Source organism: Mya arenaria, chromosome 14 (assembly GCF_026914265.1).
Source record: "Mya arenaria isolate MELC-2E11 chromosome 14, ASM2691426v1".
NCBI lineage: Eukaryota > Metazoa > Mollusca > Bivalvia > Myida > Myidae > Mya > Mya arenaria.
In genome coordinates this window covers 36,522,472-36,583,419 of record NC_069135.1, presented here as the reverse complement: position 1 = coordinate 36,583,419, position 60,948 = coordinate 36,522,472, and the positions used below count along the sequence as shown (strand labels likewise).

Genomic DNA, 60,948 nt, shown 5'->3' with positions numbered 1-60,948 from the left:
TAATTTCCTCATCAAGAAACTAGACCGCTATTTGAACTCTTTGTATATTTAAAAAGTGTTTGGAACTTCCGTATTGTATACAAGCAAACTTTATAATTACTTCACGTACAAACTGTAGATAACTTCTCGTTGACCTCTTATCTTGGCAAGTGACTCCTGTTCGAGAATTCATATTTTGTTTGACATTTCAACGGTATCAACGTATTTTTTCAATTCTTACCTTGTTGAATTGTGTTAAACGACATGTTACCTTTCTGGAATACAGCCGAAACGACTATGAGGTATGTGTTTTGTATCAATTCATACAATGTTAATTTATCTATATTAAGTACATGTAGATCTGTTGTATGTAATACAATATAAAAAGGGCAGAGTGAGCGCAACGAGCGAGCACTTCTAAGTCATTAAGATTGTAAAAGAATGGCTAAGATCATAACCACTTTTTAGCAGTGGAAAAACTTATTGATGGGAACATTTCCAGTCAGATTTATGTTTAAATACACACATTTTGTCAATATGTATTTAAAAGCAAGTTGTATAATATATTCATAAATAAATATGGGGCATATATAAATCATACAACAGCAAACCGTTCCGCTCAATAGAACTGTTATCTGCATTGCAAGATTGATATGAAATTTGAGCTTTATTCTTTTGGGGTAAGACTTTTATGGTTACAATTAAGTGACACCTTATATACTACATATATTCAGGAAATATGATAACTTCCCTTTAATGTTGACACTAACAAACTATCGTCGACAGAGTACAAATGCACGGAAGCTGATAAGATCGCAAGGTTATTTATGGTCCTCTAATGTGGCCCCTATAAATTTAATCAAAGATAATCATCCCCTTTATTGTAGGAATATATTAATTGAGTTAAGTCAAAGCGACTACGCATGCAATCAGAATTAATGTCCATTGTCTGTATTTTTCGGGCCCTAGGCATTCGTAGGCTCTCGCTCCCCCTCTATATATATTTATATATATATATATACATATTGCAAATCTTTACCAAAGTCCATACCGAGCTAAGAACACAAAAAAGCAATAATACGAACTAAGTAAGATACGTTTCAACTTAGTAATATTGCTAAAAAATCCGTTTATCTTATCAACTTTTTTATATCTTTGATTAAGTTCATATAGAGCATTAATAACTTCATGTTGCATTTCTGTAATGACAAGGGTCTGAGCTAAATTTAGGCAACACAATTGCCTTCGTGCTAGGCATGTTTAATGGGAAATAATTGAAGAGTCGCAGTCATTTTTCAAACTATTTAGATAAACTATCTCTATACGTCAATGAATTTTGTATGAATGTTTCTATGAGTGTCACTATAAAAAAGATCAAAACCAGTTTAAAGCAGACGGGAAACCAAATTATGACGTCATGTCTGTGAAGATTTAAAGGTACAATTCCTAAAGGTTTAACGTCGAACTTATTGAAGGCCGTACGAAGATTTCATTAGCAGAAAGTATAGGTTATTGTCTCATAGATATTCATTATATTTTATTAACAAATGACAGAAAGTTGTGAAATCTTCCCCCAAGGAAAGGGATTGTGGTTTGTTTCGGCTACATAATTCCCCATCGTACATACATATTTGATCAAAAAAATTAACTAGTAATTCTGTGTGTCTTTTAATGCATGTTCAATGTTTCTAAGATGTCATATTTTTAGTGTATGGGAAATTCTTAGAAGCTAGTACATGTTAAAAAATAGGTGAAACATTGTAGAATGGATAGATACAGTACCTTGACAGTAAAAAATAACATGTTGACAATACACGAGAAAACGGAAGTTGAAATTGTCACTTTGTATATCATGGCCCTAAATTAAGTAAATTAAAACAACCAGAAGCCGCAATTCTACCTAAACGGTAGGTGTTAGGGTCGGTATAAAAACATGCCAGAAAACGCAAATTACCCGTTTATTGGGCCACGAATGACAACGAATCATGTGCCATAATGGCAGGGGATATTTCTATCTGGAGCTTGTTCTTTAAGGTTGATAGATAATTTTAAAGCCCAAAACTTTTATCAGGACAGCAACACCATCTTTGACTTTGTAAGTGATATTTATATTATTAGAAACGTATTGATTCAGTAAACGTACCAGGTTTGTAAACACCAAAAGGAAGCACTTATTTTGTAATCTTGAGAAGGGGTTAAGAATTGAAATATCGTGGCTTTGCGTATTTTTCGATTTGAAAATAAAAGGATCCTCTCGCGACAAATATATCCATAATAAACTTAACAAACTCGATTGGCGTTTTCGTAGCATCGCGAATGTTCTAACAGTTTGCTACGAAAGGTTTTTGCAATATCATACAGAAATTGACGGACAATGCCCGAAACTTGCTTAAGCCCACACATTGAGATTGTACACGTTCCATACACTTATTCTGTAAAAGCAAAGAACGCACTTATTTAAAGCAAGACAAACACTATTAGACTGAGAACAGTTTGAGCACATTTACTCAAAATGTAAAGAAAAACATTATATCGAACAACCTTACATCACTGCAAGAAAAAAATGCAAATTATATCCCAAAGTACCACATTATCAGCTTAGTGCAGTAACCTGGAATTTAGGTTGTACTAATACATAGTTATGTGTTATCAGGACCAGACAATTATTGTCAGTCTGTGGATTGACTACATACCGGAAGCTGCTATATTATATTATATTATAATAAAATGGTTTATATAGTAAACACGCCCAGAGGTTATTCGTGCTTATAAATATGGATATAGAAAGGATGTAAGTTATATAAGTAATGTATTAAAAGTATTCAGCTTCGGCAATGAAATAACATCAACAACACTTTCAATATTTTATGTGTTGTTTTCTTCCTTTGTGGGTGTTAGAATTAAAATAGAAGTACATACATTTACGTACCGTAAACGTATCGAGAAAAGGCCACATGTCGTAGTACGCCGTGATTATTGTACTCAGCGTCTATTATGATCGGTTTAATCAAGCACCCGCGTCGTCTTTGATCATGGCGATGCGTAATCATTGTCTTTTATGGTGGCATATTGCCCGGACTAGCTGTGATCATGTGACTGCAGACCGCTAATTAAAGATGCGCTATGTGATAATAAAAGCTCGTGAGCTAGTGCCGGAGATTTATGGTATATTTCTGTGTTTTGTCATTCCAGTTCCAAGATCGAGACCAGCAGCATCTCCAACAGCGAACCTTCGACTGTAAGTTTGCATGTTTCTTAATTGTTTTTGTTTTTTATAAAGATTTACATGAATGCTTTCGTGCCACAATTAAATCCATCACCCACCATTAGAACTTAACATTTAGATTACGATATATACTTCTAAGTTTGTGGATGCAGTGCTTAGATAGACGATTCATGGATATTTATAATATGTAGTTCTAAAATAAATCTAGGAACAAAAACATATCACTTATATTTCGACTAAAACAATTTTATGTCATCATTATTTAAATGACAAAAAATCACAGGCACTCGCGCGTGCAAACACACAAACACACCCTAGTCTGTGTTATTTTTTAAGTTTTAAACATAATAACTTTTTTTGTCTTTAGATACATAGAATCAGAGTATGTTATTTATTTTTGTACTTAAATACGTTCTTTCCCGTTTAGCTATCCGCCATGTTGAGATTGACGACACCAAGCAAGCAGGAAGAGGGCGACATCGGCGCCTTTCTCACGCCGCCTGTCAAGGGAGAAAACACTGCAGACAAGGGTCAAGACCGGACAGCCACCGACACCCCACCATTCACTTCCGGTCATGACAAATCCAACACTGAGGTCAGTTATTAAAATAATTTAAATCGATATTTTATAGGGCATTGATAAATAATGAAAAGCTGGAAATCTCCAAACACAAACAAGATATGAGAGTTTATAAGGTTTGAAACTTACTTATAAACAGTAAAAATGAGATTGCAATTGCCAGCAGCTATCAAAGTTTTGATTTAATTGATTGATTGGATGACGAATGAGTGATTTTATGGATTATTGGATGATGGTATAATCGCTTGATATATTATTGTTTTATTTGATAAATAATTGATTCGTTCATAGATTTTCCTAACAATATGAGTTATTGTATCAACAGGTATGCCGGAAGCCACTGGGCCGATTCCTGTCGTTCGATGTTAAGAGAAGCCTGTTCTCATGCAAGCGTCTAGCCGATGAACTCGAGGACACTCCGGCCACCAAGCGTCTGAGAGAGACAGGGGTCGCCCTTAGCAACATCACTCTAAATGTATGTCCTGTTGTTTTATTCATTCAACATATTTTAAACTATCAAACAAGTAACAGCAAAAGCAAACAATTTACAATATAATTTCAATTGTGTTCTCCATTGACAGAAATTGTGTTAAGCTGTTGATATTTCGATTTTTTGTTTGAATCGTTCCGCTTGATGACAAATATTTAAGTCTTTAAAAATGAAAATAAAATACAGGAATAAATGTGGATACGAATTGGTTCGGATGTTTTGTAAAGCAACATGTTTCTTAACCAGAATGTGGAGACCACTAGCGACCACGGAGATGAGATCAAGTCTGTGGTAAACACGTTGTCCACGGACCCGGAAGTGGTTGCAGACGGTTCCCGGCCCTACACACTCCCCACCGTCCCTGGCAAACACAAGGACCTCAAGGCCATCTCACCCGATACCGTAAGTTCATGTTTACTTATAAGTCATTGTAATCGGTAATGATACTCTTCATGTAACATATCTCATTCAAATACGTGTAAGGGACCACATTGGCTCGTTTACTTTGGGTTACTTTAATTTTCTAAAGCATGCCAATTACTAGTACAGTACAGTCATTTTAGTGTAATTTATATAGAGAAGGTTTGGTACGTTAACTATAGTTCTTAATATAAGCACACATTATAAATCGTACCGTTCTGGGGGTTATAGGACCTCCATTTTCGAGCCAAAAAGAGGTCTCTTTTCAGTATATAATTATGTATTTTACGAAAACCGTGAAGGTTATAATACTTCTTCTTTATATCGAACTTTAAAAAAGAAAGAAAGAAGAATAAAATGCACAAAAACAAATGAGGAGACAACTTGGCAAACGTCTTGTAAATCTTTACTATGGTATTCTCCCATATTCCAGATGGACGCGGTGTTGCGTGGTTGCTATGACGACGAGATCGGGCGACTGACAGTGATAGATTGCCGTTACCCTTACGAGTTCGAGGGCGGCCACATCTGGGGCGCCGTGAATCTCTTCACACGAGACATGGTGCGAGACTTCCTCCTTTCGCACATTGACGATGACGTTACATCCGGTCGACACGTGCTCGTCTTCCACTGCGAGTTCTCGTCCGAGCGGGGACCGAAGATGTAAGCGTCTCAAAAAATATTTTCTAGTAAATCATAAGCCAATCATGGTGAAATACATGTGCGCGGTGTTGACGTTGTAAATCTGACACTGCCAGATGTCGATATTGTTTACCTTAATATGTGGAAATGATTTAAAATATTTCATTGCATTAACTAAGTAACTTGAAACAGAATATGATTTATGCATATCTTTCGTATCAGATATAATTGGATTTCATTATGCAAAAATAAAATTAAGAATAAATGTAAGATAAATGCTTGGAAAGTACATGTACAACATAATACAAAGCGGATTTATTCTTATAATACGTTATTTTATTTTAAACTAAAATACATATTTTCTTATGATATTTTCAGGTACCGTCACTTACGGAGCGAGGACCGTGGCCTCCACACGGACATCTACCCGCGCCTTGCCTTCCCGGAAGTATACTTGCTAGAGGGCGGATACAAGGCTTTCTACCACAAACACATTGTATGTACTAATTTATAACAAGTATGTTTTTTATTAAATTATATTTAAAATGCGTTTAAGAGCACCATAGTTTAACATATAAATATAGAGCGAATTAATCGTTTTCATAATTCTTAGAGCTTAGCATAGATAAGCATATGATGTATGCCATTAGCTAAAAACGAAGATCAAAGGTGTTATCCCGGCCAGGAATTTTAAGAAAGTAACAGACGCTCTTTGAGAAACATAAACACGTATTTGAATGCGATGAATAAAATCGAATCAGACCAAAACATGTACCATTTATCCTGTTTTAGGTCCAGTGCGACCCTCAACAATACATGCCGATGTTGCATAAAGACCACGTGACTGACCTTCGTCACTTCCGTGCCAAGTCAAAGTCCTGGACAGCGGGTGAACGCGCAAATCGACTTCGCACCAGCCTGCGCTTCTAGAACGCCATTGTGCTGATGTCATTTTTGTGACGTCACCCTGATATACGCATGCGCAAGAGCCGATGTAACAGAAGCATCTGAGTGGTATATGTGACTAAAATTATTGCTGGGCAGTGCTTAGACTTTAGAATATATAGCGTCTCTTGGTTACAAAGCGACAGTGAAAGCCGATCTGTGATAAATAACTTGGAATTGTCTTAACTTTGAGATATCATTTTGTTGTTTTTGAATGCCTATTCGAGTTTAACTTATTTTGACTTGTTTCAATGTTTGTTTTCCTGATTCCTCCTTTATTCTTTCTCATCTTTTCTTTTGTTGTTATCTTTTGTTGTGTTGTATATAGCTCTTATTCTTTCTTTAGATTGTTTTCTATGATTTCTAATGTTCCGTCACCAGAATTTTTAAATAAAAGAAAAAAGTGAATTGCAATTTTTGTTTATTTTTTCTAAATATAAGGGAGGTCACTATAATTAAGGAATACATTTCACCCTGAGATGAGCTATTCAATTCTTCGAAGCAGGTTTGCTGAAATTTGTCTACACAAGTGGTGTTGACAAGTGAACTAACGTTCCGCGTAAGACAAACATTGAAAATCCCGTTTGATCAACGATTGATTTTATATGTTTGGGATAAGATATATTGTATCATGTATTTATAGAACCAGAAACTCTTCGATCCAGGAGATGAAATGAGTTTACTCCAAAATTTATCATTCGAGTTATAACTTTTGCACTAAGATGGTATCTACTCATTTCTAAGACGAGCAAAGAACCTGGGGATATCTTTTGTAATGTTCGTTATTCAGCGCAAAAATTCGCAATGCAGTACATGTAACTCTATAAGCTCCAGGTTTACAAACCCCCGGACTTCGCATCTGTATATTGAAAAGGTACTTTAGTAGCATCGAAAACTTTCATTTGATGATCTAGTGGCAAGTTCTGGTTATTGATTTTAGAAAAATGTTAAGCACGGCTTTGTTTTCCTGGCTAATTAAAGATTTCAAAAACTAAAAATGCTCCCAATGGATTACCAATTAACTCCTAATATTCCTTGGCTATATTTTAAACTTCATTATTAATATATAATATCACTTCAATACAATACCAAAGGAAACAATGTATACTTTGTGACAATATTTTATATACCCGGGTCAATAATGGACAGGTCTTTCTATCTAAAGATTTATTTTAATACATCATTAAAGCGAAATCTATCATAAAGACTGCAATGTTGTATGTGATATCCATATTATTAGTTTTAATGCGTAATGTACGTGAAGTTAGCAGCCTAGCGGCCTAGCGGCGTGAAGTTGGCGGCCTAGCGGCGTGAAGTTGGCGGCCTATCAAAAATGTCGAGAAAATGCATGTATACATGCTTTGAAATAGGATACCATTTTAGACCGCTAGGCCGCCCGGCCGCTAACTTCACGCCGCTGGGCCGCTAGGCCGCTGAAGTGCTCGATCGACTTTTTTAAAAATGCTTTAGAGTGATAATTTGTGCATACAAATAGTAAATACATCATTGTTTTAGAAGAAAATGCATGTATACATGCTTTTAAATAGGATACCATTTTAGACCGCTAGGCCGCTAGGCCGCTAGGCCGCCAGGCCGCTAACTTTACGTCGCTAGACCGCTGAAGTGCTCGATCGACTTTTTTGAAAAAAGTTAAAAAAAACGCTTCAGAGTGATAACTTGTGCTTAATAACAGTAAATATATCATTGTTTTAGAAGAACAGACATGTTTAATGCTTTTAATTAGCTGACTGATTTATCGACGTTTTTGAAAAAAAAATGTTGATTATGCTTCAATGTGTTAATGTGTGCATAAAACAGTTAAAGTGTCATTGTTTTAGAAGAAAATACATGTATACATGCTTTGAACTAGGAATCAATTCTAGGCCGCTAGGTCGCTAACTTCACGCAGCTAGGTCGCTGAAGTGCTTGATCGACTATTTTGTAAAAAAAAGTTAAAAAACGCTTCAGAGTGATAATTTGTGCAAAAAACAGTTCATTTATAATTGTTTTAGAATAAAACGTACATTAAAATGTTCTGAATAGTAAACAATTTAAGGCCGCTGTGTAACTGGTTGAATAAAAAACTTTGATTTTATCATTGTTTTTTAAAAAAAACGCAATAACAATTGCTTAGATATAGAGATAAAAATAGGCCACGAGGCCGCTAGGCCGCTAGGCCGCTAGGCCGCTAGGCCGCCAACTTCACGCCACTAGGCCGCCAGGCCGCTAACTTCACGCCGCTAGGTCGCTAACTTCACGCCGCTAGGCCGCTAACTTCACGCCGCTAGGCCGCTAACTTCACGCCGCCAGGCCGCTAACTTCACGCCGCTAGGCCGCTAACTTCACGCCGCTAGGCCGCTAACTTCACGCCGCTAGGCCGCTAACTTCACGCCGCTAGGCCGCTAACTTCACGCCGCTAGGCCGCTAACTTCACGCTGCCAGGCCGCTAACTTCACGCCGCCAGGCCGCTAACTTCACGCCGCCAGGCCGCTAACTTCACGCCGCTAGGCCGCTAACTTCACGCCGCTAGGTCGCTAATTTCACGTACATTAGTATTTTATTTTCATATTAAGTTATCTATTATATCATTTGTATGTACGGACAGAAAAAAATACATGTAAGAAGCGATTATTTCTTTTTTCAGTAATCTTATAACCCTGAGATGTTAATCTGTATGTAAGGGGCTTAGTATCGAGTTGTTTTGGCTTTTCGTATTAATCGATTGGAATATAAAAGATTTCACATTATCTTGGTCAATATTTTCATATCAAACTTAAACCACTCATTTGGCTTTTCGAAATATCGTGAGTTTTCTAGCAGTTTGCTAATAAAGGTTTCTCCTAACATCATAGAGAAATGATGAACAATACGTAGAACGTACTTAAGCACACACATTAAGATTGTCTTAAGTTTGTACACGCCCCATATACTTAGTCTGTAAAAGCAAAGACAGCACTTACTTTAGGCAAAACAAACACGATTAGACTGAGAACAGTTTGAGCATATTTGCTCAAAATATAAAGAAAAACATTATGTCGAACAATCTTACATAACAACCTTACATCACTGTTTATGTTAAAATAGGTAGATACATGTTATCAGAACCAGAGAAGTGTTGTCTGTCGATGAATTGACGTCTATTTAAGAAGTTTATTCTGTGTCTATTATAATTAGGGATGCAAACGATTATTCGAATATTCGATCAAACGTTTGGTATTCGAATGTCAAAATCGGTATTCGAATATTCGGAAAAAAGAGTAATGATACTAATTCTCAATAAAGAGAATAAAAAACCTTTTGCCTACAACACTGTTGTTGTTTATAAAGTTCGTTTGTTTTGTTTTTACAACGACTGGCCCCTAATGCCAAATAAAAAAGGAGTGGTGGCTATTTGACCAAAATGGGGGCGTTTTGACCAAATTGGGAGCGTTTTGACCATTTTTTTTCAAGTGGGGGCTTTTTGACCAAAAGTGTGTGGGCTATTTGACCAAAATGGGGGGCTTTTTGACTGGGGGCTATTTGACTTGGGGGCTATTTGACCAGGTTCCGGTGTGAACGTAATGACAATACACTAAACACTAAAAAAAGTACAATATTAATATTATTATTTTATTTATTTGTTTAAGAAAATAAACCATAGTAACCCTCTGTGTATATGAACATGAACACTTAAAAACATGTAGGGAAAACAAGTAATGCCAACGCACTCTCTGGTCCTGAAGTAGTTTCAATAATTAAATAGTGAGGCAATAGTCGGGCATCGACAACAAAGTGGTCAGTTCATATATATATTAGAACTATAAACACATATAGTGGGCGAAAAGTCCTGTTCTCACAACACTGTCTTGCCCATCCTCGAAAAAATACCATTCTTACACATAAATGTTTTTTAAGATACAACTTAATATCTAAATTACAACTGTAGTTAAGACTAGAGAAATGAAACCATATCCAATATTCAGAGCTGTGGGGCCACTCTAGATGTCATTCATCGCAGGTTTCGCGGCATTTTGGGTACAAAATTACTCCTTTGGTGAATATCCCATCAACCGATGGGGGTAAAACTCCCCCTTTGGATTCAAAATTCTGTTTAAGTCACACTTGGGGATGTGACGGGGTCAAGCCATAATGCAGCCATTAAAGGGCGCGGGCAGACCTTTATAAACTCGACAACAACAACGTCATATGTCATTTAGGGACATATCGCCGGGTACTGTAAAAAGTCCCCCTACTTTTACAATAACTGACTAGGAATCGGCTATAACACAAATGTTTTGTCTTGGCTGCAAATTAAGCTGTACAACATAGCTCAAATCGCAGTGATGATATGAATGCCATGTGCTACAATAGTGTTGTTACATAAATGTGCTTTAAATTGTGTTCCATGATTCAATACAATGTTCGTGCTTTGAAATGTAAATGTATTGAATAGCGTTCTATGATATATTTCCTCTATTGTTGAACACTGGATGAGTCAAATCCAGATATGTTTTCGTTTTATTATTTTACTAGTTCCCGAGTTGGTTTGGGTTTTCAATAGTTATATTTAGAGGCCAATCTCATAGCGAGGCTGCTTGTCCTACGGAAAGACCCTCCGTTGGCGCAAAACACTATTTGACTAGGAATCCATCTGATTTCACATTGTTTACACATATAAAGGCAGCGGAATTGAAATTATTCGATTTTGTTGTTTGTCTGTTTGTTATGTATTGGTTTTTTCTTCCTGAAAATTGCGAATTTCAAAGGCTTATTTGGGGAAAATCGGGGTCCGCCGCTACGACAAATAGGGTCAAATTGCCCCGGCTATTACTTAAGCGAGTAATAATAGTAGTAACCTACATCTTCCAAAATATGGATTTCAGTAATCGAATATTCGATCGAATAAATTACCTAATATTCGAATATCAATTTTGCCATTCGTTTGCATCCCTAATTATAATAAAACGGATTCAATAGTAAAAACGCTCAGTGTTTATTCGTGGTTTTTAAATATTGATAGAGCAACAACGTACGCGATTTTTAATTTAAATTTGAAGTGTTTAACATAATAAATTTTGTATTATAAGATCGCATACCATCAAAAGCAATCTAAATTTTGTTTTCACGTATTGAGAAACGGCCACATGTCGTAGCACGCCGTGATTTACGGTGCCCAGCGTCCATTTTGATCAATTTAATCAAGCACCCGCGGCGTCAATGATCATGGCCGGTGTAATCATTGTCTTTTAAAGTGGCATATTGCCCGGACTAACTGTGACTATGTCATGTGACTGTAGACCGCGTATTGATAATATTATACCTTACATAAAATGTCCCTTCTTTGTGTAAATAAGGTTGACCGTTCTGTATATCAATGTATTTTAATAAATATCCAGTTTTCATGACGTCAGCGGTCCATATCATGTTTTTGGCCGGAACCGCTTGTCTTCCGTCAATGTTCAAACCTAATCCGAGCCTCTATGATGGGAATAATAGCTATCTGTACGATGACAAAACAGAACTGGGTGTTCGCTCCAAATAAATCACAATGCTCCAAGGGTAATAAGAACAGCACATTCAGCAGTTATATCTTAGCAAAACTAATAATGCCAATACTGTAATTTTACTCGTGCAGTACTATGTCGATTCCTGTTATAGCCAGCTGCCAAGCTCTTTTATAACTGGATTCTGGGTACCTCATTTACGTTTCGTGAACAACTATTTGATTCTACTTACTAGTTTATTTATATCTTACTATACAGTATATTTACATCAATTGTGATTGCTAAGTCAACTCAGAATTGTACACGAAAGATGCTACTTGCATTAGATACTTCACTTATATCATTAACGGAAAAAAAACAACATAAAAACATAAAACAAATGTTATTAATCATAACTAATCACACTTGTTTATTTGAGTTTATCAAGGTCTGCCCGCGCCCATTGGCTGAATTATTGCTTGACCCCGCCGTGACGCCATCACGACTTAAATTGTGTTTAAATGCCGTAAGTGACATGAGATAGAAGTGACAGCAATTCGCAGTCAAATCCAGGGTTTGGAAGACTTGAAGAGACAGAGTGAGATACAAGAGATCCGGGTGGGATACCCTAGCTCTTTGCGAAGAGACCTCTTGGTTCTTTAACGTGCTCGGTGTAAAGCATCGATACACGGAGTACAACTTTCCTGGGTTAAACCAGTACTGAATACACCACTTTTCCAAACACTACCCTTTTAAATGCCGAGTGACAGGCAAGGGAGCTACTTGTACCAACTTTTAACGTCTTTCGGTATGACGCGGCCTGGGATCGAACCCACGACCTCCCACTCCGTAGGCGGACGCCTTAACCACTAGGCCACGGAGACGATTAACTAATTACACAACAACAAGTAAATATTTTATAGCAGCATCCCTATACAGTTTACAGAAAGAAACTAAAAATAACACGAACTAAATCACCTATGAAAAAACCCCTAAAAACTGTACATATTTTGTAAACTTTATATCGACGTGATGTTAATATCCACTAGGGAATGACAGCCATTAATGTATATGTACATTAATAGATCCTCCTAATTTGGAGCAGTAATCATGATAGTGCACATGTATATTTAATATGCAACTACCAGTAATATTTTATCATATTTACTATCAAAAGAACAGAAAGAACATCTCCCATATGATATTGACAATTTTTAGAAGTGTTGCAAACTGTTTGTTCAAAACCACTGTCTTCCAAAGCAACTCGCGCCTTTACATCAGACCCGTCTTTGTGTTGAATTAAGTAAAATGCATTGCTCAAAAGATATGTCTGTGTATACCTGTTGTACAAAATGACTCCTTTATGAACGCCTTTGTAGATAACAAATTCATCTTGATTCAATTCTACTTGGTCAGAAGAGAAAAACCTTCCGTACTCCAGTGTTGTTAGACGTTTTATCTGCTTCTGTTGGAAAAACTGTTTATTAACGTACAACGGTTTGTATGTCGCGTAATCTTTTGATGCTTGTAGTAGAGCCTCGTGATCAAAGTCAACGAATAGTGAATCATTGATATACCAAGGTAGAGGCTTGTTTACCAGCGTTATGTTTGCATGTATGGATGTCCCGTCGAGGTGTATAACAGCTCCTAGATCAATGTCTTTTTCGATCTTCTGAGTTGTTTCATCGATCGTGTCACCATACAGACCCATATGGAATACTTTACCAAGGAACACACGAGTGGATTTAGCTGTGTCGGTACCAATAAATACAATATCACCATAGGGACTCTTAATGATATCTGGTGTAGCAACTCGGATAAATTCCTTGTATTCAGAATGATCTAACGTAATTTTGAACAATGCTGTTAAAGCCATAATATTTGTACGCTCATATACCGTTTCGCACTCCCCAGTTCCGAGTCTTTGTTTCCCTGTAGGGCAATGAAGATGTCGACATGACGCGGATGTCTGAAAATAACACAAATAACGGTTAATACGGACTTGCTCATGATATTATTACTACAGTTTATATTGAACATGGCCAATTACTGGCCGGGACGGGACTATCCTATATGTTCAATTCTGGGGATGAGCATTTATGTCGACGTTTAGGTTAAACAATAGCAAGTGAAATCAAAGGGAAATTCAGACAAATCCAGTACCACAACTCTTATTCCATGTGTTATAGTTTTGTTAAAATAATATAGCATAGGTCGATGTATATCAAAATACTAGTAAAAAATCCAGTTTGTACGAGCCAGGCTTTAATTTTACGCTTCATAGTCCAGTGACTCAGTGGCTGAAAATGCAAATAAAGGTGAAAAAAATGCACTGAAATGTTGCATATTTGTGTGGTTTGATCTCTGCTGTGTGTGAAAAAGTATAGAACAATTCAACGGTGCAAAATGTTTCTCGGGGGGTAAAATGTTGAAAATTGTAAACGAAAGTATACATTTCTTTAATTTGTCTGTATCAATTTTTCAATTAGAAATAAAAAATATCAGAATAACTGTATTTAATATATATTGTACAGTAAAATAATATACCCCATGTATATGCACACCATATATTGTGAAATGTGAAAAATGTGTAAAAATGGGATAAAAAGTAGGAATTTGTGGGATCGGTCTATATCAAAATTAGATTAAGCAATAGAACTATCAGAATAACTGTATTTGGTAGATATGATACAGCACCATAACATGTCTACTGTGTAGACGCATAATTTATTGTGAAATGTTGAAAAATGCAACCAAAACTATGAATTTCTGGAATTTGTCAATATCAAAATTATATTTAGCAATAAAAATACCAGAATAATTATGTTTAATATATTCTGTTACAGCACAATAACATACCTTATATATAGACACATCTTCTATTGTGAAATGTGATATTTGGGGTAAAATGTTTAAAAAATAAACAAGTTTAAGAGGGAATTTTGGAGTTTGCCAATGACTGGACAGAACTATGATGAAAAAGTTCCTAATTAACTGTACTTAACATCATTAAATTGAATTGCTCTACAACAAACACAGGTGCAGAATGTCATACAACGAGAAAGTTGATTTTTTGGCTACTTGTAGTTGTAACTATAAATGAAAGTGAGGATTTCTTAAAGTTGCCAAATGTCGTTATTACACGCAGCATTCAAATATCAGAATAATTTATAATCTAATTTATATACATAAATACCAAATGTACATAAATGTGCCTGATTATGAAATTTCAGTTTAATGGAAACATCTTAAAATATATAAACAAAAGTTGATATTTGTGGAATTTACCAATATTCAATTAGAATACAAAAATGACATAAACATGTTTATTATTATCTTTATTTTTTTATAATACACTAAACGCCTTCACCAATAGATAAATAATAAATCATAAAGAGGAAATGTCGTCAACGTCACTCAATGTTTAAAAACGGTACATCGTTTAGCAGCAAAACCAAAGACGTTGATAGAATCAGAAATATGATATAGGCACATACATTTTGACGTAAATGTATTATGGATCACAAGCCTATTAGTAATTTTGAAAAAAATAAATAATGATAGTCATTATGCGGACTTCGTTACTGAGCAGATGCTAATGTGGAGTCTGGGGTGTTGGAGGTTTGACAAGAGGTCGGGGTATGAATGAGATTTTAAATGCAGTCTGGATTCTGTCACGACCTGCAACCTCTGAAATACATAAAGCTATGCAGAGTTTTTAGAAGTGTTATGTATTCTACAAGTGAACATCGCCTGGAGACCACAACAGCAATCCAAACTCGATACAGGAAGAATATAAAAATTGTTACACTGTACTTTCAAGAAATCCATTCCAATGTGAATCAGATTCGAAGAGTATAACCATTGGTATTGCATCATATGAGAGTGCAATTTTATTGCAAAACTTGACAGTCATTGGCATATCCCAGAAATTCTCATTTTCCTTTAATTGTTCAAACATTTTACCTAAACAAACATATTTCTTACTATACAATGTTTCTATACTTTAGGTATGTTAAACTGTTGTATAATATTTATTGGATTCAGTAATTCTAGATAATTTATTGTAAAATTTGACAAAGTTATTCGCCAATTCCAGACATTTTCATTATTATGCAATACTTTATAATACAACGTCTTTGAAAGAAATGTATTAATGAAACACACATACCGTTGAATTCTTTAGATGCACACCGATCTTGAAGTTAAGGCTACTTTCAACCCTTTCTTTCGTATTTTGGTACTGGAGAAGGACAATGAGATCATTTGGAGCGGCCTGTATAGTCACATAAATGCGGGTACAGAAAGATAATGCATCTGGCGTTGAGACGAAATTGCAAAGTGCACAATAAATGTTCTTGTAAACGATATTGTTGTAAATGCAGGGATTGAAAAAATCATGTCCACATGAAGAAGATATATATGCTTTTGTTAGGCCTGTACCGTACGGCGGAGGAATTGACCCCAAGCATTTGCTTGTCAGTTGTTTGAAGCACTGCTGGGAGTGTCGCAAATTAATTACACTCCATGCAGGTGGACGCAGTGTAACTACACAGTCAAACATTTTGAACATATCACTACCGTAGATGTTGATGATATCCAATAGTGTGTAGAAATTGTTTGCTTCTTCCGGCTTACATGAGAAGAACATACCCCAGGCCTCTAGACTGTCCGCATCGTTATTGCACTGAGCGCATATTTCGTTCTTGTAAACGTTTCCTGTCTTTGTTGACGAGACTGGGTGCAAGCTCCCAAGAACGGACAAGTTGCGCTCTTTACAGGGAACGTGACCTGTAAAATAAGTGAAGGTTATAAGTTCAATATTGTCCTGTAAAGTACAACAAGAGGCACATCAGTGCCTGTGCTCCACTGGCCAAAAGGTTCAAGCAAAGACCACCTAACGAACATTTTCGTCAAGTTTCATAGAAATACAATCATCAATTTTTGAGGAGAAGTTATTTAAAAAAAATTTTTACTTTAATAGCTCTGGCTGCCATGTTGTGCAGTGGACCGAAATGATTTGGGCAATTTGAGTAAAGGAGCACCAAACAAACATTTCTGTCAAGTTTTATCGAAAAAAGGTCATCGGTTTCGACGACAAGTCGTATAAAGTTTTTTTTTATTTTTTAGCTCTGGCAGCCATGGTGTGCAGTGGACTGGAACCATTTAACAAATTTTGGTTAATGACCACCCAAGGAACATTTCTGTCAAGTTTCATCAAAATCTGATCATCGGTTAACATTTAATCTGAATAGATTATGAAGAAAATATCTAACCTGAACAAGAACTGACGAGATAGAATCGACTTGGTGTTTCACTTACACTTTTCGGCCATTTAAGTTACTAAAAATAGCTGTTTCATAAACTTTCAGAATGTCACTTAAACGAAAATTAATGTTCAGTCTATATATACTTTCCTATGTATAAATGTAAGGTTTTTAAATTGATCTTTTTGTGAGAACTTTATGCTTATATGTTTACTCATAAATTATTATTGTTTAAAAATTATTTAAAGATGCTATACGTGAAAAATTAAGACATTATTTTTTTTTCTATTAAAGGGAGGTAATTCAGTAGTAAAATGTAATCAAAGCTATTAAAGCATGGCATTTCTTTTCTAACCATGTTGATATTATTACAGTCTATTCAAGCAAGATGCCTTTTGTTTTTACATAGTACCCATAGGTTCTGAAAAACAAGGAGCACTATTCCCAACAGAAGGATGTCACTCCCTATCACTGCATGAGCATCATAATAAAGAAATGTTTACTCAAACTGCAAGCTGCTCAATTGAAATAGGTATTTACCTCAAGCATACAGTTTTATAATGTGGCAAAATAGTCGGACTACTAGATTGTCATTCGGACTAGTAAAATATGCCATTATGCTAGTCCAACTGGCTAGTAGGTTAAAATGTTTTTCGTGAAGACTGCGGACGAGAAGTCCTTAAAGGTTTTTCTATTTTTAACTCTCGCAGCCATGTTGTGCAGCGGACCGGAACCATTTGGGCAATTTTGGTTAAAGGGCATCCCGATGAACATTTATGTAAAGTTTCATCAAAATCTGATAATCGGTTTCTGAGAAGATGTAGTTTAACGTTTTTTCTATTCTTAGCTCTGGTGCCCATGTTGTGCAGCAGACCAGAACTGTTTGGGCTATTTTGGTTAAGGACTACCCAAGTAACATTTCTGTCAAGTTTCATTGCAATACGATCATCGGTTTCTGAGGAGAAGTCGTTTAAAGGTTTTTCTATTTTTACCTCTGGGGGCCATCTTGTGCAGTGGACCGAAACCATTGAAGCAAATTTGATAAAGGACCATCCAAGGAACATTTCTGTTAAGTTTCATCAAAATCTGATCATCGGTTTCTGAGAAGATGTTCTTTAAAGGTTTTTCTATTTTTTTGCCCTGGCAGCCATGTTGTGCAGCGGACCGGAACCATTTGAGCAATTTTGGTTAAGGACCACCCAAGGAACAATTCTGTCAAGTTTCATCAAAATCTGCCTATCCGTTTCAGAGGAGATGTCGTTTAAAGATTTTGCTATTTTTAGCTGTGGCGGCCATATTGTGCAATGGACCAGAACCATTTGAGCAATTTTAATAAAGGACCACCCAAGGAACATTACTGTCAAGTTTCATCAAAATCTGCCGAACCGTTTCAGAGGAGATGTCGTTTAAAGATTTTGCTATTTTTAGCTCTGGTGGCCATATTGTGCAATGGACCGGAACCATTTGAGCAATTTTGGTAAAGGACCACCAAAGGAACATTCCTGTGAAGTTTTGTCAAAATCCGCTTATCAGTTTCAGAGGAGATGTCGTTTAAAGTAAAAGTTTACGCACACACGCACGCACGCACGCACGCACCCACGCACGCACGCACGCACGCACGCACGCACTCACGACGGACAATCTGTGACGACATAAGCTCCATGGCCTTCGGCCAGTGGAGCTAAAAATGTGTGATATCTGGCAAATACTCATACTGGGAAAACCTTATTGAACGAGTCTTAAGGTTTTGTATACTTGCATGACAATACCGATTTAGTACCGGCAATTATTGTTTTACAAATACGCGGTGCCATTACGATAGATAAATTTGTTACATTATATTCTATTCAGCTGTGCCGGACGCATTTTGAAATTTTGAACAACATGATCGTACAGTATACGCTGTTACATACAGACCAATGCGAAATCGTATTGATTAGCGCTATAAATGCACTGATCAGTATGCCGGAAACGTTTGTGATACAAATACGCGGTGTACCTTTTATGGACATTTTTTTTATATAATACAATAATTATTCTATACAGATGTGCCAGACGCGTTGCGAAATTATTTGAACCACATGATCGTTCACTTTACACCGTAAAATATTGAACGCATCATATTTCGAATTGGGTTACAGCCGTTAAGGACAGACCAATGCATCAGTTTTGTATGCTTTGACCAATATCATTGATCTGATATCTGATCGATGATAAGAGACACCTAATAAAGATAAGCCTAGGCCTTTAAACCATACATGACTTTTAAGTCATTCGAAACGTATAGTAATCATTCAATAAATGATGAATCCAAACACATTCAAGAACGAACTATATCCTACAATAGCATGTGCCATACCTGGAATATTTTTGCAATGTCCGTCGTCTACGATCATATTATAGGCTAAAATCCCTTCCTCGGGGTAGCGATAACTAATGCATTCATACTCAGTAGTTTTTGTTAATTGGAAGGTATCATCTTCTTCGAAGCAGCATGCATGTGATTTACCACAATCTGCATCATCCGAGCAAACTGAATGGAATAAAAGTGATGGACACGATGAATAACAGCATAAAATGATGACGAAAACGGTCCATAATAACAATGGTTACTTTCGAAGGTCTTACTGTATTACAAATCACATGTTTACCAGTCGGAAACGTTTGAACATTATTTTAGAATCGTAACATTTATGGTCAAACGTTCTGCAAATTAATGAGAACTACGCTTTAAGTTTAAGCACTATTTGATTAAGTGGACAAGCATTGTCGCGTTCTTCAAAACATTGTAAAATGTGTTGTTGTTTTTTGTGAATTTGATGGCCAGACAACATTGGTTGTGAGCCGACCATTTTTTATGCTATAAAATCGTTTGCAATGGTTGACACCCAAATGTCACCTGATTTATATTTCACCGATAAAGATAAGGCAAAATATATTGAATCCAAAAACAAAAAAAAACAATCGGAATAGATCTTATTCCTCTAGAAGTCATCATTGCTGGCAATGAAATGAAATCACAATCCAAGGATCATTTCCAAATGGGCATAACTTAGCAAAAGTTACCCTTATGTTCTAGAAAGATGACCCCTTTATAGAAAAGTACTATAGACCAGTCACCAATTAACACCAATGTCCAAACTATACGAATGCGTCATAAGAGAGCAACTGATTAGTGTATTTGATAACACATTTCCTGGAGGCTTTAAAAACAACATATGGATATCAAACTTCCCAGTAAAAGCTGATGGAAGACTGGAAAAACCATGATGAGAAATATTTTGAAGGTGCATTTTTAATGGACCTCTCAAAGGCATTCGACTGCTTACCCCATGGTCTCATCTTAGAAAAGGTTAATGCATATAGTGTCTCAGTACCAGCATGTAAACAAATCTCACGAACATAAAACAACGGGTCATACTTGGTCAAAATACCGGTGAGTGGGACTTATCCTAAAATGCGTGCCACAAAGTTCAATATTACGGGCTCTTTTCGTCAATATATTTCTTTATGACATCGCCTACTTAATCAATAAGGCAGCCTCGTATAATTATGCAGATGACAATAATCTTTATGTATGTGATACAAATATCATGTTGTTTAGAAAAAAGAAAGTAACATTTTGATAAACTGGTTTACTTCCAATCAAAAGCAGGCTAGCCATGACAAATTTCAAGCATTTTCAGTCTGTTGAAGAAATAAAACAACTCAATATACTTAATCACAATATTGTTTGTGAATAGCATGTAAAACTATTAGGCGTTGAGGAAGATGTTTATTAAATTTTGACGTCCTGATTTCTAAAATGTGCGAAAAAGCAGCGAACCAAAAAGTCAAAGTCAAAATTTTATTAGCATTATTCAAATTGAACATTGCCAAAAACATATATACAAGATGGCATTTAATGATATCAGTATAACATCAAAAGAGAAAAGTATGTTTTATAATATCATGGTATAATAGAATTTATACAATTAAGCATTTCTTCTATCTGTAGCAAACGATATATATGTTGCTATGTTATTTAACAGCTTAACATTGTCAGTACTTAACAAAGTATTAAATTTGGTCATATTTGGCCATTGGCAATAATATCTTGGTATATATTTGACACGAAGGTCTCTATACTTTGGGCATATCAAAAGAAAATGATACTCATTTTCAACAACATTCATATTGCAATGTACACATTTTCTATCTTCACGATTAATATTCCTATATCTCCCTTCTTCAATATTAAGACAGTGTGCTGAACATCTAAATCTAGTTAAACACATCCGTAATTTGTTATTATTTATACAAGAAAAGTATTTTTCAATGACAAAATCGTGTTTAAAGTCAACATAAGATTGTAATTTATCTGAGTTTCTAACACTCGTATACCATTGTTGCAAATAATTATCATACAACCGTCTTACAACAGCCTCTAATTGCAGTCGTGTAACATTTTCACAATCAAACATAAAAGTAAATCCTAGCTCATCGAGCAGTTCCTTCACTTTTAGTGTCCATGTATTTATATACATACCATTGTTATTTTTCATACTATAAACTTTATATAAAAGAGACCCAGGATAACGTTTTATTTTATACCAAAATCTAATTATTCTAATTTTTCTAAACAATGATAATGGGAATCTTGCCAATGCACCATATACTGCAGCATTACAAGTCTGCTGTCTAACACTTAGAATTTGTTTCAAGAATTTTAGTTGAACTCTCTCGATATCCTGAGCTCTATGGAAACCCCATACTTCACAACCATAATTCAGTATGGGGCTTATCATAGCATCAAATAACTTTAATTTATCACGTATATCTAAAGATATAACATCAAACAATCGATTTAAAGAATACAAAGCACGCAGTGCTTGTTCTGACAACTGTTTTTGTGATTGCAAATATGTACCATTTTGCGATATTGCAACACCTAAGTATGTGAATTTTTTAACAACATCAAGTTTATGCCCGTCATACATCAAATTAACATTCTCAGTTCTGTTTCCTTTTTGACATACCATTACAGAGCTTTTATCTATGTTAACAGCTATACCCCATGTATTACAATATACATGTAATTTATTCAGTAAAAGCTGCAAACCTTGCTCAGTATATGAAAATAAGACAGTATCGTCTGCAAATAACAGCATAAATATACGAATTTCGTCAATAGTGACTGTATCAATACAATCTCGACTTAAACTATCTTCCATATCATTTATAAAAAACAGAAATAACAACGGTGAAAGAGGCTCACCTTGCTTAACACCCATATTGCTATCAAAATAGTCACTATATTGTGATCTAACACGTACACATGATTTCACTGATTCATATATTTTTTTGAGCATCGATACAAGTTTGGTTGATGCACCATATTGTAACAATTTGTACCATATACCATTTCTATACACAACATCGAACGCTTTACGAAAGTCTATAAAGGCACAGTATAATTTTCTTTTATCAGTATTAATAACCTTATTAATAATAGATGACAACACATAAATACAATCAACAGTACTACGTTTGCCTCTAAAGCCAAATTGGTTATCATTTAGTATAATGTCGTTATCAGCCCACATGCGTAGTCTATTATCTAACAATATAGAAAATATTTTAGAGAATATACTTGTTAAGGTAATACCTCTATAGTTATTTACATCATTGAGGTTTCCCTTTTTAGGAACAGGGACTATGATACCTCTAGTCCAACTTTGTGGGTAAATACAATTATTGTACATATAATTAAACAATTTACATAAAACAGGTGCAAATAAATCTTTACAATCGATAAACATTTCGGGTGTTAAATCATCAACACCACCACTTTTACCTCGTTTTAATGAACTAATGGCTTTAGTGACTTCTTCTATAGTAAAGTCTGTATCTAACTGATCAACATTAACAATATCATCATCATCAGAATTATCAACATCCTCATTAGTAAAAACATCCCCATCAAAAAGATTTTTAAAATGATTCAAAAAATCATCTTTACTGATGCTATTATCTTTTGGCTTATTATTGCGTATTTTCTTTATTTCTTTCCAGAATTTCTGTGGTTGAGTTTTAGACATATTATGCAAATCACTCTTTTGTTGTAAATAAAACTGTCGTTTAGCCTTACGTGTAACACCACGATATACATTACGTCTTGTACACAACAATCTACGATATTCATCAGTATTATATTTCCTATACAACTTATTTGCAGTTCGAAACTCCCGCCGTGCTGTCTCACAATCACCATTAAACCAGGCATTCCTAAATTTCCTATTATTATTTTTAACTCCAGTATTTATTCTCTTACCACATGAAACAAATGCCTTATTATATAACAAAGTGGAAAATGTATCTACACTATTATCAATGTCAGTGTCACCACTTATCAGACGATCAACAATATTATGGAACTCGTTACAACAAGAAGAAATATTAGCCCTATATGAATTAATATTTTCTGGACTCCAGTCGAATTCAACATAGTTTATATGATCATTTATATTTATATCGTTTGGCATATTAATTGATAATATACATGAAATAGGGACATGAGGCGAAAACCTGTACAAATCATGAATTGTAAAATTCTTAACTAAGGGAAATAAATCCCGAGACACAATTGCATAGTCAATAACACTATTTCCGTTATTGGATATATATGTATAATTACCAACTTGCGCATCATCGCCTAATCTACCGTTAACTATTGTCATGTTGCTAGATAAACATAAGTCCAATAATTTAATACCTGATGTATTCACATTTTTATCGACTGAATGTCTTATTGGGAAAATATCGTCACAGTCATTACACTCTATTCGCCTTATTCCAGAAGCCCATAATGCTTTGCGACAAAGGTGACTTCCGGTTTATTTCCGCATTCAATTTCCTAGTTATCGATACGAGTGAAAGGAAGAGCATACTTGGCAAAATAGATCGATAGGTGAGTAAAACATGTTAGGAACATCAGGTTATACATTCTTCTATAAATATCTACCGTTTTTTGTCAATGTCAATGAAGTTTTTGACGTTTATACCCAACTTCAATACACATTTAAGTGGGTGGGGTAAAATAACAAATATAATGGTAAAGACTTTCATAGTAGTTCTCAAAGACTTCAAATACATATTGGTTGTTATAAAGTATGCATTCAATTGTGGTTTGTTGAGTTTGTTATTAAATTAAATGAATGATATGTTGCAATTAGTGTGAAATTGTTAAAATCTGCAACTTCAAAACAGTCAAGTAAATGAAGCTTAAATGTGATTAAGAAGGGCATTTAAATACTGACTGCTGTGCTGTATGTAAACAAATATGCAGGTCTTAAAATAACAGCTTATTAATATTGTACTAGTAAATTGTAACTATTTAAATATCTGACTGATATTAAAGCTGCACTCTCACAGATTAAACATTTTGACAACTGTTTTTTTTTGTCTTCGACTGCCAATTTATGCAAACGTGCAAGAAAACCAGTGATATAAGACTGCTGACAAAACATTGGATCACAGATTTTCATTTTTAAGTAAATAAAATAATTTTTAATGCATTTTTCTTAAACCGTTAGTAACGCTTTTAAAATTAGCCATAAAATAATAATTTTTAAATGGAGATATGAAAATCAGTGATCTGATTTTTTTGTCAGCAGGCTTATATCACTGGTTTGCAGATATTTACGGAAAAATTGCCTCTTTCCAAGACAACAAATAAAAAAAGTTGTCAAAACGGTATATCTGTGAGAGTGCAGCTTTAACAGTTAAGAGTCTTTTATATTTTTATTTTTTCTGGCTAAGTTGGATGATGATAAAACTATTTATTTTATTTCAGAGATGTCCATTCTGGATGTTTGATTCCGCCAAGTTGATGCTCAACAGGAGTAGGCAGTTGATACCATCTGATAGCACCTGCTATATCAGTGGTTTTACAAGAAAAATTTGTGCAAAACACAAGAGACGGAATCGGTTCAAGAACAGAGATAAAATAAATGAAGTGTGTCAATATGAATGAAAACTTTCCTTGACTGCAAGGACTAAAGAAATGCACACAAGTGACATAAATTTAAATGTTTGGTACAAAAAGTAGACATGTAGAACTTAAAATTATGACACAGGATGTGAAACAACACTTTATAGCCGATAACAGTCGAACAAGAGATTTTTCAAAAAGAAGCAAGATGTGGTTTTTTAACCCTTCGCAAATGAACTTTTTAAAGGGATTATTGCATACCAAGGACAATTTATTGTTGTTGAATTATATCATGTTTAATGTTATTATTAAATTGTAAAAAATACCGTTGTTATTAATATGATTGTCTATGATCTTTTTATTCCAATGACTGTGTAAACTCCCATGGTTAATATTAAAAAGACATAAAATCGAGTTAACGTTTGTGGGCAATAACTAGCCACCCGGTTAACTTAGTTTGTAGGAGCACCGTGCTTTTTCTGGCAGCCCTTGGTTCGAGCTTTTTCCTATCATGTTACTTTAGTATTGTTATAGTCAATAAGCCTAGGTGTCGTTAGCGCAGTACTGTAGGCCGAATATTTTCTTGGCCCAAATTCAAACAGCCTTGAGATTTAAATGAAACTTGGTACACATGCACATTTCCAGAAACAATAGGCTGATGTCCAGCAAGATCATACATAATATTTCAAGACTTGAATGATTCAATACATCTGCTCCTATGTATTTTAATTTCAATACATCTGCTCCTATGTATTTTAATTTTCATAACTAAAATTGTTCATCATTGTAAATACAGTGCTCAAGTTTAAAGCTGCATTCTCAGACTGACCATTTTGACAAAAAAATGTCTGAAAACCAGTGATAAAAGATTGCTGATAGAAGATCAGATAACATTTGTACGTATCTTTGTTTGAAAATGGATATATTTATGGTTAAAAAGCGTTTTAACGCTTTAAGAAAATGAAGTCTTTTGACAGTGTTTCAAACAACTGAGATCTGTTATTTTGTGAATCATCTTATATGACTGACTGAATTGAGGGCAATGATATCAAAATCAGTTAATCTGTAAGATTGCAGTTTTAAAGGTGCATGTCCCTAAAGGTCAATTGGCAGGAGATCTCATCAAATTTAATGAAGAATCATACATTCAATGATGCAATTCAACTTATTCATTTTGATGAGAATCAGCATTTAAAGAAGTTACCATGAGCTCTGATTTTTTTGCTGTGCTTTTTTTATGACAAATTTATCATTTCTGTAGAAAATGTCTGACACTATCATACAAATTGTAGCAAAAGAAACAAAAAATGGTTGTACAGAATTAATGTTTATTTAAATATCTATAAAAAGAGTTGTTCATATAATAAAACATTATGATGCACATTGTAAATGTAAAACATAACTAAAGTACAAGGACATAAAAAATATTTAATTTTATATATTTATATGATTTTTGAATAATAATATTTCTTATGATAACAATAATAATAATAATAAGTGTTGAATACTAAGCACTTAACATATTATATGTATGAATATCAATAATAACAGTAAAAAAACAACAGTTCAACCAACAAAAGAGATCCAACAAGTACTAGCAATGGGAATCAAACCAATATGACCCAACAGTGATTCAAATAACACTAGTTGTCTATCACACATTCTGTCCAACAAGCAGTCCAAACAACACTGGTGGTCCAACCAACACTTCCAGTCCAACCATTTATAATTGTTCAACCAACACGTATGGTCCATCCAATATAGCGGCCCAGTAAGCAATAGATGCCAAACCAACAATAGCATGTCAGGTATTAGCTGTCCATCACGTTGCTACCAATCTAGCAGCCCAACCAATTGTAGTGCTGTTCTTCATTGAAAGTAATGATCTCAGAAGGTAACATCAGCATATTTGAATCATATCTGTAAAGAAAGGAATGGAACATAAAAAGCATATTTTTATAAAAAAAGTAAGTTACTCTCAGACTTATTTATGAATGGGTTTTAAGACAATCTGGAAACCGATTTAATTCCAGGCCTGGGGGTATGCGACTAGTCTGGTGGCCATCATAATATTTGAAAATAACAAATCATTCAGAAGACTACACAGGTGACAGCATGACATAATTACTCTAAGTAAAATGTTTATTACATAGTAATAAAATACACACAGCAGTATAAATATCATAATTTATATTGATGATGATTTATTTATGTTCATTCATAAGACTATTAGTTATACCTGGTAATGTACATACAGATTCCTCATTAGATTATGACTGTCAGATAGTAAAACAGACTAATGTATTATTTGTGTTAATTTTCAAAACAAATGTTTTAGAATAGATGATAATTTATTGTTTATAATACTCCAATAAGAATAGTAACTGCAGTCTTTTCTGAACCATCTACCCCACCCACCAGAACTAACTGTCCAAGTAAACAGTCAAGCGATTTATAGCTCATGACATTCAAATAATATCACAATAATGTAATATAAACTCATTAAAATGACAAATCTAATAAAAATAAATAAATTGTAACAAACCTGGAATGATAATTTGTCCGTATTTATCGCTGTTATTGTATCAGATATATATTAAGATACTTCGTCATAACCCGGAAATAAACCGGAAGTCACCATGCCGCAAAGGATTATGGTCTATTGGAAAGTCGAGAATTGTAGGTATTAACCGTTCATAGTCATTCACGTTCGATAAAATATCTGATCTTTCGCCTGTCCGTGAGTTCAAATCACCCAATATTACAACATGTCCCTTATCACTGTATTTTCTCAACCCGAACTCTAATTGTTCAAAAAAGCCTATTTCATGGCTTTGAAAATACACTGAATTGCGAGGGGGTATGTAAACAAAACACATGTATATGTCACCGCTTACATTAAAGTATAACTTGTCCGCTTTAATCCAAATAAACCCAGTTTTATCAGTTTCACAAATTGTTATTCCAGGTAGTATCGAAGATTTAATTAAAAGCACAATTCCACCGTGTCCCCGTCTAGATTTATTACTTTCCGGCCTAGGCACAGATATACTATGAAAACCATTAATATTTATTTCATCGTCATCTTTTAACCATGATTCGCATAAGCCTAATAAGTCAAATGACTGAATAGCATTAATAAATTATGAGTCGTTAAGGCATGATTTTAACCCCTCAATATTCCATGTGCCAATTTTCAAGTCAGTCACACACTTTTCTCCGTCCCCCTATTGAGAACCGGTAGTAGCGGTAGGTGGTTCCGGCTGTGCGCGGATTTCCGTCGTCGTTGAAACTGTCACTGTCGTCGTCGCTGGTGGAGCCGTCATCGTCGCTGGTGGAGCCGTCATCGTCGCTGGTGGGGCCGTCATCGTCGCTGGTGGAGCCGTCATCGTCGGTAGAGGTCTAGCTGAGTCCAGGGAAACGGCGCAGAAACCTGCGACCTCGCGTGCGGATAGGGCGGCGGCGGCGGTCGGTTCACCATAGCCCCTCCAGCAGAAGTGTTCATAGCCACCGGTGGTTGTGGCCATACATTGAGCATAGGTGGCAGTTTGATGATCGGTGACTGTGCTATCGCAGCCGAGCTGGAGGCGGACACCCCCTGCGACTGTACTGCGCTTCCTATCGGCGGCCGGGGTAATGGAGCGGACGCGGATGTGCCCGTCACGTGCGACACCGCCGACCCCCGTTGTGCATTAACGGGATACGACTGTGGCATTTGATGATTGCTCCCGATATGGCCTATCGACGTCGTGGTTGCTGTTGCTCGCCCAGGGTGCGTGAACGGAGCTCTGTGGCGCGTGTCGGCAACGCCGGACGCAGATTGATCATACAACTTATTGTTAATAAAAAGTTTGTCTCTCACCAGATTAGCGCGTTTGCCGTCGCGTCGTGCCTGTTTCATGATCGGCACTAGCTGACGTCTCCGTTCGTTAACTTCCGGCGGATACTGGTCCGTTACGTTGGGGCCTCTGTGGTTAAGCTTAACACGTATAAGGGCATCCTTGACCACCATTTTAGATTTAGTGTCAACAAATTTTGCTACAATCGGACGGGTTTTACCCGTAGTGTAATCGCCGACTCTGTGTGCTCTGCTGATTTTAATAACATCTTCTGGGTTGCCAATGTATAGAATTTTACGACAAAAGTCCAGAACTTTTGACTCGCAGTTTTCATTAAACGGATCGCTACGATCTCGTGGCCTTTCACGCGGCTGAAACGCAGTGGCGCCGACGGGTACGGACGGCGCGTCGCCGGAAGCTGCGTAGAATGGCGTGTTAGAGGGGGCATCAGGAGCGCTGGTACCAAACGCTATGTCTCCTGGGCACTCAGGAATGCCCTAAAACAGGTAGTTGTCCCTCATAGAGCGGCACTTTAGGTCGATCACACTTTCGTTTGCATTGCTAACGAGAGACTTCAGTTTAACATTTTCCGATTTTAATGAATTTAGTTCCGATTTCAGTAATCCAATGTCACTAGCGTTTTGTTCTGTATTTGCAACAAGTCCATCGTACTGATCACTCATAAATGAATGGCTAGTTTCAATGTCCTGAATTTTGGACTCCATTGCGGACAACCGATCTGTTATGATTGTTACACTTGACTTGATATGATCTAACTGATTCAACTTATTATCCATACTATTTAGTCGTTGAAATAAAGTTTGTACATAATCAGGTGCTACGTTCTGTGTAAGGATTGGAGAGCTGCCCATATTCATGAAGTAAGGTGGTTGTTGACTAAAATATTGTGGATTCATTTGATTTACCGGTGTCGACACAATGACAGGCTGGGTGGCCTGGGTGGGGGTCGGGTTGGGGGTCGACGGTTGATGCGCACCCTGGGTCCCTGGCTTGGCGGCCATCTTGCGTTTCGATCCTTTGTCCTCTGACTTCGGGGTCCTATTTTCCGTTTTACGTTTCCTCGGCATCGGCATCGAAAAACACTACACCAGTAAACCATGTAATCCGTGTATGTTATCCTATCACTTTTGATCACATTATTACTTATTTAACTTGTTAAAACTATAAAAATTAAATATTTTTTTATATATATAACCAACTGAATACCCTTCAAATACTAAGCATTCTTTTGACAAACAACACTAAGCTTATTCTCTTTAAATATTTCATTAGATCAAATTTAAACTACTGTCCTGTTGTTTGTCTTTTTTGTAGCAAGACCAAAGCAAAAAATAACACCTTAACTAATGAAAATTTTCTTCATATAATTATATTATTAACACAACAATTGAGTTTGGTAAGATGAATTGCTATATAAATTTACAAATGTCTGTACGGTATTTCACCAGAATATGTTCCTTGTATGTTTTAAGACATTCGATTTTAATCTCAGATATGAAAACTGTATTTGCTATCAATAGAATAATTAGATATAGGATGATATATTTCCGCTTTAAGGCCAGTTGTGCTCTCAATACTACCTAGAATTTAGAAGGCTGATCCACACCTGCACATGTCCATCATGTAAATGCTCAATGTGTTAATAATCTTTCATAACTAAACAAATAAGAAGTTGAAAATATTTATTTTTTGAGAACTTCTTTTATTCTTTGTTTTAACGGGAAACAAGTTTTGTTTTCAGCGGTGCTGATATTGTCAGGACAGTTGCCAGGCTGACATTTGAATGGTTACCTGTTGGTAGGAATTGACCAATCATAGGAACAACCATGTCTATGTACGCTATCGTTACTGATAATGTCAGCAAAATTTAATAGTATTTATATTAAATGATGAAATAAGTATCTCGTCTTAGCAGTACTTTCCAAAGATTTTCTTTCGATCAAGCTTAAGTAAAAATAAATATTACAAACTACATATCACTGTACTATGCGGTTATTTCAATGTGCATAATGCAACTTACATACTTGATGTTTAAAACTGTTTTAACTATTATCATCCCAAGGGCAGTAATGTCAGGTGCGTCCATGCTTCCCGGTTCATTGTTTTGAGTGATAGATCTTCAAGAATTGTGATGAACCTAGGTTCTAAAAATGTACAGAATAAACCAGCAATCATTTTCGTAAATGAGCCGATTTAACTCCAAAATTGGCTGTCTCATTCGGAAAACAATAGCAATACTGTTATTGACCAAACCAAAGCATCGGGTGGGGTTTGTACGCAAGAGAAGGGTATTAAATAGTTGTTTTGAAGCAAAAAATGCATTGAGTGAGTCGGGAAGCCTAGTAAGAACGTGCATTGTTTTCACGAGATATTTTAATAAAGACATTATTTTTATCTAAAACAAGCATCTTCGTAAACGAGCAATTGCTCTTCATTCGGTGCACAAGGACGTTTCCAAAAATTATCGTTAAAACATAAAGAAAACAGTGGTAATACTCACCGAATCGAGGACGTTTATCACTCAAAACAATGAACCGGGAAGCATGGACGCACCTGACATTACTGCCCTTGCATCCTATAATCATGAAAGGTCTAATCAATTTATAGTGGTATATCAACAAGAGGAGCCGAGCCATGCAGACTGGTCGTACAACCGGGAAAAGTAGTTGATGTCAATCAGTGATCTAATCCGTTTTACACTTTTGTAATTGTATGCATAAGTATATATATAAACGGTTTTTGTGAAATCTTTGTCCAATATGTAACCTTTTTAATATGCTTTTACTTCGAGGTCCCCAGGTCATTGCTGTTTTGTTATGTTATGTTATGTTATGTTATGTTATGTTATGTATGTTTGTTATTCATGTCGGATAAAATGTTCATTGAGCTAAAGTTTCTTGTTATTATATACCCGACTCTTAGTAAAGATTCTTGTATCTTGTATCTTGCTTGGCACAGCTGGACCTTCAATCTTGGAGAAAATCCTTACTATGTCGATTTAAAATTAGGTTTAAAAGTGTTATTTATCAGTTCAAACAAACAACGTTGATACATAACAGTCTAGTGATATGTACTTTTAAAGAAACTCTTCTTTCGAAAACTCCTTATAACTAGATAATTTTCATTGGAGTAACGAATTCCTTAAACTAACTCACCAGTTATATGTATTGAACATGAACGTTATGATAACGATATTACGATAATGAAGTTGAAATTCACTTTTTGTATCTGTAATACATATATTGATTTATGTAGATTTCAAATATAACAGCAATACATAGTTAGGCCTAGTATGAGAAAATTCATTGATCTCATGCAAGACGTTCATCTTGTGTTAGGTCTATTTCGGAAGACTGTTTCTTTCATACCGGGCGTGTTTTCGGTCATGTGACCAGTGCTGGAAAAACCCGTCTTACACCCCCTTCTTATTTCTATTATTGTATTGTTTATGAAAAGTATATTATGCCCTTTTAATAAAGCGCAATCAAACATATAAGTATGTAAGACTTTTAATTAAAAATGAAAATAAATAATCGTTAAAAAAACGATTTTAGAGGAATTATTTGACGTCGTTAGTGATTTAAAATTACTTCGCTTTATGACATAAGTAAACAACGTCACACGCCAAAACCAAACTATCTGTTTTATTATGGAAAACGCCGACTACATTTCAACTCACTTACGGAAAGAATGCTGTCATTTGAACCATCACTTTTTTGTTAAAAATACTGTTCCCCATCCCTCTGCTCGTGTGGTATTCATGAGACAACGTATCATAATCTTCTTGCCAGTCCTCTGTCTTCTGATCAAAGGAGATTTATGCCCATGTGAATGGTTTGACTGTCGTAACGCTTCGCAAGTTACTATACGGTGATAATGCCCAGACAGAAGACCAAAATAAGACATTGTTCGATGCAGTTCACCTTTTCATTCAAATGTTAAAACGATTTAATCGCCAGTGAATGGCCACAACCAACTATTTATAACTACACCCACCCTGAACTGTCTTATAACATGGGATATTCAACACAATCAGTGCTCATTTGAAGATTTGGCACTGGAAGTATTTCAAACAAACCACCCTACCCTTTTTTCTTCCTCTTTCTTGATATTTAACTTTCTTTTTCTATTCTCAAACGGAAAAAAACGACTTTTGTACTCGATAAATGAAAATAAACTAAGATTGCTACAGCATTGCTAATAACAAGAAAATGCTCTACTTTAAACTACTATCCTGTCAGTTTACGTCGTATCGTAAATAATTTCCCTTAAATATTTAATAGTATTAAATAAAGCTAAATAGTATTGTACAAGTAATTATTATACCACTTCTTTAATAAAGTTAACAATAGCACTCTCATTGTGTAATCTGCAATGTAAACTGTACTTTTTAAGATATATTTATCTTTTCTTCGGATCCTTTTTCTAGATTAAATTAGTGTTTCTGTTTGTCTTTTTGTTATGTATGTATACGCTGAAGAATAAAATATGTTTAAATAAAACATTGGTGACAAGGCATGTCAGAGCCAGTATAAAATATGTAGAATCGATCAGAAATTGTACGAAAAGTTAACACGGTTATTTTTAAAATTAAGTTTTCACTAATACTTAGAAGAAGAAGAATGATAAAAATAATAATAACGATAATAATAATAAGAAAAAAAAATAATTATAATAATAACGATACTAATAATAAAAATGATAATAACGATACTACTACTACTACTACTACTACTACTACTACTACTACTACTATTACTACTACTACTACTACTACTACTACTACTACTACTACTACTATAACTACTACTACTACTACTACTACCACCACCACCGCCGCCGCCGCCGCCGCCGCCGCCGCCGCCGCCGCCGCCGCCACCACCACCACCACTACTACTACTACTACTACTACTACTAATAATAATAATAATAATAATAATAATAATAATGGTATTGCCTTTTTGCCGTCATAGTAATAATCAACGCCAATTAGTGTCTCGACTGTGCTTCCAATTTAGTTCTCTATTTCCGCCAACTCTCCCTTGAAACAAGTCTTCTTTTTTATTTAATTACTACTGCGTTTATAATCAATATCAAACTAATTAAATTTGAGTTTCATGTCTCTTTTTAATGATAAAAACATATTATGCGATGATTTAGTCTTATGCATGGAATTTGAATTATTGATAAAGTGTTCATTAAATCCATTAGCGATTTCATTTTTATGTTATGTAATAATATCATTAGTATCAATCACTAGGTCCCAATTTCTCGGAACATCTCAAGTCCTATACGAGGTTATATATATTCCTTGTAACAAGTTAATCTCATTAATTTTGTTTTGGTACAATATGTGTCGAGTTCTTAATTAAAAGCGATTTAAGACTTTTGAAGATGATTATTTTTCTGATAATCTGAATTAACTTTTTTTTTATTTCTAAAATCAACTTAAAGAAATTTAACCAAGTGACATAATGATATCATGAAAGGTCATGTAACCTTGGCGCTGGCAAATAACATGACGTAGGATTGGACTCGAAGGGAAAATATATTGCTGGTGTTTGCAACATATGAGCGGCCATAACTGTGCTTGAAAAGACATGAACAATATCTGAAATGTGACGGGCAAAACTTAGCGAAGTAATGCCAGTAGGAATTGGTTTAAAAGGCTACAACGTTGCTATTATATCAACGATCAGATGTTCATTTCAAATGAAAGTTTTATTTATGTTTACATTATATTATTTGTACGACAACTGTATCATTGTGCATATTGTAAATTAATGATACAAAGCCCCTACTAATATCGTTTTATTCCGACATAACAATAAAAACAAGTTTAAAAGCGCTCGAACGCCTCTCGTATATGAAAAACTGTCTACTTACAAGCGCACTCTGTCCGATGTTCTTTTGCTTCCAAAAAACTTAGTGGTTCCGACAGATTTCTGTTGGTGCTGCAAATGGCGGTTGCCTTGTCCAAGAACTCGCGTTTCATGTAGGTGGTTGATAATAGGTTGTCCTTACCGTAAACACCATTGCAAAGGGTTGTAATTATCAGTTGTAGAAAAACATAGTTGTATTCCATAGCGAGCGCCGTATTTGAATAACCTCTACTAGTATAAATATAATGGTTTTATCATGTTCTCTCTACAGCGAACATTCGCTTTCTGATATAATCTAAGTCGTTGTAGGCTTAGTTTGATAAATGCCTTTATCATCCCCGCCTTGAAAAGGCGAGGGGATATAATAATGGTAGGCGCGGTTCCGTGCGTGTGTGCGTGCGTGCGTTCATCCGTCCCACATTCATTTCTTTGCATCTCCTCTTACATTTCTCATGCGATTTCTACCAAACTTTCACAGATTGATGATCATGAAGTGAAGCAGCGCATATTGTCGGGCTTTCCTAATTTGACCATTTTTGAAAGAGTTATTGCCCTTTGCTTATTTTACTTTTAAAATTGGTTTCTTCGCAACTCCTCTTACGTTTTTCATGCGATTTCTACCAAACTTTCACAGATTGATGATCATAAAGTAAAGCAGTGCATAATGACGGGCTTGCCCGATTCGACCAATTTTTAAAGAGTTATTGCCCTTTGCATAATTTACATTTAAAATTTGTTTTTTCGCAACTCCTCTTACGTTTTTCATGCGATTTCTACCAAACTTTCACAGATTGATGATCACAAAGTGAAGCAGCGCATAATGACGGGCTTTCCCAATTCGACCATTTTTAAAGAGTTATTGCCCTTTGCTTAGTTTACATTTAAAATTGGTTTCTTCGCAACTCCTCTTACGTTTTTCATACGATTTCTACCAAACTTCCACAGATTGATGATCATAAAGTGAAGCAACGCATATTGTCTGGCTTTTGCAATTTGACCATTTTTGAAAGAGTTATTGCCCTTTGCTTATTTTACATTTAAAATTTGTTTCTTCGCAAATCCTCTTACGTTTTTCATGAGATTTCTACCAAACTTTCACTGATTGATGACTATATAAGTATATAGTGACGCAGCGCATATTGTCGGGCTTTCTCGATTCGGCAATTTTTGAAAGAGTTATTGCCCTTTTTTACATTTAAAATTGGTTTCTTCGCAACTCTTCTCACGTTTTTCATGCATTTTCTACCAAACTTTCACAGATTTATGCATATATAGAGACACAGCGCATATTGTCGCGATTCGACCATTTTTGAGAGAGTGGATATAGCTGTCTGTGACCGCTCTTGTTTAAGTATAAGTTAAAAACGGTTACTCAAAATGCCATAGCATTTTTATTTTATTGTTTATTACCCGATTTTTGTCTAAAGACTAGAAAAGGCCTTTGTTTAAAATTGTTTTTATCAGAAATAAACGTGAAAAGTTTTACTTAACCCAGATGTTAACACAGGTTTGTGAATATCAGCTTGTTGAAATGGCCGCCACGAAACGAACGATATGATATATATTATCTGAACGGCATTTTATAAAGTGTTATTTATCGTAAGCACATTTCCATACCATTGTTTGTTTAATTTTGTTTTCGCATTAAGAGCTCAGTATTTGTCGTTAAAAATCGGAGATAATAATGATCTCTCATCTGCCAATGGTACAAATATTAGCTTAAACACTATATACTTTTACAACGATTGTGCAGAAAATTATGATAACTTATACTAAGTCACTCTCGTTGGCACGATGTTGTGCAGAAAACTATTTTCGTTACATAGGCTATCATGTTTTATCGTCATTTTAGCCGCTTTGCCTCCAATATGGGGCAAACGCGCATTGTCGTGATATTAAAACAGTTTGCCCAATGCATAGTTAGTTGTTGAATCACCTTTTGTCAAATGTGATAGCAGTTGATGTTTTTTAAATTGTCCGTCAAAACAGTTTAGTAAATCAGCAATATCTCTTCTCGACATTTATCTGGTAAGTCGATAGTTTGAAAAAATACCATTATTTGGTACTCTTGGCAGGCGCCTGGATGAGTGAATTGGCGATTCTGATTCTTCGACAGTTGGTGGGCGTTAAAGGATACTTTGTTAATACACATTAACTTCATAATAGTAAATTAATTAATGGTTATGCGTTTGGGGGTTTTCCAAAATGTGTAAGAATGCGTCATAGTCCCATTAAACTATAAGTTTTCAAATACAAACACAATCTTAACTCAAATCCGTTTAAACAAGAGCGCGGAAAAGCGAACGCCAACTGCCGTCTATTGTCCCTGTGGGCGTGCTCTTCAGTAGCTAGAAGCCTCAATCGGTGATAAATCTGGTACCGCAAAGAGTATTATTGTAATTTTGGCTGAAGGGCTCCTTTTTCCTCAGATTCAGCAAGCGTTGGCCAATGAAATATTGGACTTTGGTATGAAGTATTCGATAATAGTGTTTTCTTCAAAAATGGCCCTTCCAACAGTTAATTGCTGACGGAGATAGACATTTTATTTTTTCATGTTTTTTTTTAAGTGACACTCTTATTCAAAATCAATACATAAATATGTACGAACAAACATCAATTTTGACTGATAAACCTTTAACTACTTAGTAAATAATGCACTTATGGAAATTATTAATTATTGATAACAAGATTGTAACCGTGTATTTAATAGCAGAAAACGCAAAAATATCAAATGATTGCTGAAAGCTAAAATATTTACTGTGGTTTACTATGGTCTCATAAGGTTGAAATACCGTGTTTAATGCTCATTTCTTTTATAATCTAGGTATCCTTCATAAGAACAATTGTTTTTGACATGTATTCATCCTTTTTGAAATATTAAATCTATATTATTTATTGTGGTAAATCTTATCTGTGAATAAAAGTGCATTTATAAGACGGAAATGCTTTATCGTTATCTCCATCCATATCATCACAATATACTTCTCAAAAGAAGTTTAGAACCCTATATGTAGCGATCATATTTATTAGTCTGCAAAGGAACAATGAAATACTGCCCTTAAAATGTAGTACTCAGAGCTTCTACAAAACCAAATTATTTATGTTAAGGCACCAATCAAACACAGTGAAATAGGCCTAAATAAAATATAGTTGGTCTACCGAAACTCTTATATAATCAACGCATTGGGAATATCGGATACATCTAATTGTCATACAGGAATACATATTTTCATCTAAAGACTAAACTCTTTAAGGGATTTAATCGTTGTTATGCAACAGACGGATAAAATAAACGGTTTTGCTGCACTTTCTTTGAACAACAGTATGTGTATACCACGTGATAAATTACGTCATAGATACTACGTCGCAAGGCCAAATATTGCTTCGAATTTATCACGTCGTATACACACTGAACAAGAGAAATATAGAGTCCAAAATATTTCTAAGAGATAATACAAAGTTGCAAGTACAAAATGAAAATACGTCATGATCAACTTCATTTTCTTTGGAAACGAATTAGCGAGTAGGATTATGTGTACAAGACGAGATTTTAGTCAATGCTAGTATCTGTCTGTTGTTATTGTAAATAACATTGAATATATATGATAACGTTCTAAAGTATTAAGTTGAGTTGAAATGTGCTTGGCAGGTATATATTATCATTTCTATTAAAACAGAATAAGCCGAGGATTCTCCTTTTCCTTGCTTTAAAAGATTATGTCACACTCGGGACAACTTTAAATGTCTCAATATGAAGTAAATGATGAAAATTATGTCCTTAAGATACTACAGCTAGAGTTCCAGTGTATTTTTCTTTTCCTACATGAGATATATCTGTATATGAAGTTTGACGTAAATACTTCCTTAAGTTTTCAAGGAATGCTTTGGCCAAAAATAAAAATGAAATTTAAGAAAGGACTCAACCAATAATGCACCAAGAGTTATGATTCCCGTGTTCTTCACTTCCCCTCACTGATCTATATTTGGAATGAATTTTTCTGGTTTTGATACGGACAAAAATAATTATGAAAAAATATATAGGTCAATAACTCAAAACAAAAAATGCAGCCAGAGTTATAGTTCATTTGCACTACACTTCTCCGCAATTGGATATATCTTTATATGGAGTTTGAACTTATTATTTCAAAGGCTTTTCAAGTAACTTATCTGGCAAGATTGCCCGGAAGCACACCCGCACATGCGCCATCCTTTACTATATCATATTCGCTTTTCGAAGGGGGATTACAAAAAAGATACAATACATGCATGTATTTATATCAAGAAAGATATCGACACAGCGTCCTTGACTTTATGCTATCGTTATTTGCTGTAAATATTTATTGACTTAGTCTATGCCGTGGAGGTGCTTAGCCATACTATCTTGGTGTTAATATCGGTCCGGCCGTAAGGTGAACGTGACTTAAGTTAAAGCAGTAAACACAAATCATTGCGTTCGAAGCAATATCTACAGTTAATGGTTTCACGATGGCGAACTTCTTTCCATCAGTCTTTGCCGCTGCAAACCCAGATCGACGCCGTTGTGCTGAGCGTATCATGTCGATTCCACCTAATACCAAGCTGGCAAGCTCTTCTATAACTGGATTATGGGTACCTTATTTACGGTTTGTGAAAAATTATTTTGTTCTACTAACTACTTACTAATTTACATAAATTGTGATTGCTAAATCAACTCACAAATATACAAGAAAATACTACGTGCAGTATATACTACACTGATATCAGTAATGAATAAAACATAAAACAAATGATATTGATCATAACTAATCTCACAATCGCAAGTAAATATTCTAATGTAACATTTTTATGCAGTTCACAAAAATAATCTAAAACGAATCAAATATGAAAAGAACTAAAAGTTTTAGTTCTTTTCATATTTGATTCGTTTTAGTCTGAAACGTGTTACATTAGATGTACTTTTTTCATAGGCGTGATGTTTACATACACTAGGGAATAGCAACTATTAAATTAAAAGCATTAATAGTTGGCATTCCCATTCACGTCGATGTAAAAGTAGGCCCTACTTTTAATGTATATGTGCATGATGGGATCCTGACAATTGGGAACAGTAAACATGGGTGTGTACATGTATATTTAATATGAAACTACCAGTAATATGTTATCACATTTACTATCAAAAGAACAGAAAGAACATCTCCCAAATGGCATAGACAATTTTTAGAAGTGTTGCAAACTGCTAATTCAAAACCACTGTCTTCCAAAGCTACTCGCGCCTTTACATCCGACCCGTCTTTGTGTTGAATTAAGTAAAATGCATTGCTCATTAGATATGTCTGTGTATACCTGTTGTATAGAATTACTCCTTTATTAACACCTTTGTAGATAACAAATTCGTCTTGATTCAATTCTACTTGTTCAGAGGAGAAAACCCTTCCGTACTCCAGTGTTGTTAGACGTTTCATCTGCTTCTGTTGGAAAAACTGTTTATAAACGTACAACGGTTTGTATGTCGTGTACTCCTTAGAGACATTAAGTAGAGCTTCGTGATCAAAGTCAACGACTAGTGAATCATTCACATACCAAGGTAAAGGCTTGTCTACCAGCGTTATGTTTGCGTGCACGCATGTACCATCGAGGTGTATAATAACTCCTTCTTCAATGTTATTGTCAACCTTCAGAGTTGTTTCATCGATCGTGTCACCAACCAGACCCATATCAAATATTTTACCAATGAACACACGGGTGAATTCAGCTGTGTCAGTACCAATAAATACAATATCACCATAGGGACTCTTAATGATATCTGGTGTTGCAACTTGGATAAACTCGTCGTATTCAGAATGCTCTAACGTAATTTCAAATAATGCTGTTAAAGTCATACCATTTGAGCGTTCATACACCGTTTCACACTCCCCAGTTCCGAGTCTTTGTTTACCTGTGGGGCAATGGAGATGTCGACATGACGTGGAGGTCTGAAAATAACACAAATAAAGGTTTATAAGGACCTGCTCATGATATTATTATTACAGTTTACACATGACCAATTATTGGCTGGGACGGCACTATCCTAAATATTAAATTCTGGGTGAGCATGTATGAAGACGTTAAACAAAAACAAATGAAAGGAAAGGGAATTTCAGTCATATATAGTGCCACAACTCTTATTCAATGTGTTATGCTATTGTTAGATTACTATGTAAGAAGGTCGGTGAATATCAAAATACAAGTATTTGCCTGTAAAGGAACACCAGTATGTACAACCAGGCTTTTATTCTACGGTTTATGCAATACTTTATAATACAACGCCTTTGAAAGAAATGTATTGATAAAACACACGTACCGTTGAATTCTTTAGTTGCACACCGATCTTGGAGTTAAGGTTACTTTCAACCCTGGCTATAGGATGTTGGTATTGGAGAAGGACAATGAAATCATTTGGACCCGCCTGTGTAGTCACGTAAATGCGGGTACAGAAAGAAAATGAAAATGGTGTTGAGACAAAATTGCAAAGTGCACAATAAATGTTCTTGTAAGCTATATTGTTGTAAATGCAGGGATTATAAAAATCATATTCACACGAAGAAGATATGTATGCCTTTGTTAGGCCTGTACCGTAGAGCGGAGGCATTGAACCGGAGCATTTGCTTGTCAATTGTTTGAAGCACTGCTGGGAGTGTCGCAAATTAGTTGCACTCCATCCAGGTGGATGCAACGTAACAACACAGTCAAAGATTGTGAACATATCACTACCGTAGATGTTGATGATATCCAATAGTGTGTAGAAATTGTTTGCTTCTTCCGACTTACATGAGAAGAACATACCCCAGGCCTCCAGACTGTCCGCATCGTTATTGCACTGAGCACATATTTCGTTCTTGTAAACGTTTCCTGTCTTTGTTGACGTGACAGGGTGCAAGCTCCCAAGAACGTACAAGTTGCGCTCTCTACAGGGAACGTGACCTGTAAAATAAGTGTAGATTTTAAGTTCAATATTGTCCTGTAAAATACAAACATGTGTGATATCTGGCAAATACTCATGCTGGGAAAATCTTTTTGGACGAGTCTTAAGGTTTTGTACACGTGCATGTATACTGGTTAATATACCGGCAACTTTGGTGATACAAACACCTGGGGCCGGTTGCTCAAAACCTCAATTAAATTTAACAGTACGTTACCTTAACCATCCGTTAAATCCGTAACTGACTGTTACTTAACGGTCAGTTAAATTTATGTTGCTCATAGATATTTAACGCGGCCGTTTAGTAACGCTAGCGTTAAATGTTAAAAGTCAATTAAATCCAACTTCCTGTCCAATAATCCATCATTCAGCCCCCAAGATGGCCGACATCCAAAGTCTTCTGCTTATGATACTGAAAAACAAAAAAGGAGAAAAAACTAATTACACAGCTAGTGAAACTTTGATAATAGAGGAATGTTTGGGAGACTTCGAGACAAGGGAACTGCTGACTAACAAATTTACTGATAAAATTTCTAATGAGAAAAAGAAAAGAAAATGGGAAGAAATAGGTGTCAAATGTTCTGCCCTGGTATGTGCTGTTCGGACTGGCGATGAAATCAGTGTTAAATGGCAGACCATGCGAAAAAATGCCAAGGCTGAGATAACAAGGTAGTCTGATATTCTATTTAAAAAGTGTTTTTGTTAATATTTCGAAATATATTCAGCATGACAGACGTACTGAATTAAATGCATTTTTACTTCATAAAACAACTTAATATACATGTTTAAATGAAAAGGTTATTTTTGTTTCAGAGAAAAGTTTAAAATTTGGCATGTTTATTCAAACTCTTTATTGATACTTTAATTTGTGTCATAACAGTGAAAGACTCCAGCGGAGAAAGAGTGGGCGTGGTACTGACACCCTAAAGAATGCTAAAGATCAAGCCAATAGAATTGTGTCTATACATGCTGATGCCAGTTTCAATGGAATGGTAGGTGGGATGGACCCTGATGAGCCAGGTAATTTCGAGATAAACATGATAATTTGATACATAAAACATAAGGTCGTCTGATACATGAAAGGGAATTTCTTAGTTAGAATAAACAAATCATAGCCTCGTTTACAGATTGTGTTTCTATATTTAGTAACAAAATCCTCCAACGGAAAACATTGATTACTATAGTATAATTGAAGAAGGCGGGTAACAGGCTAAGATAGATATTAAGAAGGCATAAAACGATATTGATTGCTTACCTTAGTCTATTTCCAAACGGCGATTTTGCTATAAAGTCGTTATTTCAATGCAAATTAAATGTGCCTCGTTGTTCACATCCTTCACCTTCAAATACTTCGTCTAAGTTAAAACGTCCGAAAAACATCGACTCTGACTATAATTCTAGTTAACACAGTTGTCTCCATTATCTTAATTGTTTCACCATTTATTGTGTTTCGCAGATGGTCTTTCGTTCATACCAAATTTAACGGATGAAAAAGATGCGAAAAGTGAAAGCCTTAGGTCATCAAAGTTACCCCCACCATCCAAGGTCATAATGGCAGCACAGCCTACTGCAGGACCATCAAAGAGCAGTCACAGTTACCAAGAACAGAAACAGGAACGTGTGTTAGTGTTTGCCATGTATTCAAACAACTGCATTGTAAATATACGATCTATGAAATATACACCAATTGAGTAAACTTCAACATTAACAGTTTGAAACCACACGTCATTTGATAATTTTTGTCACAATTAGCAATAGTATCAGTTCACTGTTCTAACATCATATTATTATGATCCTTATTATCATAATCCTTATTGTTAATAGTGTCAAGAGAAGGAAGACCAAAGCAGAGGAACTCATTGATTGGCAAATTCTATACTTCCAAAATCAGGTGGAATTAGCACAGCAAGAGGTATGAAAAAGACTAAGGGTACGGTGGATGTTACAAAAAGTATAAATGTACATGTAGTTCAATGCAAAAGGGGTTTCAACCACAACAATTATATGTTAGATGAATTATATATGTTAAAGAATAAAGATGTATTACCAAATCGGCAAAGTTGTTTATGTTTTGTTTTGTTTTACAGAAGGAAATCAATCGGGTGAAGCTGAGAGTGATGGAAAAATATGAAAAAAAGAGAGTTGAACATGAACATGTGATATAGTCTATTTCATCCCGTTTTTATGGCGTTTATTTATTATTTGACTATATGAAATGTATGTAAGAGCATGTAAAGTTACCTACATGATGTTTTTAATTCAGTGTGAATCGTCTGTCTGTGATATTTGGGGCATTCTGAGCGATTTACCTTACTTGCCAAAATAAAGTGAGCACGTAAAACATCCATGTCTCCAACCGGTGTTGTTTTTCATTAATAAGTGTTTTTACACAATACACAAACAATTATAAATGAAGAGCAAACAATGTAAGAATTGTTATTTTTTTTACTTCAAGAGGTGTATGAAGATGTTGATAATCTAACAGCGATGATGATCAACTAACAGTGGTGATGATGAACGAGCAGTGGTGATGATGAACTAAAAGTGGTGATGATGAACTAACAGTGGTGATGATGAACTAACAGTGGTGATGATGAACTAACAGTGGTGATGATGAACGAGCAGTGTTGATGATGAACTAACAGTGGTGATGCTGATCTAACAGTGGTAATGATGAACTAACACTGGTGATGATGAACTAACAGTGGTGATTATGAACTAACAGTGGTGATGATAAACTATCAGTGGTGATGATGAACGAGCAGTGTTGATGATGAACTAACAGTGGCCATGATGAACTAACAGTGGTGATGATGAACTAACAGTGGTGATGATGAACGAGCAGTGGTGATGATGAACTAACAGTGGTGATGATGAACTAACAGTGGTGATGATGAACTAACAGTGGTGAACTAACAGTGGTGATGATGAACGAGCAGTGGTGATGATGAACTAACAGTGGTAATGATGAACTAACAGTGGTGAACTAACAGTGGTGATGATGAACTTACAGTGGTGATGATGAACTAACAGTGGTGATGATGAACTAACAGTGGTGATGATGAACTAACAGTGGTGAACTAACAGTGGTGATGATGAACTTACAGTGGTGATGATGAACTAACAATGGTAATGATGAACTAACAGTGGTGATGATGAACTAACAGTGGTAATGATGAACTAACATTGGTTATGATGAACTCACAGTAGTGGTGATGAACTAACAGTGGTGATGATGAACTTACAGTAGTGATGATGAACGAGCAGTGGTGATGATGAACTAACAGTGGTAATGATAATAATGAACTAAAAGTGGTGATGATGAACTAACAGTGGTGATGATGAACTAACAGTGTTGGTGATGAACTAACAGTGGCGATGATGAACTTACAGTGGTGATGATGAAGTAACAGTGGTGATGATGAACGAGCAGTAGTGATGATGAACTAACAGTGGTAATGATGAACTAACAGTGGTGATGATGAACTTACAGTGGTGATGATGAACGAGCAGTGTTGATGATGAACTAACAGTGGTAATGATGAACTAACAGTGGTGATAATGAACTAACAGTGGTAATGATGTACTAACAGTGGTGATTATGAACTAACATTGGTGGTGATGAACTAACAGTGGTGATGATGAACTAACAGTGGTGGTGATGAACTAACAATGGTGATGATAAACTAACAGTGGTGATGATGACCTAACAGTGGTGGTGATGAACTAACAGTGGTGATGATGAACTAACAGTGGTAATGATGAACTAACAGTGGTGATGATGAACTTACAGTGGTGATGATGAACGAGCAGTGTTGATGATGAACTAACAGTGGTAATGATGAACTAACAGTGGTGATAATGAACTAACAGTGGTAATGATGTACTAACAGTGGTGATTATGAACTAACAGTGGTGATGATGAACTAACAGTGGTAATGATGAACTAACAGTGGTGATGATGAACGAGCAGTGGTGATGATGAACTAACAATGTTAATGATGAACTAACAGTGGTGATGATGAAAGAGCAGTGGTGATGATGAACGAGCAGTGGTGATGATGAACTAACAGTGTTGATGATGAACTAACAGTGGTGTGGTGATGATGAACTAACAGTGGTGATGATGAACTAACAGTGGGGATGATGAACTAACAGTGGTGATGATGAACGAGCAGTGTTGATGATGAACTAACAGTGGTAATGATGATCTAACAGTGGTGATGATGAACTAACAGTGGTGATGATGAACTAACAGTGGTAATGATCAACTAACAGTGGTAATGATGAACTAACAGTGGTGATGATGAACGAGCAGTGGTGATGATGAACTAACAGTGGTAATGATGAACTAACAGTGGTGATGATGAACGAGCATTTATGATAGCAGTGGTATATATAAGTCCATATCGATATTTCACAGATAAGAAGTTTTCCACAATGAAGTCTCTAGTGGCCACGCCAGTACCACCATCTTGGTGTACTCCATCATTCCCATTCTGTGACTGTTCATGTCCACTGCAATATTATGTAGGATAACACATGCCACAGCTACCTTGCATGCCTTTTCTGGTCTGAGGAGTATCTGTAAATTTATATAATTTAATTGAAAAAGGTGAAATATTTGAACGTGTGCGCGTACATGCATGAACGGTAGGGTGTTTGTTTAAGTGCTTGTACTAATACTATAACTATTAAGAAACGATACAATAAGATAAATTAATCTTATTCAAAGTCGGTAATGATAAACATAAATAACACTAGCTGATAGCTATTTCCGACATAATAGATTATCCAATAACAGACAAATAATGACCAAAAAAGATTCAAGATTATAATATCACATGTTATAGTATAAATACATAAGTTGCAATAAGATTATAGGCTTCATTATAAAAATAGCCAGATACATTAAAAGTTACAAGATAAAATACATTCATGATTTAAATACTAGCACAATACATTAAGTGGAAATTAAATGAAGGCAACAGTAAGACACACAACATGTAGTTTGAACACTAGTAAATAACATTAATTAATATACAACCATTATTCATAAACACAAGTAGTACCTCTGAATGTAAAGCATGAAATCTCCTCTTAAGCCTTTCAAATGCTCTCTCGATGCAGGCCCTTGTCCTTTGCTTCACTGTCAACCCTAATAAAAGGGGTCATGAGGAATGGCTTCAGGGCGTACCTGCATATAATAAGACATAATAATGCAACTTGGAAAGGATGGATGTGTCTCTGATTCATAAGTAAAATATCCAATAAAGAACCTTTAATACGTATCCTTATTATTTAACAAAATAAATCTTATCTATTTAGCCATGTACAGTGAGGTGGCATCATAGACAACGTTTGCGGTGTTAACAAACTACAGTGGTAAGTATGTCAATGCCAGACTGAATGCATGGATGCTGTGATAACCTCGTAAATTCATGTTCATACCAACTGTCTCCTAAAGGACACCATCTGAAAACGCCACATGTTCAATGGTCAGTTTGGCTGCCAATCCCGACGTTCTGAAGACGTGCGCGTCGTGGCACGACCCAGGCCAGCTTGCATTTACACTTGTAAATCTTCCTGTAAAAAAATTAAACAATTAAACTGTGCAATAAAAATCAGAGTTGAATCTGCAAATGGCAGTGGTTCACTTGGGTAATAATGGTTCACTTCGTCCTGCACCCTCCAAACTCTTAACAATCTGTATGCATAGACTCTGTATACAAAATATTTATGAATACGGTACTATATGTTACCTATTTCTATGAGTTATTTATTTAACAAAATAATGATAAAGAATGTAGTACGTCGACTTGAATTATTGCATTAATCAATAGAAATATAAAATCACTATTTAATAACATTTTTGGTTAGTATTTAATAACATTTTTGATCAGCATTTTCCCTCTTTATGTATACTGTCAGTGCTCCAGTCAGCCTTTTAGTATCGCCCTTGAACCGGACGTGTTTTGGCCGAATTGACAATATAATTATTATGTTAAGCGTTCGAAAGAAAAGTTGGAAATACTGAAAACAAAAGTGGAAAACTCAAAGTTTCATACCTTTGATGTCACATACAGCCTGCATGTTGATGCTATGGAAGCCTTTCCTATTCACGAAGGCTGGTTCGTCTTCGGATGGCGCCTGGATTCGGATATGTGTTCCGTCTACACATCCAACAACATTCGGGAAACCAGATTTCTTAATTTTTTTGTCATATTCCATGCTCGAGCATTGGCATCAGGCCACATCCCAAACTGATGTATGTGACCACAAATGGCTTCTGTTACTTGCGCTACAACGCGTGACACAGTGCACTTGTGGTTGCCCATGCTATCACAAATGATGTTAAAAAATGCTCCTGTGGCGAAGAAGCGCAACGTAATCAGAACCATCTGTCTAATAGTTAGTGCTCTGTTTTTTCTTGTCATTCTTTCCAGCGATTCCTTCAGCAAATCCTCTAGATAATCTATTCCACCATTCGTATATCCGTATATCTTGCATACATCTCATTGTCTAGCATATTCTGTACATGTGCAGTGTGCCGAAATCCTTTCGCTTTTCTATGATTTACAAATAGAGTCACCATCTTGGAAACCTTTCGTTAATGTTTTAACGTAGGTCAACTCCTCCGTTACATTTAACGGCTGGTTCAACCGTTAAACCCGCCGTTAAATTCTAACTTTATTTTGAGCATCCTCATGCCAATAATAGTTCAAACTAAATGGACCGTTAAAACTTTAACTAGCCGTTAAATTTAACTGAGGTTTTGAGCAACCTGCACCTGGTGTCATTTCGATGGATATAATTGTTTTATAATACAAAAAAATCTATAAAGCTGCGCCGCACGCGTTGCGAAATTATTGCAACCATATTATTGTTCACTATACACCGTAACATATTCCGAGTAGGTTTCCAGCCGTTAAGGTCAGACCAATGCGAAATCGTATTTAATAAGCGAAATCAATTAATACGGATATAATGAAAGTGCGTTGTAATTAGAAAAAATACGACACTTACATAAATGGGTTTTGGACTGTCTTCCAATCTAATCACTTAATGACCAGCCCCGGATTTATGGCACTTTTTTCCATTTATGGCTGTGCTCATAAATGGGACGGCATCAGTTATACTTTGATCATTAGTCATTTAGTTGATATCTGATAGATGACAACAGACGACTTAGGGCAATAAAGATTAGGACAAATAATCAAAAGTGTATAACACTCGATTTGTGGATGGTGTGCAGTCGCTTATAAAAGCGGTAATAAACTAGGCATTTAAAGCAAACATAGCTTTTCAATTCATTCAATAAATGTATTAAGAAAAAAATCCTACAATAGCATGTGCCATACCTGGAATATGTTTGCAATATCCGTCGTCTACGATCATATTATAGGCTAAAATCCCTTCCTCGGGGTAGCGAGAACTAATGCATTCATATTCAGTAGTTTTTGTTAATTGGAAGGTATCATCTTCTTCGAAGCAGCATGCATGTGATTTACCGCAATCTGCATCATCCAAGCAAACTGAATGGAATAAAAGTGAATACGCTTAAACACTTAATGATCAAGTGACCAAGCAGTGTCTCGTTCTCCAAAATATTGTAAAAATGTTAATTGTGAACAAAAAAAGCTACGAAAGATTCGACTTATTGTAAAGGTTTGTTTTGTCGGCTATAAAATCGCTTGAAGTCGTTGACGGTGGGAGAAAGACAACGCGTACTCGCCGAATTGGTCAATCCCAAACACAAACGTGATATACGCACAATACATAATCAGATAATGTTCGGGGTTTTCCACGGGTCTATCATGAGCTTGCCGGAAATTACCGAATAGTTACGGTTTAATGTTCGGCCATTTCATGGGTCTATCATGAGCTTACCTGAAATAATTGCTAGAGATAGAAAGAGAAAAATTTGTCTCAACACCGACAAGTAGACAAGTAGAATTGAAAACCTTGTTCTCACGGGGCTCAGTTAAGTAGGCACACGAGTAAGACCATTGGTGCAAAGCATTAAAAGGGTGCCATGAATTAGTTGCAATGTTAGCAAATTTGCTTGGAAATGATTGACAAGAAATTTAGATACAGCATTTTTAATAGTCTGCATATTCCAGTAATATGAGCATCCGGCATTATCCCGGTACTTGTACCCAGTGATGCTTATCGTTAAAACCTACGACAGATATGTCCGTTAATATTTAGGGATTTTCAGCAATAGTGCTTTCCCTTGACAAAAGTGTCAATAAATGTAAGAGAATAAGTGTGTTGTTTTTCGTTATTGCCGCCTGGCTAACATTCCTTATTTTAAAAAAAAATGTCCATAGACACTTGTCTTTTGGAATTTGTTAAAAATTCCCTGTACGGAAGACCAAAATCTTAAGACTTCTGGGCGACAATCAAATTTCTCTCACAGAAACATACAAATAAATCGGATAACCCAATAATACTTAAAGACAACAGAGAAAGTTTTGTTTCTGATCAAAAGCTGATGGTAAATAAATGAACACATTTTATATCAATTTAACGGAAAATATTGGATTATCTGGAAATCAGCATAAAGATAAAAACCTAAGTATTAACAAAAACACAGGAAAATTGACCAATTGCACCCCGGTCACCGATACATATATTGGAAAATATATATTGATAGGTAAAATAAAAAAAAAAAAACAAGGAAAGAAATATGAACAGATCTGATTCCTCCCAAAATCATCATTGCTGGCAAAGCAACAAGTTCTCATCCGAAACATGGTTAATGAAATCATAAACAATGTTCATTTCCATATATATATATATAAGCCTAAAGCCAGCACAAGTTACTCCCATGGTCAAAAAAGATGGCCCCTTTATAGAAAAGAGCTATAGATCAGTCGCCAATTTACCACCAATGTCAAATCTATAGTCATATCGACAGCATTTTCCATCCTTTCCTGGCAGCTTTCAGGATAGGCTCTTAGTCAAAGCATGAACACTAATCTTACATGCGAATGGTTTTATGCGACACACATTTAACAAACACAAGTAAAAACTAACAATCTCAATAAAAAAAGCCAAGTAATAGCCGATTTAGGTAATTTAAAACATAGAAAATATACCCATGAATGAACTACAATCACCCAAAAAAAACTGATTGCAGGATGAAATGAAGCATTATAATTTCATTTAAACATTATGAATTGATATTTTACGCCTAATTAGCATTTAATTGCATTTAATCCATATTTTTTCCGGGTTTTAACGACTTCTCAGAGTTTATTTCCGGGGAATAAACCTGTCCAAATGCGATCACCAACATTCTGTTCTTAACTACAATGTACATGTAGATATTATCGGTCCTCAGCCGAAGCAAAATCTAAACACAGGTATTTAATACATGTATTTATTTGATTCAGTACGCGTTCATTTTGAAACTTATTTCGGATTATGAATTTTATATTCAACTGCGTTATATAACGCAAAACAGAGCTTATTCGAACTATATTAACCGCACAACAAAGATTGAAAACTTATTACCAGCTATTAACTATAAAATAGCTGTTGTTATCGAGAATAATCAACCCGTTTCATCACCTTTATGTTTACGTTAGCAATACACATCTAATCATTCAACAGATCCGCTTGAGGGCGCCTTACAGTATTACGTAATCAAAAGATTCCCGCGCCCGCCATTTCGTTAAAGCATTTCATTGGTTAAAACTTAAAAAGAGATTCAGCGCATGCGCTAAATCGAGCGCGCAACCCCACCGATTCACTTTCGTCCAGGCAGTCGAACCGAAAGGTCAGATTTTATAAGAGCTAGGGTTGCTATTTAAGAAAAAATCCCTCCCACCCACCCAATTGCCGTGCCTTTTGCTTCTTAGCTCTTGATTAGTTTAAAGTTATGTTCATAAATAGCGGCATGTGTTGCATTTGTCTGCGCCCGTTTTGCATATCTGTTTTCAGCATAGCAAAAACATCCATGGTCGTATAAAGCCACCACGACGAATTTGAAAAGTCGCTGACCACTACGCAAACACAGGTGCATATTCTTCACGCGTGGGACCTAAACTCTCATCGGAGGGACAACTCGTGAATTTACCAGCGGCGTGGCTCCTGTTAAAATCGTGATATTTTGTGTTTGTCATGTATATAATGCTTTATGAGTTGTGATTAGCGTTCGGCAGCACTTAAATTATGATATTTATTAAGCTATTGGAATTATATAAATACAGACAGTATACTTAAAGTTAAAATGCTAATTTGTGAGTTCCGGCCATAGTACACCTTGACGGAATTCACGTTCAAATACTTAAGTTTATTTCATAATCAAACTCGTAAAGCCCAGTGGGGGCTATTCAAAACTGCTGCTTTGCCCTTTGGGGCGGTCGCCAGTAATACGCCAAGTTGGCAGGTGACCAGATTGCTTCGTTCGCTGTTCATGCTTGTGAATTCGTGCTTGTGTAAATAACATGGAGCCTCGCCATTAAATCCAAACTTTAAATGTAAATAAAACAAAATAAAATTTTGACAAGTTATTTGCTCTGTTGTTTTATATAGCAAAAACGTATGGTTATGGTTGAACTTAGAGTAAGAGAAGCTAAGCGCTCCAATCGTTCTTGTAAGTTGAGGATTTATCGATAAAACAGCGCTATTTATAGCAATATAAAGCTAATTAATATGCAGAACGCAGTCCGTAGCAATTAGGGCAGATTGCTTACTAGGTATATTTTTTTATGTAAATTAGGTATGTGACTACCGCAGTTCTAACCGCGCTGGGGTTGATACGCTCGTGCGAGCATTAATTCGCCAAAATTTAAAAATGTTATGTCGATCTGCCGATGCGATTTAAGAGATACGGTTATAAATGGCTGCAGGCCTAGCGGCCAACAGCTTAAAAACTTTCTACTTACAAGCGCACTCCGACCGATGTTCTTTTGCTTCCAAAAAACTTAAAGGTTTCGACAGATTTCTGTTGCTGCTGCAAATGGCGGTTGTCCTGTCCAAGAACTCGCGTTTCATGTAGGTGGTTGGTAATTGGTTGTTCTGACAGTAAACACCATTGCAAACAGTTGTTATGATTAGTTGTAGAAAAACATAGTTGTATTCCATGGCGAGCGCTGCATTTGAATAACCTCTACCAGGAAAAATAGTACGGTTTTATCAAATCTTCACTGCAGCGAACGTTCGCTGATTGCATTCTATACGTTGTAGATTTGGTTTGATAATGCCATTTTTACGAGCTCATTGAGAACAAAGAAAAGACAGACGGAAAACGAATTCTAAGAATATTATATTTTAAAATAATTAATTTAAGGTAAATTATTTTAATAATGCGATTCAAAATCCCATTACATTTTAATTATATTTTCCCATTTTTTTAAGACCAGAAAAAAGCCTTTGTTAAAAGTGATTTTTACAGAAATACATATTAATGGTTTTACGTAACCCAGATGACAAAAGATGTTTGTGAATATCAACTGTTTTTAATGACCGCTACGAAAAAATGACATGATATATATTTTCTTAACGACATTTCAGAAAGTGTTATTAATCGTAAGCATAATAGCATACCATTGTACGTTAATTTGTTTCTTTTGTCTCCTTTGTGTTCAGTATTTATCTTTAAAAATCGGAGAGAATACGTGACCTCTGATCTGCTTATAGAAAAAATAATATTTTTTCAACTCTGATTTTGATGTCAAAGAGTTTCAATACATTTTACAAAATATTAGAAAAAAAATGACGCGAAACTGCAGTCACTTGGTTTCAGATAGATATTATATAATGATGGTTGGATTTGCAACGGGAAATTGCATAGGTGACCGTCAATAGTTAATATTCAGCTTTGATTAAATCTACGAAAATAGATTAGGTAAAACTATGAAAACCATATATAAACTGCTTAACGTTATACTGTTGAGAAGGTGAGAATGGTATATGGTGACTGGTTGCGACTGAACGGGAGTTAGTCGGTCAATCGCCAATTAAATCATTATAGACTTTAAAGCTGCACTCTCACAGATATACCATTTTTACAACTTTTTTGTCTTGGAAAGAGCAACTTTTTGCATAAATATCTGCAAACCAATGATTAAAGATTGCTGACAAAAGATGAGATCGCAGATGCAAAATTTCCGTTCAAAAAATAATGTTTTATCGACTAACGGTTAAGAAAAATGCATAAAACATCATTTTTTAACTTAAATATACAAATCTGCGATCTTATTTTTGTCAGCAGACTTATGTGACGTGTTTCCATGGATTTTGCCGAAAACTGGCTTGTTCCGAGACAAAAGATAAAAGAGCTGTCAAAACGTTCAATCTGTAGCGTAGAAAGCGTAGAAAGTGTTGAAAGAGTTATAAGCGTTGAAAGCGTTAAAAGCGTTGAAAGCGTTTAAAGCGTAGAAAACGTTGAAAGCGTTCAAAGCGTAGAAAGTGTATAACGCGTTGAAAGTGTAGAAAGCGTTGAAAGCGTTAGAAGCTTTGAAAGCGTAGAGAGCGTAGAAAGCGTAGAAAGCGTAGAAAGCGTTGAAAGCGTAGAAAGCGTTGAAAGCGTGTAGGCGTGACAAGCGTGGTTTTACTTTTTTTTATCAATTTTATTCACATACACTAAAATTCAAACACTAAGCCGATAAGTGCCTGTCGTTACCTTAGAATATGTTATGCAATTTGATGATGTTTTTATACAATTAGTCTCATTACAGTAACTGATATACCTTTATGTACTAGGATATACGAACATTACTTTCATCTCGCGTTTTTTTGCTTGTATTAAGCTTCATATAAAAAGGCGGGTCTTTTTTTTGGCGTAATTGTCCATTTTTTTTCTATTCCCTGGGTCAAACCAAGATTTATTTATGTCTTTTCGGATTGCTTTAAAATTCCTTTTTGCTTTTTTTGTTTTATCTTATTACCAGACGAACGTTTTTAAATAAAGGGATCTTTAAATCGCACTTTTTTAACTGCCTAACACCATACGTCCCGTTTTGTAACCCCGGCTCATAAATGGTGTTAACTTGTCTTGTCAAAAAGTAGATCTGACGATTCGGATTTCGATATGCAGTATTGAAGTATGCAGAACCGCACCCTACCGCCAAATACGCACAATAGTGCTTGTAAAAAGATGCTTTTCATGACCAAATAACTTCGGTGAGTTATCAAGATGTGAACAGAAGAACAGTTGCATTTGCTGCGCGTATCTAAATGAAAATGATGCAGTTGTTGCCAAGATGGTGTACAAACCATTATTGTGTTTCTTGCCTTTATGGGGCCGTCACACCATGATATTCTGGTCAGCGATCAATGAACGTCGTTTTAAGACTGTTTAAGCGTTCAACTTTATTGCATTCTAGTTTGAGGTGCACTAAACGGTTTGTTTTAAAATTCATATTTATCTTGTTATCTTCTTGTTACCAGAACTTAAATATGAAGGACTGTTCCCTGCATAATTACGCACAAAACTGCATGCATTAGTATTTGGTATTCTTACGTTGGCGCATGAATTCATGTCAAAGGCGTGGCTCACATTACGTATAAGAATGACCCAGGAACGTGTTATTTCAACGTGCTTAAGTATAACCTATATACAATGTACGTATTGGCCAATGAAACTACATTTGTCGAGCATGTTAACGTAACACAATCGCATTTAACTATTAGTTTTCAAATATAAACAACATTTTAACTCAAATAAGTTTTAAAAAGAGCGCCAAAAAGCGAACGCCAACTTTCGTCTATTGTAGCTGTTGGCGTTCTCCTCAGCAAAATTTGAAGCCTCAGTCGTTGGTAAATTTGTAACAGCAAAGAGTATAATTGTATACTAGGCCGACGGGCTCCTTTTTTCTCAGATTAAGCAAGCGTTGGACCATGAAATATTGGACGTTGGTATGAAGTACTCGATAATCGAGTTTTCTTCAAAATTTGGCCCTTTCATAAGTTAATTGCTGACGGGAAAAGACATATTCATTTTTTTTTAAAGTGACACTCTTATTCAAAATCAATACATAAACATGTATAACAAACATCAATTTTGACTGATAAACCTTTAACTACTTAGTAAATAAATATAAAATAATGCATTTACGGAAATTATTAATTACTGAAAACAAAATTGTAACGGTGTATTTAATAGCAGAAAGCTCAAAAATATTAAATGATTGCTGGATGCTTAAATATTTACTTTGGTTAACTACAGTCTCATAAGGTTAAAATACCGTGTTTAATGCTCATTTCTTTCAAATTTATCTGGGTATCCTTCAAAAGAACAATTGTTTTTTTTACATTTATTCATCCTTTTTGGAATATTAAAACAATATTATTTATTGTGGTAAATCTTATCTGTGAGTAAGAGTACATTTTAAGTCGAAAATGCTTTATCGTTATCACCATCCATATCATCACAATATACTTCTCAAAAGAAAATAAGAACCCTGTATGTAGTTGACATTTTAATTGTCTGCAAAGGAACAATAACATACTGCCCTTAAAATGTAGAAGTCAGAGATTTAACAAAAACAAGTTATAAATGTTAAGGTTCCCATCAAACAAAGTGAAATAGGCCTAAATAAAATAAAGTTAATCCACCAAAAGTCTTAAACAATCAACGTTTTGGGAATATCGGATACATCTTATTGTTAAAAGGAATACTTATGTTCATCTAAAGACTAAACTCTTTAAGAGATTTAATCGTTGTTATGCACCAGACGGATAAAATTAAAGGTTTTGCTGCACTTCAGTTTAACAAGAGAAATTTAGAGTCCGAAATATTTCTAAGATGTAATACAAAGTTTTAAGACAAAATGAACATACGTCATGATCAACTATCTTCATTTTCTTTGGAAACGAATTCGTGATTAGGATTCTGTGTATAAGACGAGATTGTAGTCAATGCTGGTATCTGCCTGTCGTTATTTTAAATAACATTGAATATATGATAACGTTCTAAAGTATTAAGACAGAGTTGAAATGTGCTTGGCAATTAGATATACTATCATTTTCATTAAAACAGAATAAACCAAGGATTCTCCTTTGCTTTGAAAGATTATGCCATACTCGGGACAACTTAAAACGTCTCATTATCAAGTAAATTATGAAAATTATTTCCTTACGAATACTGCAGCTACAGTTATTGTTCCATTGTTTTTAACTTTTCCTACATGAGATATATCTGTATATGCAGTTTAACGATAATACCTCCTTGAATTTTCAAGGAATGCTTTGACCAAAAATAAGAATGCAATTTTACAAAGGGCTATGACTCAAACAATAATGCAGACAGAGTTATGTTTTCCATGTTCTTCACTTCCCCTCACTGAACTGTTTATGTATATGAAGTTTTCGGGTTTTGCTCCGGACAAATAAAGTATGAAAACTAATAAAGGGCAATAACTCAAAACAAAAACTGCAGTCAGAGTTATTGTTCCTGTGCACACTTCTCCGCAATTAGATATATATTTATATGGAGTTTGAACTCAATATCTCAAAGCCTTTTCCAAGTTACTTATCTGGCAAGATTGCCCGGAAGCACGCCCACACATGCGCCAACCATTACTATATCATCTTCGCTTTTCGAAGAGAGATTACAAAAAGATACAGTACATGCACGTATTTATATCAAGAAAGGTATCTACACATTGTCCTTGACTTTATACTATCATTATTTGGTGTCTTATTTATTGGCTTAGTCTATGCCGTGAAGGTACCGAGCCCTAAAATAATAAAACGAAACTGGGTGTTTGCTTCACATAGAGTTAAAACAGCACATGCAACAGTTATACCTAAGCAAAAGCTAATAATGTCTTTTTTCGCTCGATTCCACCTAATAGCAAGCGGACTCTTTTAAAACTGAATTATGGGTACCTTATTTACGGTTCGTGAAAAACTATTTTATTCTACTCACTGATTTACACCAAACTTCACGGTATATTTACATCAATTGTGATTTCTAAATCAGCTCACAAAATATACACGAAAAATATTACGTGCATTATATACTACATTGATATGAGTACTGAATAAAACATAAAACAAATGATATATATTGATCATAACTAATCTCACAACAGCAAGTAAATATTCTAAACTAACATTTTTATAATGTTCACAAAAAGAAACTAAAATAAAACGAAACGAATCAAATATGAAAAAATAACACTGAAAAGTGTTACATAAAATGTAAACTTTACATCAACGTGATGTTTACATACACTAGGGAATGGCAAACACTTATGTGTTATAGTATAGTTTTTATGTACATGAAGAGATTCTGACAATTGGGAAAAGTAAACATGAGTGTTTACATGTATTTTTAATATGCAACTACCAGTAATATTCTATCATATTTACTATTATAAGAACAGAAAGAACATCTCCCAAATTGCTTTGACAATTTTTAGAAGTGTTGCAAACTGCTAATTCAAAACCACTGTCTTCCAAAGCTACTCGCGCCTTTACATCAGATCCTTCTTTGTTTTGAACTAAGTAAAATGCATTGCTCATTAGATATGTCTGTGTATACCTGTTGTACAAAATTATTCCTTTATTAACCCCTTTGTAGATAACAAATTCATCTTGGTTCAATTCTACTTGGTCAGAGGAGTAAAACCGTCCGTACTCCAGTGTTGTAAGACGTTTCATCTGCTTCTGTTGGAAAAACTGTTTATCAACGTACAACGGTTTGTATGTCGCGTAATCTTTAGATGTATTTAGTAGAGCTTCGTGATCAAAGTCAACGACAAGTGATTCATTGATATACCAAGGTAGAGGCTTATTAACTAGTGTTATGTTTTCGTGTATGGATGTTCCGTCGAGGTGAATAACAACACCTTGTTCAATGTTATTGTCGACCTTCAGAGTTGTTTCTTCGATCGTGTCACCAACAAGACCCATACTGAATACTTTACCAATGAACACACGGGTTGATTTAGCTGTGTCGGTACCAATAAATACAATATCACCATACAGACTCTTAACTATATCTGATGTTGCAACTCGGATAAATTCGTTGTATTCAGAATGATCTAACGTAATTTCGAATAATGTTGTTAAAGCCATAACATTTGAACGTTCATATACCGTTTCGCACTCCCCAGTTCCGAGTCTTTGTTTTCCTGTAGGGCAATGAAGATGTCGACATGACGCGGATGTCTGAAAATAACACAAATAACGGTTAATAGGGACTTGCTCATGGTATTACACATGACCAATTATTGGCTGGGACAGCATCATCCTAAATGTTAAATTCTGGGGATGAACATTTATGTCGACGTTCAAGTTAAAAAAAAATGAAAGGAAAGGGAAAATCAGTCAAATGTAGTACCACAACTATTATTCAATGTGTTATGCTATTGTTAAACTATGTACCGATGTATATCAAAATACAAGTATTTGCCTGTAAAAGAACTCCAGTATGTTCAACCAGGCTTTTATTTTACGGTTTATGCAATACTTTATATTACAACGCCTTTGAAAGAAATGTATTGATAAAACACACATACCGTTGAATTCTTTAGTTGCACACCGGTCTTGGAGTTAAGGCTACTTTCAACCCTGGCTATAGGATGTTGGTATTGGAGAAGGACAACGAAATCATTTGGACTGGCCTGTATAGTCATGTAAACGCGCTTACAGAAAGATAATGAAAATGGCGTTGAGACAAAATTGCAAAGTGCACAATAAATGTTCTTGTAAGCAATATCGTTGTAAATGCAGGGATTAAAGAAATCGCGTTCACACGAAGAAGATATATAAGCCTCTGTTAATCCTGTACCGTAGAGCGGTGGCATTGAACCGGAGCATTTGCTTTTCAATTGTTTGAAGCACTGCTGGGAGTGTCGCAAATTAGTTTCACTCCATCCAGGTGGACGCAGTGTAACAACACAGTCAAAGATTTTGAACATATCACTACCGTAGATGTTAATGATATCCAATAGTGTGTAGAAATTGTTTGCCTCTTCCGACTTACATGAGAAGAACATACCCCAGGCCTCTAGACTGTCCGCATCGTTATTGCACTGAGCGCATATTTCGTTCTTGTAAACGTTTCCTGTCTTTGTTGACGTGACTGGGTGCAAGCTCCCAAGAACGGACAAGTTGCGCTCTCTACAGGGAACGTGACCTGTAAAATAAGTGTATTTTTTACGTTCAATATTGTCCTGTAAAATACAAGGATGTGTGATATCTGGACAATACCCATGCCGGGAAAACCTTGGAAGGGTCTTCAGGTTTTGTACACGTGCATGTATAATGGTTGATATACCGGCAACTTTGGTGATACAAATACCCTATGACATTTCGATGGATATAATTCTTATATAATTGAAAAGTTATTTTATACTGCTGTACCAGAAACTTTGCGAACTTATTTGAACCACATGGGTGTTCACTATAAACCGTGAAATATTTAAATCATCATATTCTGTGTTGGTTTCCAGCCGTTAAGGACAGACCAATGCGAAATCGTATGTAATTAGCGAAATAAACTAAGATACATATAATGAAAGTGCGTTGACAATCTAGTCACTTGATGACCAGCCCCAGATATATGGCACTTTTCCATTTATGGCTCTGCCCAGAAATGGGACTGCATCAGTTATGCTTTGATCAATAATTATTTATTTGATATCTATTGGATAATAACAGACGACTTAGGGCAATAAAGATTAGGACAAATAAACAAAAGTGTATAATACTTGATTTGTGGATGGCGTGCAGTCGTTTATAAAAGTGGTATTAAACTAGGCATTTAAAGCAAACAGGACTTTTCAAGTCATTCGAAGCATAAGGTTAACGTTCAATAAATGAATAAAGAAAAATGATAAGAACAAACACAATCGAGAACGAATTATATCATACAATAGCATGTGCCATACCTGGAATATGTTTGCAATGTCCGTCGTCTACGATCATATTAAAGGCTAAAAGCCCTTCCTCGGGATAGCGAGAACTAATGCATTCATACTCAGTAGCCTTTGTTAATTGGAAAGTATCATCTTCTTCAAAGCAGCAAGCTTGTGATTTCCCGCAATCTGCATCATCCGAGCAAACTGAATGGAATACAATTGATGGTCATGATGAAAAACCGCATTGAGTGACGATGAAAACGGTCCAAAATAACAATGTTTACTTTCGAAGGTCTAACTGTCTTAAAAATGACATGTTTACAAGTTCGAAACACTTTCTGGAAACTAATGAAAAATATGCTTTCAGCACATAAGATTAAGCACTTTATGATCAAGTGACCAAGCAGTGTCTCATTCTCCAAAATATTGTAAAAACTTTATTTGTGAACAAAAAAAGCT

At 35.4% G+C, this 60,948-nt stretch overlaps 1 protein-coding gene and 1 long non-coding RNA gene across 2 annotated transcripts; both read left to right on the top strand.

Moving 5' to 3' along the window:
* The first annotated feature begins 2,753 nt into the window (after positions 1-2,753).
* LOC128216056 (M-phase inducer phosphatase-like) lies at positions 2,754-6,394 on the top strand. Its single transcript, XM_052922649.1, has 8 exons — positions 2,754-2,770; positions 3,172-3,217; positions 3,633-3,800; positions 4,111-4,272; positions 4,531-4,677; positions 5,129-5,358; positions 5,716-5,833; positions 6,130-6,394. Exons 1-8 carry the CDS (start codon positions 2,754-2,756, stop codon positions 6,265-6,267), a joined length of 1,026 nt encoding a protein of 341 aa, XP_052778609.1. The 3' UTR covers positions 6,268-6,394.
* A 17,441-nt stretch (positions 6,395-23,835) lies between these two features.
* LOC128218583 (uncharacterized) lies at positions 23,836-25,308 on the top strand. Its single transcript, XR_008258401.1, has 2 exons — positions 23,836-23,960; positions 24,846-25,308. It is a non-coding gene; the product is annotated as an uncharacterized LOC128218583 (long non-coding RNA).
* Positions 25,309-60,948: the final 35,640 nt, after the last annotated feature.

Excerpts from the sequence above, each read along its gene's own strand:
- LOC128216056 (XM_052922649.1), top strand. Across the intron at positions 3,801-4,110 it reads ATGACAAATCCAACACTGAG|GTATGCCGGAAGCCACTGGG; the intron begins GTCAGTTATTAA and ends TTGTATCAACAG. Across the intron at positions 5,834-6,129 it reads CTTTCTACCACAAACACATT|GTCCAGTGCGACCCTCAACA; the intron begins GTATGTACTAAT and ends ATCCTGTTTTAG.